At 46.0% G+C, this 55,619-nt stretch overlaps 2 protein-coding genes and 2 pseudogenes across 4 annotated transcripts; 3 read left to right on the forward strand and 1 right to left on the reverse strand.

Annotated features, from left to right (window-relative positions):
* The first annotated feature begins 10,045 nt into the window (after positions 1 to 10,045).
* On the forward strand, positions 10,046 to 16,219 carry LOC125527687 (protein ENHANCED DISEASE RESISTANCE 2-like). 3 transcript variants are annotated; one of them, XM_087527568.1, is made up of 22 exons: positions 10,046 to 10,623; positions 10,863 to 10,937; positions 11,370 to 11,423; positions 11,501 to 11,566; positions 11,991 to 12,085; positions 12,171 to 12,226; positions 12,335 to 12,448; positions 12,530 to 12,570; positions 12,670 to 12,770; positions 12,845 to 12,940; positions 13,115 to 13,179; positions 13,272 to 13,343; positions 13,470 to 13,625; positions 13,723 to 13,949; positions 14,085 to 14,121; positions 14,232 to 14,377; positions 14,460 to 14,561; positions 14,717 to 14,761; positions 14,864 to 15,004; positions 15,099 to 15,194; positions 15,399 to 15,500; positions 15,601 to 16,219. In XM_087527568.1, exons 1-22 carry the CDS (start codon positions 10,078 to 10,080, stop codon positions 15,814 to 15,816), a joined length of 2,649 nt encoding a protein of 882 aa, XP_087383694.1. In that variant the 5' UTR covers positions 10,046 to 10,077; the 3' UTR covers positions 15,817 to 16,219. The 3 variants fall into 3 exon arrangements, with proteins under 3 accessions (XP_087383694.1, XP_048548162.2, XP_087383693.1); XM_048692205.2 differs by having other exon boundaries at positions 10,047 to 10,623; positions 11,985 to 12,085; XM_087527567.1 differs by having other exon boundaries at positions 10,047 to 10,623; positions 11,988 to 12,085.
* Positions 16,220 to 23,900: 7,681 nt separating this feature from the next.
* LOC147963033 (crocetin glucosyltransferase, chloroplastic pseudogene) lies at positions 23,901 to 25,867 on the forward strand (annotated as a pseudogene).
* Positions 25,868 to 36,298: 10,431 nt separating this feature from the next.
* On the reverse strand, positions 36,299 to 37,948 carry LOC147963034 (uncharacterized; annotated as a pseudogene).
* Positions 37,949 to 45,933: 7,985 nt separating this feature from the next.
* LOC147963035 (protein ENHANCED DISEASE RESISTANCE 2-like) lies at positions 45,934 to 49,498 on the forward strand. Its single transcript, XM_087526752.1, has 14 exons — positions 45,934 to 46,049; positions 46,124 to 46,219; positions 46,394 to 46,458; positions 46,551 to 46,622; positions 46,749 to 46,904; positions 47,002 to 47,228; positions 47,364 to 47,400; positions 47,511 to 47,656; positions 47,739 to 47,840; positions 47,996 to 48,040; positions 48,143 to 48,283; positions 48,378 to 48,473; positions 48,678 to 48,779; positions 48,880 to 49,498. The coding sequence occupies exons 1-14, from the start codon at positions 45,970 to 45,972 to the stop codon at positions 49,093 to 49,095; spliced, it is 1,581 nt and encodes a 526-aa protein (XP_087382878.1). The 5' UTR covers positions 45,934 to 45,969; the 3' UTR covers positions 49,096 to 49,498.
* Positions 49,499 to 55,619: the final 6,121 nt, after the last annotated feature.

The raw sequence follows: 55,619 nt of genomic DNA on the forward strand, positions 1-55,619 counted from the left end.
TTGTGTGATGCATATCGTATAATCATACCCACGGATACTTGAGGTGACATTTGAGTATCTAGGTGACATTAGGGTTTTGGTTGATTTGTGTCTTAAGGTGTTATTCTAGTACGAACTCTAGGGCTGTTTGTGACACTTATAGGAATAACCAACGGATTGATTGGAAAGAATAACTTTGAGGTGGTTTCGTACCCTACCATAATCTCTTCGTTTGTTCTCCGCTATTAGTGACTTTGGAGTGACTCTTTGTTGCATGTTGAGGGATAGTTATGTGATCCAATTATGTTAGTATTGTTGAGGGAACTTGCACTAGCGAAAGTATGAACCCTAGGCCTTGTTTCAATGCATTGCAATACCGTTTACGCTCACTTTTATCATTAGTTACCTTGCTGTTTTTATGATTTCAGATTACAAATACCTTTATCTACCATCCATATACCACTTGTATCACCATCTCTTCGCCGAACTAGTGCACCTATACAATTTTACCATTGTATTGGGTGTGTTGGGGACACAAGAGACTCTTTGTTATTTGGTTGCAGGGTTGCTTGAGAGAGGCCATCTTCATCCTATGCCTCCTACGGATTGATAAACCTTAGGTCATCCACTTGAGGAAAATTTGCTACTGTCCTACAAACCTCTGCACTTGGAGGCCCAACAACGTCTACAAGAAGAAGGTTGTGTAGTAGACATCATTCACCAGCACCATCTCATCTCAAACCCTAGTTCATCTCTTGTATCCAATATTTGTATCCAAACCTCAGATTGGTACCTGTGGGTTGCTAGTAGTGTTGATTACTCCTTGTAGTTGATGCTAGTTGGTTTACTTGGTGGAAGATCATATGTTCAGATCCATTATGCATATTAATACCCCTCTGATTATGAACATGAATATGCTTTGTGAGTAGTTATGTTTGTTCCTGAGGACATGGGAGAAGTCTTGCTATTAGTAGTCATGTGAATTTGGTATTCGTTCGATATTTTGATGAGATGTATGTTGTCATCCCTCTAGTGGTGTCATGTGAACGCCAACTACATGACACTTCACCATTGTTTGGGCCTAGAGGGAGGCATTAGGAAGTAATAAGTAGATGATTGGTTGCTAGAGTGATAGAAGGTCAAACCCTAGTTTATGTGTTGCTTCGTAAGGGGCTGATTTGGATCCATATGTTTCATGCTATGGTTAGGTTTACCTTAATACTTCTGTTGTAGTTGCAGATGCTTGCAATAGGAGTTAATCATAAGTGGGATGCTTGTCCAAGTAAGGATAGCACCCAAGCACCGGTCCACCCACATGTCAAATTTTCAAAGTACCGAACGTGAATCATATGATCGTTATGAAAACTAGCTTGACGATAATTCCCATGTGTCCTCGGGAGCGCTTTACTTCATATAAGAGTTTGTCCAGGCTTGTCCTTTGCTACAAAAAGGATTGGGCCATCTTGCTGCACCTTATTTAGTTTTATTACTTGCTACTCGTTACAAATTACCTTATCACAAAACTATCTATTACCGATAATTTCAGTGCTTGCAGAGAATACCTTACTGAAAACTGCTTATCATTTCTTTCTGCTCCTCGTTGGGTTCGGCACTCTTACTTATCGAAAATGCTACGATAGATCCCCTATACTTGTGGGTCATCAGAAGGGTCGAAGGACTTGCATTGATTCATTAAGTGCATAAAGGTACTCGGTGCATTTGAGAGTCCAAATGGCATGACTAGCCATTCAAACAACCCTTCCTTTGTCTTGAAGGTGGTTTTCCATTCATCCCCGGGTCTTATACGGATTTGATGATATCCACTTCTCAAATCTAGATTTGTGACCACTCTTGCTCCACTAAGCTGATCCAACATATCATCCACACGGGGAATAGGGAATCTATACCTTACGGTGATCTTGTTAATGGCTCTACTGTCCGTACACATGCGCCAAGATCCATCTTTCTTAGGAGCGAGCAGGGCTGGTACATCACATGGGCTAATACTTTCTTGAATGTGCCCCTTTTGCAGCAATTCCTCCACTTTCTCCTTCAATATATCATACTCCTTTGGGCTCATTCAATAGTGTGGAAGATTAGGAAGACTTGCTCCCGGAATTAAGTCAATTCTATGTTGAATTCCTCTCATCGGTGGCAAGCCATGTGGCTCCCCAAGTATGTTATGAAATTCTGCCAATAAACCACGTACCTTTGCTGGAATTTCAACAGTCAGGTGCTCTTCTCCCTTTACAACAAGTGCAGCACACAAATCTGCCTCCTTCAAGTCTTCCATAAACTCATGAGAGGTATGGGAGATAGTTAACATAGTTTTCCCCTCCTCCTTAGAGGTATTACCTTCGGTTTTGTTTGTTAAGATAATGATCTTTCTCTTGTTCCAAATGAAAGAGTAAGAATTTTCCTTGCCCTTGTGTGTAGTATCCACATCATATTGCCAAGGCCTCCCAAGAAGAACATGGCTAGCATCCATGTCAACCATATCACACAACACATTTGAGCGATAATGCTTACCCAAAGAAAGTGGCAGGTTGCATTGTTTGGTGATCCTCATATTCACTCCTTTCTTGATCCATCCAATAGTGTAGGGATTTGGATGATCATGGGTTTCAAGCTTTAAATGGTCCACCAACTTCTGGGAGATAAGATTCTCGCAGCTGCAACTATCAATCACTAGTTTGCATACCTTGCCATTCACCATGCATTTGCTCTAAAATATTTTCTTCCGTTGTGTGTCATTGAGTTGTGGTGTGGAACATAGGACACGCTAGATCACGCATACCACCTCTTCACCTTCTTCTTGACAAACCTCTTGTCCGTCTACATCTTCAGATTCGTATTCTTCCTCATCGCTTTCACCATCATGGATAGTCATGTTAACAAATTTCCTTAGTGGGCAACCGCTGGATATGTGTCCCTCTTTACCACATTTATAGCACTTTGATCCTTCATTTGCCTTACCCTTGCTTCTAGTTTCCTTTGGGATGGGCTATTCTGTCTTTGGTGGAGTGGTCTTTTCTTCCACTCTATTAGGTTGGTTCCTAGATGAGACTTCGGTATGAGGATATGGAGCCTTAGTTGTCTTTCTCATCCTCACAAACCTCTCGGCCTTTAAGGCTAGAGCTTTTGCTTGATCAACGGACCAGATTTGTTGCATCATCAATCGATCTTGAATAGCATCATTGAGACCATTTATGTACCTTGCAACTTGTTGCTCTTCAGTTTTAGCAAGGTTGCACCTCACTTGTAGCCTTAGAAACTCCTCCGTGTAATCTGAAACAGTCCTATTTCCTTGAGCACAATTTTGAAATTGGATAAATAGGATTTGGTCATAATCAGCGGGCAAAAATCTTCCTTTCAAGAGACTTTTCATTTGCCGCGAAGTTCTCACATGAGGTTCTCCTCTCAGCCTGCTCTCTTCTTGAACACGATGCCACCATGCACCGGCTCCTCCTTTCAGCTTGTATTCGACCAAAGGAACTCTACGATCTTCCGGAACCTCCATGACCTCAAAGAAAGTCTTCACTTCATATAACCAATCCAGGCACCCTTCAATGTCAACATTTCCATTAAAACTTGGGATCTCAGCTGTCACCTTGTATGCATCTCTTGCATATGTAGGGTTGGGTGCTCTCCGATATGCATAGAGATTTGGTTCTTCAAGGGCATCATCATATTCTTCACCTTCAGAAGCTTTAACATAAATTGGCCTTCTTGAAGCACGTTGAACAACATGTTGTTGTGGCGGTCTTGCTTCAAGATTACCTCTCCTTCTTCCTTGATGAACATCTTCCTCTTCTTTAGATGAATCTCCTTCATTGGTAGCAGGGGGACACCCTTTCTTATCATCTCAACCAGCTAGTCAAATCTCATATTAAGATCTTCATGCAACTCTTTGATTTGTTGTTCAGTAGCATCCATCCTCTTCTCCAATTGTTCCATTGCTTGCTGCAATTTGCTCTCGAAGAGGACAACAAGAACGATTATGGGTCAACGAGGCTCTGATACCACATGCAGCAGCATAAAGGTTGCGGAGGAGAAACTTCACCTTGCTGCTACAATGTGTACATCACAAGTGTTGAAGGAACAACTTCAACATGATGCGCTAGATATCGCTCTAGAGGCGAATGTAGGCAAATAGGGCAGCAAGAGTTCATTCTAGAACTCCTAGGGCACAAGACCTACTCAAAGATCTTAGATAAGAACAACAAGTTCTATTATAGGTAGGGGTACATAGTCTGGGTACAAAGTAGAGGTGAGGACCTCTATTTATAGGACTTTGGGAAGCCTTCGCATACTTCTACTTATAGCTGGAATACTCTAGAAAACATTATGTAAGTTTCACCATTCTACTCATAGCTACTCATTACTAGAAGACTCTAGAAAACGGTAGGTAGGATAGAAAAGAAAAGGAAAGAAATACTACACTAGAGTGGAAGCATCTAGAAGTAGCCAAACAGATCTGGCATGTGTTTTCTTTTTTCTCATCTAGTGTTCCTCATCAAAGGGTCCTGCCACCAGAGATTGCCAGTTTTGAGCGCACGACGCAGCCGGTGGCAGCACTGGAGTTTGCCGGTTCCAGCTCTTCCTGGCCACGGTTGCAGCTTTCTCGTGCTTGGTTGCAACACGGCACACCGACGCCCGTGTCTCGCTCCCGTCGTGGCTATGTAGTACGGCCGTTGGGCGGTTGTAGCATATATAATGGCCGGTTGTAGCACGGCCTGCTGGAGCGCCCGGAGCCCGTGACAGGGGAGCGCGACGGCCACGGGCATGGTGTCGTCATAGCTCGTTGCTGCCGTTAGTGTGCGATGGTGAGTCGCTATGCGATGGTGCCGGGAGACAATGATGCTGGAGTGGCTTCACGGAGAAAGAAAATGGGGGATTCGGGTGGGGATAAGGGAAGGAAGAAGAAGCAGATGTGGGGCGGTGTGTGAGTCCACCCCAGCCACTCGTTTGGATAATGTGTGGTTAGTTGGCTTACGGGTGCTGCGATCGCCCCTTGATCCAACAACGCGGGCTGGACCGGCCAAAGTTTCGGCCGGCTCGCCGCACGGAAACATTTCCCAAACCGGAAACGCTGCAACGCTTGAATGGGTCGGCCCAAATTTGAACGGTAGGTATGTGCGAAAGGTCGACACATCCAATAGGGAATTCCCTATTTACGGCTCTGCAGTAAATTGCTGAGCAATCGCATGAAAGCAGTTATTGGGTCGGCCCACTTTAGCAATTGGGAACAGAACTAATTTTCTGTAGGTTTTTTTTTCGGCCCATTTTCCCATGAAAAAATTGGTACACTAGAAATCTTGAAAAGTTATTGAAATCGAGAAAAATGCTCATAAAAAATCAACACGCGATTTTTTATAAGGATTTTATTGAATTTATTTTATTTATTTTATTTTCCCACAATTTAAAATATAAAGATTTTATCGAATTTAGAAAATTGGGTAAGCATGAACGAGTTAGAGTCAATTGCTCTAACCGGAAGCATAAACAAAGACATGGATACTATTTCGAAAAATCTTTACTTTCTGAAAAGTAAAAAAAAACTACCCATGGTAATTTTCCAATTCCAAATAAAATAATTTAGAATAATTAAGTAAATAGCGTATTTTACTCTAAAATGGATATGTTTATATCTTTTTTATTTTTAAATTTCTAACTCATATTTATGAGATAATAAATTATGGCAAAAGCTATACCAAAAATTGGTTCACGTAAGAAAGTGCCGATTGGTTTGCATAGGAATGATTTTAGAAAAATAACTAGAATTTAAAAAAAATGCTTAGATTTAACATTGTTTGAATTTTATTTACATTTTGTAAATTTTGGATAATTTTTTAAAAACAATGAGAATTTTTAGAAGAAAACAACATCCGAGGAAGAAAAAAATAAATTTGAAATATTTTAAAATTATTAATAACTGATAGAGAAACAACCAAAAGATAAAAAAAGACATAACTTTCTTAAAGCTTCCTAAAACTTAAAAACAAATAGACTATGTTTGGAAAACCAATGTGCTCCGGTGCAATTGAGCAGCACAAACTCAATCTTCTTGCACAAAGCCTACAAAAGCCCACCTAACACAAGCTATTGTATTCCTGGGTCCAAATCATCCTTTACGGGAACCATCCCTACAAAACCTGATATTAATTTTTTTTCACATGTGGACATCTTTTTTCATGAAAGGCACATGCTTAATTAAAAAAATCATTGCAACAAATCACATGAAAATGGCCCTCTAAGATAATGATAATCACAAAACTAGTACCTAAATATGCACAAATGACCTTGGATAAGACTACAAAAGTGCATTCGGATCCACGCGCTCATGCCGATCACGCTGGAGGTATGGAACCGCCATTAGCCTTGCCACCACGATGTTGATGATCCTCCACATGGATGCCAAGGAAAACTCCACATGCAATTAGTGGATTTGGGACTCCCTATCACGGAGGTTGAAGAAGAGCGGATCGCCGCCCCGACGACGAGTAGTGAGCGGTCAACCCTCACCCACCTTCCCGCACACCAGAGATATCTAGTCTTTGGTGCCTTGACTACAGTGGCCCAGACCGCATTGCGAATCTGACAAGACGAGGAAGGTTAAATCTAGCTGAGATGCCCCCTGCCGGGCTCACCAAAACCTCAGGCTCCAGCCTCAACTCGTCCACATCTCGTCCTCCGCCAACATAGTGGCTTGGGAAGGATGCATAGGTCATACGAAAAATAACCTCATTCGCTAATTCTACATATTTTTGATTTTTTTCCTTTTCAAACTAACTCAGCTGCACCTTTTTTAGCTATAGTCTTTACTTTTCCCTGTACGAACTACTCCTTATTTTTCAAAAATTAACTTCAAATACAAACTACAAATTTAAAGTAATAATAAAGAGTTGCCCAGGTTAATAAAACTGAGAAAACTAACTCGGGAAGAAATTTAGGGAGCTACTCCTATTTGCCGGTGTCTCTACGACAATTTGTCGAGTAATACCATAGGAGCACCTACTAACTTTAGTGGTTGGTAGAATGACCGGTTTCCTTCAGGTTTTATAACAAGGAAAACCAACTATAGTAGAAAGGATGAAGAAAAAAAGATCACCAAATTTTTAAAAATCCATTGGAGTTTATAAAAAATGCTCGCAAATAATATAATATGTTCAGAAAATATTTTGAAAACACTCGTGTATTTTAAAAAATATTCTCAAATGCTTTTGAAAATATTTTGTAAAAAATCATAGATTTTTGTTGAAGTTTTTAACCATTCTTAAAAAACTAAACATTGAGGAGAATTTTTATAAAATAGTTTTGTTAAAAGAAAATAAAAAAATCGATAGAGAAAAAATAAATAAAAAAAGAACAGAAAAGCTCTTTCCATAGCTTCTTGAAACAAGAAAAAACCAAACCATGTTCGAAAAAACCAATGTAACGCTAATGGGCCAACCCAAATCGCTATCCCTAGGTGATTGAGCGAAACTTTTCGTGCATAATGCGTGAAATAGGATTCACCCTATTGACGAAAAAGGGTTTCCCCCGCTTTATAGATAAAGCACCAGCACCAACACAAGCGAGTAAGATACAAACGCACTCCACCACCACACTCAACGCACGCACCCAAGACGAGATACAAAGGTGCCGAGCACCGAACACATCACCCCAACGACGACTAAGCACCCTAATGATAAGCCGAAAATCACCATGAAGATGAACAATCAATCGAGGAGCGATGAGCCGGACACGACCAAAGCGGGGACTCCAAGACGACGCCCTCAAGAAGGATACGACCTTAGAAAGTCGTCATCGTCTGATCCAGAAGATCAAGTTTTCACCCGGAGTGACGCGTAGGAGGTGAGAGCACCACGACGAAGCCTTCAGGGAGGGGAACGACGTCCGCGGACGCCGCCTCCGTCGGCCAGTACCGGGACTGGTCAAGTGGTGAACCCCGGTGCTCCAACCTCTCCGTAGCAACCCCGCTCCGCCAACCACCCGCAGCCATGTTGCCCAAGCGACCGTGGCTGCCCGCCCGCACCCGAGCCGCGCGGTCAGCCCACGACCAACATGCCTCTCACCGCCAGAGCCGCCGCTCTGCCTCCAGACCGCCCTGATGAGCACCAAAGTCCGAGACTTTGAGCAAATCCACACCCAAACTGCCTCCGAGACCGCCGGCCAACCACCTCCGCCTCGAGCAACGCCGGAACCAAGAACACATGAGGATGGGAAAGGGGGGAGGGGGAGGAATGGCCCACGACCACGACCGGCAACCACTTGGGCCGGCGACGGGCAGCTCCGCAACGGAGCTCCCTTCCTTCCAACCAGCTCCCCGCCCCAAAACCACCGGTTTCGCCCCACCCTGCCATAGGTCCGGCCCCGCGCGAGACCACGGCAGCGGCCCATGGCCGGAGCAGAGGAAGCAGAGCACTCGCCGCCACGTCCATGGATGACCACCGGAGGGATCTCCCGTGCCGTACGACGCCGACCAACCGCAAGGGCCCGACCGGGCAGCGGCGCACACATCCACCAGCTGCCGCGCCGCCCCCCCCCCCCCTGCCCACGAGCCATGGCAGGAGAGGCCGACCGCGACCCAGGTCGCCCGCGACCCGCGGCTCCGGAGGCGGATCTGGGCACGCCGCCGGATGCAGTCGCCGCCACCACTGACCTCCAGCCCGCACCACCTCCGCGCTGCCCGTCGCATCGCCGCCACGCCCCGTCGCCGGCCCACGCCGGAGCACCGTCGAGCTGCTGCGCCCAGCGCCAAGCGCCGCATCCGGGCTGAGGCATCCGGCCGGCGCCGTACCCCTCAAGCACGGAGACGAGAGAGCCCCGCCGCCGCCTGCGACGGGCGGGCTTAGCCCGCTCGCGCCCTCCGGCGGCGGCGAGGGAGGAGGGAGTGGGGGAGGGAGCGACCGGCGGCGGCGCTAGGGTTAGGCCCCCCTGGACGCCCATGGGAGCGTCGCGGGAGGAAGGGGAAAAGTTCCAGCCTAAAACAATATATTTAAGTCTCACCCTATTTTGAGGCCCAAACTCAATTTTCCCACAAACCCTACAAAATCCTGGCCCGACCCAGACTATTCGCTTTTAGGAGCAATGTCTGCATTTATCAGAACCACCCTGCAAAAACCTGAAATTACCAATTTTTCTTTTTCACATGTGGAAATCCTTTTTATGAAGGAAAAGTGTGTGTCCTAGAGGACCCACACTTGTAATTATGAAGAATCTTGCACCAAATCAATTTAAATGGTCCTCTAAGTCTGTATGATAATGAGAATCACAAAATAGTCCTTAAATATTCAAAATTAACAGACATATTATTAGGAAGAAACTTGATGATTGAGTACTTTCAAGCAAGCTTTGTTAAACCTGGAGGCCAATTACTTACTGATGTGTTAACAAAGTGTGCGACTGTTGTATTCTTCTTGAAGGTGTGTGACAAGATGGCGCTCTTAGACACGTGGGGCTGTGTTGTGGGAAGTTAGTTGCCAAGAGAAAAGTGAGGACGGTTAAGATGTAAATGTAAACCATATACATTTACATCTACATCTTAACCATATATATGTAAATGTAAACCATATAACTTTCAAAAAAAAATGTAAACCATATATATTGGGATGTGAAGGAATGGATCGATCTGAGTTGGTTCTTCCAGAAATCTCTCGCCTTATTCCCGTTTAGCTTGCTTGACGCAGAAGTGAGATACACCAAATTGAACAACGGTGCCAACTCCTCCAGACAAGTAGGACCTATAGCACATCGAATACACCCAAAAAATTCTGGCACGCGTCCGAGCAAATTTCCAGTTACTCCCGCATCGACGTCAAACTCGAATTTTACATCTGGCAACACTATTTGGCATAGCAGACACTCGAGACGATGAGAGAGAAAAGAAGGGGAATGCATGAGAGGAAGGAGGGGAGTATAAAAAAAGAAGCAACCAAGGTCCACTTGTCCCTCCTCTCCTCTCTTCTTGTCGCCCTCCACCGCCACAACCACAACCCAGCCGCGGCTCTCCCGCCCAGCCACCCCCTCCGTCTCCATCACCATCTCCATCTCCATTGCTCCCTCGCCGAGCTCGCGCGCCACCCGCCCGCCCGCATGCGCTCCCACCTCTCCATCCACCCGTTCCACCCACACGAGCGCGCGGCGGCGGATGGAACCCAGCCCCAGCAGGCCGCAGCCGCTGCAGCAATGAGCCGGCCGACGCCCGCCGCCGACGCCGAGGAGGCGCCGCCGGCGCCCGCCACGCCCGCCCCCACCTCCGACCCGTCATGGAGCCGCGCCGCGCGGTACGTGCGCACCACCATGCTCAGCTCCTCCGCCTCCAGGCGGGAGCCGGCGGCCCCGTCCTCCGCCACGGCCAAGACCGCCGACCTCTCCAAGGCCGCCACCTTCGCCATGCCGCGCGACCCGTCCCCCGGCGCCGCGGGCGCGGCGGCGGCGGCGGCGAACGCCAAGGAGCTGCAGGCCAAGACGTCCGCCCTGGCCGCCGTCCGGGAGGCCGCCGCCGCGGCCATCCACCACGAGGGCTGGATGGTGCGCTACGGGCGGCGCAAGATCGGCCGGTCCTTCTTCCACAGCCGCTACTTCGTGCTCGAGTCCAAGCTGCTCGCCTACTACAAGAAGAAGCCCAAGGACAGCATGGTTCGTACGCCTCATCATCGATCAAAGTTTGAAATCTATCATCAAATTTTGTGTTTATTTTTGGCACATGAGAGATCATTAGTTATCTGCATTCTTTTATTTCTGATATCCTGACGGGACTATTTCATCCTAACGACATTCCAAGATTATATCATGCTCTCTGCTGTCTAAATTCAGATAGCACACAGGACCTCTGGTGTGGATAAGCGTTTTTAAGAAATCTGTACATACATATGCAGGTGCCGCTGAAGTCGCTGCTAATCGACGGGAATTGCAGGGTGGAGGATAGAGGACTGAAAACACATCATGGGCAGGTGAGTTTCATTATTATCCCCTTTCCTCAGAACAGGAGTTTGCTCACTGTTACTTCTCTATCTACTCGATTTCCGAACATTGGGCGTTGAATGATCTCGATGATGGCGTCGAAATGTATATGTTACTGCATGCTGCTGCAAGAAACTTAATAAATGTTGTATTTTCTCTTTTTTATAAACAAAAATAGTTTGTTCTATTTATATGTAGCTTGATCCAGAATTGTCCTCATTTCAGTGATGCATAAGTTTTGAATTATTAGATACCCTATGATTCCGACAGTGTGAAATAGCTAAATCACGGTTTTTGCACACCATTATGTTGATTTTATTAAACACTTCATTTATGCAGGATGCAGCAATCACCAAGTAACTTAACACACTGACATTTTTCATTGGGAAATGATATTTTCTCTTGCTGATTTTTCTTTTCAGATGATTTATGTCCTTTGCGTTTATAACAAGAAAGAAAAGGAGCACCAAATCACGGTTTGTTCTAAGCTGAGAGCCATTCAACACCGTTACTTGGTCTCTGTTTTATGCTGTAACTAAAACTTAATTCTCAGATGGGTGCGTATGACATTGAAGACGCACTGGCCTGGAAAAAGAAGATAGAGCAGATAATCGATCAGGTTCAGTAAGGCTTCGTTTGAATGGAATTTTACATAAGTAACACAATTAAATAACCTATCTAAGAGATGTTCAAATTTCAGGAGGCATTTGTTTCCCATCTATTTTCATGTTCGATTGTGAAATAATTGTATTATTTGACAATTAAACAGTAGGAATTATTGATGTACAATAAATTCTACTGTTAAGATATGGTACCCGCTAGCTTATTCCGGGAGAGGCATGTTGGATAGCTTTGAGCCTCACCCAACTGTATTCAGAAAAGAAAACTATGTCTATTAAATGGAACATGCATAAATAAGGCATTGAGTAGCACTCTAGGTGATATCATTTGGATTTCTTAGTCGTTTTATTTAATAGTAATGACATACATACGCTGCGTTTGTTTTTATCGATCATCACATCTCCACATTCTTGCAGCAGCAGGACTCTATGGCAGATAAAAACTGTAAGGCCTTTGCTTCGATGGACTTCGATACGGAACTTGGAGGGCAGTTTGCATTCTCAGATCATGACAGCGCGTATGCGACGTTCCATGTCTTATATTGTCTTATACATAAACCATTCGCTGAATTAGCCAGAAATTTAATTACAAAACAAATGTAGAGCTGAAGAAGAAGAGGAGCGGCTCATTTTGACTCGTAGGACGACTATAGGGAACGGTACGAAGTTACATTGACTACCTGAGTGAAGCAGAGTACTGCTCTGCAAGTAGCATTTTTCAACTTTTCATGCTACGGAAATTCAACGCGTCTTTCCGGTGGTGCCAGGTCCCCCCGAATCGATACGCGACTGGACCAATGAGCCTGATATTGGGTCAAATCAGAATGAGCCGAGTCAATTTTCTTCCAAGAAGAATTGGCGGCTACTTCGATGCCAAAATGGCAAGTCTAAGTTCCTCCTCCTTCTGTCATGAACCCTTTGTTCGCGGAGGGTTAATTGTAACTTGGTGTTGTCATTGGCAGGACTTCGCATCTTCGAAGAACTTCTTGAAGTCGATTACCTTGTATGTCCTGGCAATAATCTTAACTGCTGGAGGGTTACTACCGAACAGTGCCTGAAATTCTGAATCTGACACCGACTTGCACTTCTATGCGCTGTGTAGGCAAGAAGCTGTAGCCGTGCTATGAGGGCTGTCGGGGTAGTGGAAGCAACATGTGAAGCTATTTTTGGTCTAGTGATGAGCATGGATGTGACAAGATATGAGTAAGAGTTTGGCATTTTAAGTCTCTGCTGTTCGAACTACTGACGTGGATACCGATGTTTGTTCTCCACTATAGGTGGGACTGTAGCTTTCGCTACGGAAGTTTAGTTGAAGAGGTTGATGGCCACACTGCAATAATCTATCACAAGTTGCAGCTCCACTGGTGTCCAATGTAACCACACCCTCACATGTTCACATGTTTTCACCATCTGTAAAATGCATTTTTGCATGTCACAAACATATAGCATTTTCTATCTCTTATCTGGATGTGTCATTAATACTGGTAGCATTTTGAATTGTCTGTCAGATTCTAGCTTATATTCTTTCCATCCTAAATAACATGCAGGCTAGTTTGGCCCAGGGATCTTTGTTATGTCCGCTACTGGCGGCGGAATGATGATGGAAGCTATGGTACATTCTTGAAATTCTCCATGTAGCTGTCACATTTCCTGCCTGCAGTGTCTTCTCATTTACAGTGTATTTTTGTTGTTACATATATGCAGTTGTTCTGTTTCGATCTGTCGACCATCCTAACTGTGGCCGGCAAAGAGGGTATGTGAGGGCTTTCATCGAAAGTAAGTCTCTTTCTGACCATCGGCCATCCTTCATTTCATTTACCTGGGAGGATGAGACTCTTCAAATAAACAAAATTAACTTGGGTTCATTTTTTTTTTCCTTTTCTGAACTTCATACTAGTTCAGGTGGTGGGTTCAAGATTACTCCTCTCAAGTGTCGCAACGGGCGGCCCCGTACCCAGGTCCAACACCTTATGCAGATAGATCTGAAAGGATGGTTCCTCAACTACTCCGCTTCCTTTCAGTACCATACATTGCTGCAAATACAGAACTGTGTTGCCGGTACTGCACGCGTGGTTTTTCCCTTATTATTGGGGAGCATATATAGTTCACCAATTCATTCTGATGCTTACAGCTTTAATTTTACACTTACTGCCAGGCCTGCGCGAGTACTTCTCACAGACAGATGAATGCCATATAGCTCCAAGGATTCCTGTGATGGAGAAAATGTTCGATCCATCGGCAGATCAGAAAAACCCGCCGCCTCGTGCAATCGACAAGATTAAACCCTTGGATAGAGACCAAAAAGATGGTAGAAACATGTCAATCATCGAGGAAGAATCCGATGAGGACGATGACTACCAAGTTCCTGAAGCTAACATAGAGGTTACATATCCTAGACCACACTGATAGTTTTTTTCTTCTTCTACCAATTGAGTATCTTAATTAAACCACACTATGAACAACTGTTTGAAGTGTTTTCACGCTTCATAATAAACATTTCCGAAAATTAATGTACAGGATGACTCCAACAAATCTGACAACGACGCTAAGCCAGGTTTGATTACCGCTTCCTATCTGCGTGCTTGCATTATCATGTCTGCTGTCAAGTTCCCAGGGCAGATGCAATTTTTTTTTGCTCTAACGGCGATAGCTTTGCCATGGCAGAAGAACCTCCGGAAAAGATTGATTTATCATGCTTTTCGGGCGTCCTTCATCGTGACCCGGATGAGAAAACCCGCAACTGTTGGACCGTACCCGATAGCACCCTCTTTAAAGTTCGCAGCAAGAACTTCCCCACTGATAAATCAAAGGTCTAAATCTTCCATTTTATGCTTAATTAATTATGAAGAATATTAGATGAAGAGCTTCAACACACTCACATTCAATTTACAGATACCTGCAGCAAGTTATCTCATGGAGCTCGCGGCGATCAACTGGTTTAAGGACACGAAGCGTATGGATAATGTTGGCAGGCAGAGAGGTTGTGTTGCTCAGGTAAACAAGATAATTACCAGAAATTTTCTGAGAATACGCCCTCAGTTAAATTTCTCAACAAAAGCACTTTTGAATTCATGTTTGTTTCTCTCTGAAGTATAACAGAACCACTTTTGAATTCATTACTTTCTTTTCCACTGCTACCGGTTTTGTAGCTTGCTGCTGAGAAAGGGATGCACACATTTGTTGCCAACATACAAGTGAGTGACATTCTTAATAGATTTCTGTGTAACATATTATTCATGTGTTTGTAGACTTCTGTCAAACTTCTTTTTGGTGAAGTCATCAATTTCCTATTGCAGATTCCTGGATCGACCCATTACAGCATAGTGATGTATTTCGTCACAAATACCATGAAAAAGGGATCGTTGCTGCAACGTTTCTTTGACGGCGATGATGAATTCCGCAATAGCAGACTGAAGCTTATACCGGCCGTTCCGAAGGTCTGTTTTTTTCACAAAAATCGTGTAGTCTGCAACTAGTTTGTTGTATTCTTCATCTTCACTCTGACTCATCAAACAAACAAAAAATCTTCAGGGCTCTTGGATAGTGCGGCAAAGTGTCGGAAGCACCCCTTGTTTGCTGGGAAAGGCCGTCGACTGCAGCTACATACGCGCTCCGGGGTACTTGGAAGTAAGTCATATTATTTATTACGTGAAATCCTCCAAATGATGGGCCACCGATAGCTTTTTCCATATCGTGCTTACGGCATTACAATGACCAGTAGAGTTTTGGGTTCATGACATTTAACTACCGACAGAAGTTCATCATCATTATTGTTTTTTTTTCTCATTTTTGGCGAGACAATGCATCTTAACGGATAGGTTGTTTCTGCAGGTGGATGTTGACATCGGTTCTTCTGCGGTAGCCAATGGGGTTCTGGGGCTGGTGTTTGGTGTTGTCACAACATTGGTAGTTGACATGGCCTTCCTAATACAGGTAGGAACCCCAAATGCCAATGTTGAAGCATGGGTATATTTAAGAAAATAAAATCTAGTCTTATCTTATCAATATACACATTATACTTTGCCGGATACAGGCGAACACGTACGAGGAGCTCCCGGAGCAGGTGATCGGCGCGGCGCGGCTGGCTCACGTCGAACCGGCGGCAGCAATAGTTCCTGACCTTGATAATACCAGCAGCGACAATAAAGATAGCAACAACGACGACAACAGCAGCAACAACAACAACAACGGCAGCAGCAACAACAACGCGACTTCCCCGGAGGACGATTCGTCCAAGAAAACCAACTGATTCCGCCGGGCGTGCGTGCAGATTAATTTGTTGATTCTTTTTCGTTTCTTCTTTCCTCTTCCATTAGTCACTTGAGCACTGCACCAACTTGCAGCCTGGTCTTGAGTTCAGAACCTGAGACAGTGTTAATTTTCTTCATCGTTTTATTCGTTACAATTCAAATTTTCTTTTCAACTTCATTTTTGGTGTCTGGAAGCACTTTGATGTAAATTACGCGCGCGCAGAATCCAGATCGATATACGCGCTCGCTTCCTCACACTATTACAAGGTATGTATTTGTTAATATATGTATGATCCAATAGGTGACATTCAGGTTAAATTGCTACATACTATAGACTGCAGAGTATATCATATATATGTATACATTGCTCTGTTTCAAAGCAAAGGAACCTTTTTGTTTGTTTTCTGAGCTTAATTAACAATGTAATGTCCATGTCCATATGCTATGGCTTATAAACCGGACCGGCGTAGCCATCATAATCCTCTAGACTAGACCGTTGAGCCCTAAGAATCATTATCAGTCTATCACAAGCATGAATTTTACGAGTGTTAGAAATAGAGATAGAACTACCTATTGTAATCTCAACAAACTCTATCCTCTCTCTCTCACGTAGCTTATCTCCTCTTCTCTGTAACAACCGAATCTAGATCGATCGGTATTGCCTTGTAAGCCACGACAGGGGCTGTCCTGTCTCATATCAATATAAACCAACGCGGCTCCTCATTGAGGAGTAGGAACGCTTCCATCTAACATGGTATACAGAGCCATCCTCTTCCCATCAATCTAGCTAGAAGCCTTCTTCCCGATCACCCTCGCCATTGCCATGTCGTCCTCATCCACCGTCACCCTCAACCTTGGAGCCCTACCATCCGAGAAACTTACCAAAACCAACTACATCCTATGGAAGGCACAGGTCATGTTGGGCCTGCGAGGAGCGCAGGTCACCGGCCTCCTGAACGGGTCAGATGTCGCACCACCGAAGACGGTGCAGCGAGAGCAGACGAACAAAACCATCACCACGGAGCCCAATCCGCTGTATGCACGGTGGATATCAAAGGATCAACAGGTTCTGAGTCATCTTCTGAACTCTCTGTCAATGGAGATCCTCGCCCAAGTTGCGAGCAAGGAGACAACCTTTGATCTCTGGACTGCCATCACCACCTTGTTCTCATCGCAGTCCCAGTCTCGCATCACCAATCTGCGGATTGCAATCACCAACACGAAGAAGGGTTCCATGTCCAGCAGCGCCTACATCTCCAAGATGAAGAATCTGGGGGACGAGCTCGCAGCGGCAGGACGCCCCGTCTCGGATCCAGAGACGGTGGATTATGTCCTCGCCGGCCTTGACAGAGACTATGATCCTGTTGTGGCAGCTATTGGCGCAATCAAGAATCAAATCACAGTTGACGACCTATTCGCTCAGATCGCGGCATTCGACTAGCGAGTCGAGATGCTCGGCGATGGCCCTGGTGGGGGTTTCAAAACCTCTGCAAACTTGGCCTACAGGGGGCGTGGGCGCGGCTACAGCAGGGGCCGCGGGCACAGCAGCAGCAGGGGGCGCGGCCGAGGCAGGCGTCCTTGCCCGACTCCATCCGGTGGCCACGGCGGCGGCAGAGGTGGCTGCGGTCGTCCACAACAACAACGGCAGCAGCAGGAACATGATTATCCAGAGTGTCAAATCTGCTACAAATATCACCCAGGAGGGGCTCGTGATTGCTGGCACAGGTATGATGAAGATGAACCCGAGGAGAAGAGTGCAAACATGGTGACCAACTCCTATGGCGTTGACACGAACTGGTATGCAGACACCGGTGCTTCACATCACATTACCGGCGAGCTGGACAAGTTGACGTTCAAGGAGAAGTACCATGGACATGATCAAGTGCACACCGCGAGCGGTTCTGGTATGAAAGTTGCTCACATTGGTCATTCAATCGTTAAAACCCCTAAAAAAACCTTGCATCTAAACAAAGTTCTTCATGTTCCTGAAGCCTCACAAAATCTTCTCTCTGTTCATCGATTTACTTTAGATAATCGTGTCCTCATTGAATTCTACCCTTATTTGTTTTTGGTAAAGGACTTGGACACGAGGTGAATCCTGCTTAGGGGCAAGTGCGTGGGAGGTCTCTACCCACTTATATCTTCGTCATCATCATCGAATAAACAAGCGTTTGTCGCTGTCAAGCCTTCATCATCCAAGTGGCATAGTAGATTAGGTCATCCTTCATCAGTCATTATTAAATTTGTTCTTAGCAAGAATAAACTTCCCTTCTCTCATGAGATTAGTGAGTCGATTTGTGATCCGTGTCAACAGGCTAAAAGCCATCAACTTCCATACCCTGTATCTACTAGCATATCTACTGCACCCTTACAACTAGTTTTCTCAGATGTTTGGGGGCCAGCTCCTACTTCGGTCGGTAGATACTCATACTATGTAAGCTTTATTGATGATTATAGCAAGTTTACATGGATCTATCTTCTTAAGAAACGGTCTGAAGTGTTTCAAGTTTTCACAAACTTTAAAAATCTTGTTGAAAGAAAACTAGACACTAAGATCATTGCCATGCAAACCGACTGGGGAGGTGAATACAGGAAACTGAATTCCTTCTTCCAGCAACTTGGTATTTCTCATCATGTTGCATGTCCACATGCGCACCAGCAGAATGGTTCTGCAGAAAGAAAACATCGTCATGTTGTTGAAGTAGGCCTAGCTCTACTCGCAAATGCGTCTATGCCACTAAAATTCTGGGATGAAGCATTCTTAACTGCCACATATCTCATCAACTTGCTCCCTAGCAAAGTCATCAAATTTGAGACCCCTATCACACGTCTCTTTGGCACTAATCCAGATTACAAGTCTCTGCGTGTCTTTGGTTGTGCATGCTGGCCTAACCTACGGCCATACAACTCGCGCAAGCTTGCTTTCCGTTCCAAACGGTGTGTTTTCTTGGGGTATAGTCCCATTCACAAAGGAGTAAAATGCCTAGATGTCTCTACTGGTAGAGTTTATATATCCCGTGATGTTGTTTTTGATGAGTCTATTTTCCCCTTTGCATCTCTTCATCCTAACGCTGGAGCCATTCTTAAGAAATAAATCCTTCTTCTTCCCCCAAACCTTCGGAATTTTGAGCAAGGGGGCGACGGTTGTACTGACCAATATGACACTTCGATCAGTTCTAGTGGTGCATCTATTCCTGTGCAGGGTCATGGAGAAAACACAGGAGAAAATGGTGCTCAAAATGATCAAGATTTGGCAAAAAATGGTCCCATATTGCATGTGCTGGAGGGAGAAGAGGCAGGCGCAGACTACGAGGTTGATCCGGAGCAACCTGCGACACCGCAGCGTCAGGCATCCTTGGATCGCGCGCAGCGATCAACCCTGGATCGCGCGCCCACCAGAGGCCAGTGCCAGCACGCCACGTCGCCAGGCAGTGGGCCGGCTCAGCGACCCACGTGCGGGTGGCCCACCACGATCGGTCTCCAGCCTGAGACGGTCGGCCCGGGATCTCGCACGATCGGCTCGGGATTGCGGCTGCCCACGCGTGCGGATCAGGCGACAGCGACACCCATGGGATCTTCTGCATCGCGCGGGGCTGCGGCACCAGAGTCCAGCGCGAACACACCAGAGGCTACAGAATCAGGGTCCGGATCAGCTACGCAAAGTGGATCCAGAGAATCTGCATCATCTGGATCTTCTGTGGCGCGGTCATCTGCTCAGCAGCCGGTGCCAGCCTCGCGTGTCACAACCCGTCTTCAAAAAGGTATAAAAAATCCACAAATTAGAACAGATGGTACTATACGCTATGGCATGTTATGTGTTGCAGGAGAGCCAACTAGATTGGAAGATGCACTTGGAGATTCAAGGTGGAAAAATGCAATGGATGAAGAGTACTCTGCACTCATGAAAAATAAAACATGGCACCTTATACCTGAGCAGCGAGGTAAAAATGTTATTGACTGTAAGTGGGTATATAGAATCAAGAAAAAGGCAGATGGTTCGATTGACAGGTACAAGGCACGTCTAGTCGCAAAAGGTTATGGGCTGGATTATGAGGACACATTTAGTCCCGTTGTTAAAGTTGCAACCATTAGGCTTGTGTTAGCTATTGCTGTTTTCAGGGGATGGAGCTTGAGACAGCTAGACGTTCAAAACGCGTTTTTGCATGGTGTTCTGGAAGAGGAGGTTTACATGCGACAACCACCTGGGTATGAAAACAAGAAAACACCCCACTATGTGTGTAAGCTTGATAAGGCCCTTTATGGCCTAAAACAGGCACCAAGAGCGTGGTATTCAAGGCTAAGCTCTCAGCTAAGGTGTCTTGGTTTTGTTGCATCTAAAGCTGACACATCACTCTTCATCTACAATAAGGAAACCACAGTCATATTTGTTTTGATATATGTTGATGATATTATAGTTGCCAGTTCTTTATCAAGTGCTACTAATGCTCTACTTCATGATTTAAGTTCAGAGTTTGCCTTGAAAGATCTTGGTGATCTACACTTCTTCCTGGGCATTGAGGTAAAGAAGATTCCAGATGGCATAGTAATGAATCAGGAAAAATATGCTACTGAGCTTCTGACCCGCATGAGGATGAAGGATTGTAAGCCTTCACCTACACCATTGTCCTCTTCAGAAAAATTGTCAGCTTTGGAAGGGGAGCCTCTAAAGGAAGAAGAGATCACAAGGTATAGGAGTGCTGTGGGTGCCTTACAGTACTTAACACTGACAAGACCAGATATATCATTTGCTGTTAACAAGGTTTGTCAGTATCTACATGCACCTACTACTGTACACTGGACAACTGTTAAAAGAATTGTACGGTATATAAAATACACTGTAAGCCTAGGACTCCAGTTTAAACGATCCAGCTCCACTTTTGTTAGTGCCTTTTCTGATACTGATTGGGCAGGATGCAGTGATGACAGGAGGTCAACTGGAGGATTTGCAATATTCTTTGGTCCTAATCTTATTTCTTGGAATGCCAGGAAACAGGCTACAGTGTCAAGATCAAGTACAGAGGCTAAATATAAGTCACTAGCCAATGCAACTGCTGAGATCATTTGGTTGGAATCATTACTTAATGAGTTGGGTGTTAAGCAACGCCGCATTTCCTGTTTATGGTGTGATAATTTGGGAGCCACCTATCTCTCTGCTCACCCAGTGTTCCATGGAAGAACTAAACACATTGAAGTTGATTTCCATTTTGTGAGAGAAAGGGTTGCAGAAAAGAAATTGGACATCAGGTTTATTCCCTCCAAAGATCAGGTGGCAGATGGCTTCACCAAGGCATTGTCAATTAAACCATTTGAGGAGTTCAAGAGGAATCTTAATATAGGATAGTTGAGATTAAGGAAGGGTGTTAGAAATAGAGATAGAACTACCTATTGTAATCTCAACAAACTCTATCCTCTCTCTCTCCCGTAGCTTATCTCCTCTTCTCTGTAACAACCGAATCTAGATCGATCGGTATTGCCTTGTAAGCCACGACAGGGGCTGTCCTGTCTCATATCAATATAAACCAACGCGGCTCCTCATTGAGGAGTAGGAACGCTTCCATCTAACAATGAGTACGAAAATAGTAAATGTAAATACATAGGATTTTACTAATTTGATGCGAGGGCTTTAACTAGGATTTTACTATTTTGTCAATTTCATGAAAACCTTTTCAATTTGTGAACAATTATTGAATTATTTTAAATAAAGGATTTGTTTTTCAAATTGGTGGACCTTTTCACATCCGTGAAGATTTTTCAAATTCTTGAACATTTTTTAAATTTCATAAACATTTTTCATATTCATGAATCTTTTTTAAATTTGTAAAACTTTCAAAATCATGAACATTATTTTAATTTGTGAACACCTTCTGAAATTCATAGTCTTTTTTCCAATTTTGTGAAAAAAAATCATATTTGTTATTTTTTTTTCAAATTCACGAACCTTTTCAAATCCATAAATTTTATTTCATTTGTTTAATTTTTTTCAAATTCAAGGACACTTTCGAATACATGAACGCTTTTTCAATTTGAGAAAACCTTTTCAAATCCATAAACATCTTTTCATTTTATAATTTTTTTTTCAAATTCATGGACACTTTCAAATACGATGAACAATTTTTTCAATTTGAGAACACCTTTTCAAATTTGCGAATATTTTTTTCCATTTCATGAACATTTTTTAAAAATTTGAACATGTTCTGTGAATTCTTTGTCAAATTCATGAATAATCCAGGTTTATCTTTTTCCATATTGCTTAGTCGCTCAATCTGCATACATCACAGGATAGATCCAATGATTTAGGAGTTAATTAAGAAATATGAACTTTTTTCCTGTCTTCAAGATATGTCGGCCATAAGTAAGTACTCCCTGCGTAAACTAATATAAAAACATTCCTCCGTAAACTAATGTAAGAGCGTTTAGATTACTACATAGAGTATAGGGAAATGTTTACACTCGACGCGCCGGCCGAACTTTGGGCCGGACGCGCGCGGGGCGTTCGATCATGGGGGCATCATGTGGCCAGAAGGGAGCGCGACCCCACCTTATCCCTTTGTTTTTTTTACGTTGACTTTGGCTACTCGACGCACTCCCATCCTCTTACTCCCCGCGTGCTTCCCCGTCAACCGTTGTTATCCCCGCCGTTCCCCTGCCCGACTAGACACCGGCGAGCTGCTACCACACATGGCCAGAGTGCGAACTGGAGTGCTCGCCGGCGAGCTGCTACCACACATGGTCGGAGTACGAACTGGAGTGCTCGCCGGCGAGCTGCTACCACACAAGGCCGGAGTACGATCGAACTGGAGTGCCCGCGGCAAGATGCTACCCCGCACACGGCGTGCAAACCATAGCTGGCAAGGCAAAGCTGGAAGGTAACACTGGTGGCTTCGTATGAGGACGCCACACCAACGTTTCAACCGGCATCGTTATTTGCTGGAACCAGTGTCTTTTTTTGCTGGAACTAGACACATTTTTTGCTACCATCTTTTTTGATTTGCTAGACCAGACCAAGGTTTGCTATCACCGTATTTCAATTTTGCTGGAAGCAGCCTAGTTTTTTGCTACAACTGTCTTCTGGTTTTGCAAAGTCCGCCATTTTGGCGACCGGTGACAGCAACTTCGGCCATTTTTGCTACAACAGTTTCAAATTTTTGCTACCATCATCTTTGTGTTTTGCTACATCCATTCATGAGGCCATGGTGCATTTTTACGACTGAGATGTGACCGGCGACGACGACCTCCCCCTGAAAGCTACAACCAGCTGAGCCAGAAGCTGCAACCGTCATCTCTTTTTGCTACTACCGGCGACGGATTTGCTACATTCATCACTGCGGGTCCGCGACCTACTAGGGTAGTGACTTTTTTGTTGCAACCATCCTAAGATTTTGCTACTACCGGCGGGATTTTTGCTACATCCATTATATGTGGGGAAGATCGTGACCTGCGACGGCAACGGCGGCGGATTGGTGCAAACGGACATGGAAAAAAGCTTCAACCGGCCTAGTATAAGTTACAACTGATGGAGAAAAAAGCTTCAACAGACATGACAGAAAAGGTTCAACCCTCATGGAAAAGCTGGAAGCAGGTACGAAAAAAGCTTCAAGCGACCATGAAAAAAGCTTCAAGCTAGAGCCAGCAATGGCTATGACGGCAAGGCTACGATGGGTTGACGGCGAGGTTGCAGGCTGCAATGGCGAGGCTGCTACCAAACGACAGCGGGGGGTGCGACCACGGAGCAACGCCATGTTGCAACCAATGACGACGAGGACCGCAAAACACCCACGAGATGCAGCTTCAACGGCGGCGGCGTGGTTGCCAGCATGTCGACGGCAAGGCGAGCGAGGAGCGGCGTCCTTCGCGGGAGGATAGACACGGGAGATGGGAGTTTTTTCGCGAGGGCCGGGTAAGAGAAAGAGGCGCCATGGTGGAGGATGTGTTTGCGTCGAGCGCAGCCTATACGCGAGGAAGGAGGAGGCTTTGACCTCCACGCAAGGGAGAAGATGCAATCTGGACAGTTATTATTGAGTAAATCGAGCGACTGGGGCTTGACCGGCCGAAACTTTCGACCCGTGCACCGGCGCCCAGTACTGACCTAGAGTATATGACAAACGAAGCGAATGTCCACCTCCACATCGCTCACTCGCCGCAACCTAACCCACCAAGGAGCCACACACACAGCACATCGACAACAAGAGCGCACGCACGCAGCAATGGCGTCTGTTGTGGAGCGCGCGTCGCCGGCGCAGCACTTTCTGGTGGTGACGTACGCGGGGCAAGGCCACATCAACCCGGCGCGCCACCTCGCGCTGTGCCTGCTCCGCGCCGCGCCCGGCGCCCGCGTCACCTTCTCAACCGCCGTCTCCGCCTGCCGCAAGATGTTCCCAGACCACGCGGACGCGGCGGCGGTGGACCATGTCGACGGCGCCGGCGTCCGCTACGTGCCCTACTCCGACGGCTTCGACGGCGGCTTCGATGGCGTCAGCACGGACTACATCTCCAGCCTCAAGGTCGTGGGGGCCCGCACGCTGGACGGCGTGCTCGCGCGCCTCCGCGACGCCGGCACCCCCGTCACGCGGCTCGTGTACACGCAGGTCCTCTCCTGGGCCGCCGACGTCGCGCGCGCGCACGGCGTGCCCGCCGTGCTCTACTGGATCCAGCCGGCCACCGTGCTCGCCGCCTACCTCCACTTCCTGCGCGGCACCGACGGCCTCGACCAGGCCGTCGCCGCCGCGGCGAGCGACCCGTGGGCGGGCATTCGCGTCCGGGGGCTCCCGCCGATGCGCGTGCGCGACCTGCCGTCCTTCTTCGCCATCGCCTCCGACGACCACCCCTACGCCTTCGTGCTCCAGGTGATCCGCGAGCTCCTTGACGTGCTGGGCCGCGAGGACACGCCCACCGTGCTCGCCAACACGTTCCACGCCATGGAGCCCGACGCGGTGGCGACGCTGCGCCACAGCGGCATCCACGTCGTCCCCGTCGGCCCCGTGCTCTCCTTCCTGGACGCCACGGCGGCGTCGGCCAACAACAACAGCAACGACCTGTTCGAGCTGGACGGCAAGGGGTACATGGAGTGGCTGGACGCGCACGCAGCGGGGTCGGTGGTGTACATCTCCTTCGGGAGCTCGTCGACGATGAGCAGGCGGCAGATCACGGAGGTGGCGCGCGGCATGGCGGAGAGCGGCCGGCCGTTCCTGTGGGTGCTGAGGAAGGACAACCGCAGCGAGGTCGACGGCGACAGCGACGAGCTGTGCGCCGGCGGTGGCATGGTGGTGGAGTGGTGCGACCAGGGGAAGGTGCTGTCGCACCCGGCGGTGGGGTGCTTCGTCACGCACTGCGGGTGGAACTCGACGCTGGAGAGCGTTGCGTGCGGCGTGCCGGTCGTCGGAGTGCCGCAGTGGACGGACCAGGGCACCAACGCGTGGCTGGTGGAGCGGCAGCTCGGCACCGGGATAAGGGCCGCCGTCAGCGACAAGGACGGCGTGCTGGAGGCCGGCGAGCTGCGGAGGTGCATCAGCTTCGCCACATCGGATGTTGTGCGCGCCAAGGCGGAGCTGTGGAGGGAGAAGGCGCGCGCGGCCGCGGCCGTGGGCGGCTCGTCCGAGAGGAACCTCAGGGAGTTCGCCCTCGCCGGCAACTAGCCAGCCGGCAGGCCACCTTGCATGCACGCCATGGTCCTGCAAGTCCACAGCATATAGCATGACCAACGCTGCTACACAGCCGACACATTGTGGACGATTTGGAGACGATGCAGCGCATCAAGCCATCCATGCAATTAGCAAAAGTGAGCATCTCACCGTCCACTCCTCCCGTCGTCCAAAGTTCGGCCGACGGCCGGCGACTGTCGTCCGTACAGCAATTTCGATAGCATCACGACGTGCATACGAGACGACTCGGTACAGCAAATAGCGAATGTTTTGGTTACCGCCCGAAATTACTCCGTACTACGTTGATGTCGTAAATAATTTGATTCGACGTTGCATCTGTTAGTATGCTATAATAGTAGTGCTAACATGCTACTAACATATATTAATTCAAAGCCGGACTGTTTTGATTCGACGTTGCATCTGTTAATTCAAAGCCGGACTCGTCGTGAGCCTGGGAGCAGAAAAGGCTCACGATTACAGCATCAACCCACTTACAGGAGCAGAAAAAACAGCTAAGAGATACATGGTGCTCTGCAACATCTAGCTAGCTTCACGCAACCTACAAGTAAAGATGAAGAAAAACTAAAGCCCGGGAGCAGCTTGAAGAGAGTGAAGCCCTCCATCAATCGCAATCCGTCGCTCAGTGACACCAGGGAGGCCTTGAGGAGACACAACTTGCAGATTGGAAGAAACGCGTTGTCAGCTCCATGGGCTGCGGCCAAAACGGATACACCCTTCTCCATCTCCGAAAGGGGCTCCCTACCCCCTCGCCTGGCTCGAGGCGCCGATCCGTCGGAAGATGCAAACGCTCTCCCTAGAGCTAGGATGATTAACCGCCACCGAAGCCACCGGGAAGACCAAACCAGAGCACCGCCAACATGCAGCGCCGGGCTCAACAAGGAGAACCTTGGCACTGAGAGGAACTGCACACGAGGAGAAGCAACTGCACGGCGCGAGACTGTTGATGACAAAGCTGCAATGAAGGAAGCCTAAACGCAGCCTCCAACCACGTAGCCGCCGAATGCCTACCAACGGAGCAGACTCGCCATCGCCCCAAAACTCACCAAAGGCGGCACCTTCATGAAGGAGACGGCGCCACGGGCGTCGCTGTCGCCCAATCTAGATGGATTTTGGCTTTCGCCCGGAAACGAGCAGGGGAGAAAGGCAAAAGGGGGAGGGAAGTACCAAAACGGCGCCTACATGTAGGGGACGGCGCCCGCGGGCGTCGCCGCTGTCGTGGCCGGCTGAGTCGGCCTGGATTTCTCCGGGCACTACACCGCCCCCAGCCCCAGCTTCAAACACGGCGCCATCAGCCAGGGACGACCGAAGACCGGATCTGAAAGGGGATCTGAGCGTTGGAGGCGAAGGCGTCAGATCCAGACGGGGGCCCCCGCAGCCCGGCGTCCAGCAGCCTCCACCCGCCGCCACCTTGCCGCCCGAGCGGCCAAGGCAGCCGGCCAGCACCCGCGGCCGCCGCTGGCTGAGAACGGCGTCGCGCCACCACCCGAGGCCGCCGCCTCGGCTCCAGAGCCCCCCGCGCGCGACGGAGCAGGCAAATCCTCGCCGCCACCTTCCTCGGTGGCCGCGCGGCTTGCCGGCGACCCCCTCCGGTGGTGACGAGGTAGAGGGGAAGGGGAGGGGGCCCGGCGGCGGCTAGGATTGGCGCCGCCCGAGTCGCCCCTGCGGGAGCGACGCGGGGGCCGGGGTGGGACTCCCTATGGCCACTTTCACGCACATCGTTTCCACTAAACACCCTACTAACACATCGAAATATCGAATGGCATTCACATCTTGTAGGGATCTCTGAGGTGGTGTAAGCACTAGTTTGGCAGTTCTATAATTACCCTAATGTAGTATTGTTTGGAAATTGCAGTGCCGTTTCTCGGAATGGCTAGAATTCGAGTGATATCTATCAAATTAACCCATCATCTAAAGGTAGTGCCATGTTGCTCTGCAATACCGAAGGAAATTTTTCATTGAACCTTTTCTTTGTTTCTACAACTACTAGGAAACCGGGCATACATATTGTACTGGTTTAAAACATCTTACATCCTTCCCTCACACACTATGTCTCTAGCCATTGCATTTACACCTTACTAGTGGTTGGGGCTCGCCATTGCGGGCCTCTTTAGAGGAAGGTGCACGCACGTTTCTACATATGCATGCATGCACGCTAGACCGCCAACGGTGTCACCGGCCGTTTCAGGAAGAGGACCTGCCGGTTGACTTCTCTTTCACCGGAGATCCGTGTTGATCATTCGGTGCACAAGTAGGGAAACTCGGGGGAGTCTAGGGTTTCCCCCCACCGCCTCCCGCCAACCCCCACCCCCTCGCCGCCACCGGAGACGACCGCAGGGAAAGCCCGCGCGGGCGCCGGGGAAGGTGGCGGCGGGGTCTTCGGCGCTTCTTCGCGGAGGCCATCGGATCCAGGGCGGCGGCCCCTGCAGGCGTGGCGTGCGACGTGCCTGAGGGTTCGGCCGTGAGGACGGCAAGCCGCAGGCGTGCCAGATCTGGAGGTATTGCCCCCCTCCCTTCCCAATCCCCGGTTCGGGTTGGATCTTGCCGGATCCAACTCCGGTGTGTTCTGGTGGAGCAGATCGGTGTCCGGGGGAAACCTTGGCCACCTTGGCTGGCCGGCAGCGGCGACGCCGCTTTCCTCCTTGGGGGCGCTGCTGAGGGCACCATCTCTCCACTCTGACCCATGTCTGGGTGAAAGCCCAAGATCCGATGCGGATCAGGCGTCGGCGGAGCCCCGTGCACCATAACCTTCCTGGAGGCGACGCCAAGGACATTGGGATCGGATGGAAGGGTCTGCAGGTGAGGGGTGGGGGTGTGATGCCTCCCTTTCGATGGAGCAGTGTTTCGTTCTACATATTCTTGGCGGCGGCTCTTGGCGGCATGGAGCAGCGAAGGCTTGGCGTCAGATGTGTGGTGACGGACACGCGCAGGAGGTCGACACTGTCTGGCGTCGTGGTGGCGTCGGCGGCAGCGAGACCGGGCAAGGCCGATGCAACAGTACAACTCTGAAGATGGATATGTGGCAGGTGATTGTGGCGGCCTCATACCCGGCAGGCGTCCTGGTTGAGGAGCATGCCGGACTGGTGGGTGCCCATATCCGGCAGGCGTCCTGGTTGGGACCTCAGGTCTTAGATGTTAGGTTTGGCTGCGAGGTCTGTTTGGTATTAGGCCCAGACCATCAGCGCCCCTTCATCAGTTAGATAGGAGTAGCGACAGAGGTTGCGAAGATGGTGGCTTTGGTCTTACTGTTGTACGACTTTGTAAGGTCTTGTGTTAATAATTAATAAATTGGCCGTATGCATCGTCCAGATGCAGAGGACGGGAGTATTCCTCCTTTTCTAAAAAAAGGTTTCTCCGTTTTAAGGGGGAAAAACCTCACCTCCATCTCATTTCTTTTAAATCTCACATCAGCAAACTAGCTTAAATAGGACATCTTGAAAAAAAAAGCCTTACTTCCATCTTAAGAAAAAAGGAACGAAAAGATTTTCTGGAAAAGAAAAGGACTGGGATATCTACCCGACGTCAGATTTGGGGCTTCCCCTGAGTGAACGAAGACAAATAGCATATGTTTATATCTTGTACCGTCTAAATTTTTTTTGCCACTAATTATCACTCAGAAGCTATTTATTGATACATAAACAAATCATAGGAACATGGATTTAGAAAAAGCAAGTCATGCTCTAAAAAAAGTCACCATGCTATACTCCAAAAACAAACAAATCACATGCCTAAAACTTATGTAGGTCAAGGCAAGTGTGTAGAAAGACTACTTGTATCAAGGATATATATACACAAATCATGGCAAAAATTTATTGCCCATATGGCAAATGATGTCTGTGCAGCAAAAACTTTAAAATTAGTGGCAAAAATACAGAGGTAGATCATGATAAAATGTGGATAAAAAAGGAAAGTACTTGTAAATTTCCAAGTGCATGGCAAAAATGCGTATTAAATAAGAAAAGGACTTATGGGATTTTGCCATGATATTACGACAAAAATGCGGTGCTCTTTGATATAACATACAAGTCACATGCATCAAAAAATGAACTTGCCATGGTGGAAATAATATAATTGTCATGTAATATAGCAAAACTTGTCAGAGGGCATTTTGGCTCCCAGGTGCATTTGCTCCCACATGAACCATAAAAATAGAAATTTGTTTTTTTTGAAAAAAAATCCTTCTTTTTTGTAGTTGTTCTTGTTAGTGTTGCAAGCATGCTTGACAATTTTCATACGAAATGAAGTAGTAGTCTTTCATTGGTGAAAACAACAAATTTGAGTATAACATTTGGGGGTGACATTTGGTGTTCAATTTGTTTTTTTTGTGTGCAGGCCAACACGCTTAACTTTCTTACCTAAAAATTTGCAGGTAGCATTTAGATGTGACTATGAACACATAAAAATTTTGTTAGTATTTTTTTGACATTTCAAAATCATTTTCCGAGCGCAGGAGCACATGGACCTGGGAGCCGAATTGGATTTCTGAACTTATCATAATCGACTATGAATCATTGCACACTACCTCTTCTACCTACTGCAACTCAAAACTCACAAGTGAGTAATTTTGAGAAAATATAAAATATTTCTTCTCAACCCACAATTAAGACCGTTCCCTCTATCATCACCTAACCATTCATGCATGTGTAGTTGTTGGTCGGCCCCTGTCATGCGTGCATGTAGTACAACAAACAAGTGGCATTTAACGTCCCTAAAAAAACAAGTGGTATTTAACGAATACAGTCTTGTCGTCCTGTACTTGTCATTAGTCTCATTTCTTCATTGTACTCCCTCTACGTATGCTCGCACCCAAATCCATACAATGCAAGCAACAATGTAAACAACATAGACAACATGGATCAGCATCACAATATATCGAACGAGAAATATAGATAGATTTTTCGTCCGACATATATAGTTCATCAGACACACTTCATCGGACCAAAAGACATAGTTCGCCGGATTATACTAGATACAAAATAGACATAGCTAGACGATGCGAAGAGGCGGAGATAACCATTTCATGGCTGGGCCTTTTCCGGTGCGGTCACTGAACCGTCAGTTCATCTCCTCCGTATAGGCGTCTGCGGCGGGAGGATCATCGCCGTCGTCCGTACAGGGGGTGCCGCTCTCCGACACCGGCGAGATGTAGCTGGAGAGGTGGCGGATGGTACAGGACTGCTCCTTGGCGTGGCGTGCCGCCTTGGCTTTGGCGGTCTCTTTCTCCCTCGCAAGGCGTTTCAAAGTTTCGATGCCGAGCCGGAGCGGCTTAGCATTTTTTGCCGGAGGCGTCTAGCATCTGTTTCCGCGAAGGAGCATTGGCGCGGCCTGGCCGGGAGGAGCTGGCAGCGGATGTTGGGGAGTTCGAGCTCCCGCCCGTGTCCAGCACAATCAATCAAATGAATTTAGTTTGTATTCATGAGAGAGGTCACACTGGGCCACGATGACAGAGACCTCAAAATAAATGCGCATGCCAACTAATTAAAAAGAAGACATTAAGCTTGTTGTGTTCCATCATGTAACCGTTTTAAATGTTTGTAGCATGTGGGAACCCAGCTGGAAGAACCTGCTTACGTAGTTATCTTTTGGAGCATCGACGTGATAATTGTCGTGACTTGCTTAAATAAGAGTATATTACAGGGAGTCTTACAAGTTGGGCTAAATGTTCAGTTTGGTGGTAGCACTTTAAAAATACAGTTTTGTGGCCATCTAACTTGACCGGTGAAGATACGGTCACAACATGTGTATGCAGAGGTATCCGTGTTTACGCCCAACCTGTCAGAGTGATCGCGTGCAATACATGTTTGCACAAAGCAACCTTATATTTCTTCGGATTTTTTTTATTTACCGAAAAAACAATCGTTGTACTGCTGTGTTTTTTTTGGGGGGGGGGGGGGGGGGGGGGGTCTACATGTCCCAAACCCGCGACCCACAAATAAAACCTGAGACACTCAAGCCACTACAACATTCATGATCTAGCAACTAAAACAGGTAACAAGGTTTTTATAGCAAAGATAACAAGGTTTATTGATTAGTAAGTCAAACATTTAAGTATAAACCCTTGTATATTATTAAAAAATGTTTAGTCAATACAGATGTCTAAAACTTTACTAAATAAATATGGTCAATTAATCATTTATTTGAAATCTTTAGTTAATACAAACATATCATTACTTTACTTATGACTTGCATTAAAAAATAGGCATGATTGAATATTCATATCAACAGTTTAAATTTTAAATTATGACCTTTTTATAAATTATATGAACGTTAAAGTATAAAAATGTGCATATAAATATTGAAATGTTCGTTTAATTAAAATAATTTTTTATTTTAATTTCACAAATATTTGTATTATCTTAAACATTATATTAATTCATAATTATTATTTTTAATTCAAAATATTCTTTGAATAATACATGAACAATTTAAAAATATTTCGTTTATAGTTACAATATTTATGAGACATGAAAATTTAAATGTTATTTTTATTACCGAGACCATAATTTGAAGCAAACAATACTATCTTTTTTTTAAGGGGCAGCAAACAATACTATCTACAAATTTCGAAAAGAAATGGTGCCAAATTGGTTGTACTGACCATAACTCATCTCAGCTAACAAGCCCACGTGTTTACTGTTAAGTGATTTAGAATGTAATTATCCGTGTGATAAGCCCACATGTCACCGTGCCAGGTGGTTCACCAGGTGAGCGCACCTTCAGCCAACCGCGAGTTCGAAACCTCCCCTGTCCCATCAACAGATATCTTTCTCGACATTTTTCGTCTTACATAGTCCACTGACATGTGGGTCCCACCTGGGCTTTTCTGCGTATTTAAAAAATGTAGGGAGTTACAAAAAAATTGTACTCCTAGCCACTAACATGTGGCCCATTGCTATGGAGGCACTAACATGTGGGCTATTGCCATGCAGGCAAGATGTCGACGGGTGATTGTCGTTCGGCGGAACGACCGGGAGGGAGACGACAGGCTGTTGTCGGCAAGGTGGTGGAAATCTATTGTTGATGGGAGCAATGGTGCCGAGGTGCAGTGCCGGAGACTTGTAAAGGGTAGTCAGGGAGTGCAAGGAGGAGATCGTAAAATTGCGCGCCATCGTCAAGGTGTGCAAGTGGGTTCTTGAATGATGTGTCCAACAGCTCGGGGATGTGAGTCTTCTGCTGTAGTTGAGATGTGTCACTGGCGGACGAGAATTGAGGACGAGAGCGGATGAAAAAAGGAAATTGTGCCTTGCGTTTCCGTTCGTGATCAAGGAGTTCTGACGAGTTCATGTATGGTGAAGTTGATTTACACGTATATGGCGAGTTGTATTGCCGCTGGACAGGAGATGTCGGTCGGTAAGATGTGGCATCGACAACAATGAGTACTTGTTAAGATGTGATGGGTGAAGAGATGTGTCTCCCCATGTGAGTCGGCAAGAAGACAAGGACTAGCTTGAAGAGGACGTGCACTGGCTAAGTTGAGATCCTGCACGAGGTTATGCGTTTGGTCTGCAAGTAGCACGCTAAGATGTGGCATCATGGCTGATAGTCTGAGTAATCGTTGGTTTTAGTCTACGAGTCAGCATGCAAAAGAAAAGTTGGTGAAGACGTTGTTGCAAGAAGAGAGTTGCGGTTTGGTAAGTCGCGTCACTAGAAGCAACCGGCGTGACAAGATGAAGAGGTGATCATCTACATGTCTCATCGAGTAAAAAGTCAGATATTTTGATTATGAGGTGAGTGTTAGAATAATCCAAACATAGGTGAGTATTGGATGTACGTTGCATGCATGGCAACTCAAAAAGGTGTTACTGTGTAGGCTAGTTCTGTCCGATTAGGGAGTGACCAGGCTTGCCGGTGATTAGTTTAGGGAAGTGGAGTAGATAGCATAAAGCTACTATTTTATAGGTTAGGGTTTTAAAAAATTATCAATTTTTTTTTCGCTGATAACAAGTCAGGGGTCGGCTGTTTCAAAAAACACAAAATGCTCGGTGCTTTACAACTGATCATGATTATGATAGTTAGGGCCCGCATGTAAGAAAACTGATAGAGTGGACCGTTAAGTTGCACGTTATGACAAATGGGACCCATGTGTCAGCCTCACAGAAATCCCCAATACAAAAAAACAAAATCCCTAATGTCTGGACTCGTTCCTGTCTTCTTCCTTCGATTTGTCTTCTTCCTTCGATCTGTCTTCTTCCTTCGATCAGATTGGGGGGCAGAGAGGATCCTACCCTCCTGATGCGATCGCCCATCGCCAGCCTGCGGCGCGCCGCCGCGCCTGGGAGTCGACGGATCTGCTCTGGCCCTTCGCCCTGCGCCTCCCCGCCGTTCCTCCCCTCGCCGGGATACCAGCGCCGCTGGCCGCCTGCCTCGACCCGACGGAATCAAGCAGCATCAATTGTTGCGCCGCTGCATCGAAGCTTGCCAGAAACAGGTCGCTGACCACCGGCCTCTCCCCTCCATCCTCCCTCGTTCTAGAACGGGAGGAGCCGGCTAGGTGGAGGGTGGAGGCGCTCCTGCGTCGGGCGGAGCCCTCCTTGTGAGCCGCAGGAGGGGCTGGCGAGGGAGCTCAGCCTCCACCTCCTGGTGCCCCAAGCTCCGGCGTGCTCTCTCGGGTGCGTGGACGAGGGCGCCGGTAGCAGGCGGCTCGATGTCGATGCGGGGCAGGGGTCAATGCGGCGATGCGAAGCGGTTGCCGGCGATGTGCGACGGCGCGGAGGAGACGTGAGTTCCAGTGGCGGCGGGGCAGTTCGTGCGGCGGCCGGTCCCGCAGTCGGACCTGGCTTGCCATGCGGCAGGTGGTGGAGGTGCGGTGGTGGAGGTGGTGGAGAAGGGAGAGAAGAAAAAATAAGAGAAAGAAGAGAGAATTTATATGTGGGTCTCACATGTAAGTTAACGGTTAAACAAACAAAATGTTTAGGAGTGGATCCGACCTGTCAGAAAATGGCTTAAATCGATAACAACGAGCGTTTTGTGTTTTCTGAAACAGCCGACCCCTAATTTGATAGTTATCAGAAAAATATAAATTTGATAGTTTTCTGAAACCCTAACTTATAAAGTAGTAATGTTATACTATTTACTCAGGGAAGTGTCCTGGCTTTGTAAAGCCGCGTGTGAGTCAAAATAGAAGTGCTAGTCGTGCGGTGTTAGGAAAGCTACTTTTGTATTGGAAAAGTACTAGTACGTGTTAGCTGTTGAGTCCTAGTCCGTGTACGTGCAGGATACTTGGGTCTACTTGGGTCGGTTGGTTTTGCGTATATTAGAGGGTATGCGAGACGTACCCTTGGCTAGAGTTTCTGTGCGCGTGCGTTTGTGTGTTTAGAGCATCTTCAACAGGTGTGGTAAAAGGCGTGTCCCCATGGTAAATTTTGGTTTTAGCGCACCCCGGCTGGTTTCGCACGCTCTAGCGGTGGCGGAAACTTACCGCGCGCGGGAAGCGTTTGTGCGCGCAGGAGAAAGCGGCACGCGGCGCGGTAGATTTGACGCGCCGCTTCACGCGCGCTTACAAAATCCCGCGCTCGCCACGCGCACAGAACACAGCCACGCGCCCTCCTCTCGCAACCTCGCCGCTTCGCAACCTCGGCGCTTCGCCACGTCGCCGCTTCACCGCTTTCCGCGCCACCATGCTGCTGCGCCGCCGGGGTCGGGCTACCGCGGCGTCCGCGAGCGCCCCAACGACTGGTACTCCGCCGAGAACCGGTCCGGCGACGTCCGGCTCGGCCTTGGGTCGTTCCGGAGCGCGCACGAGGCGGCCGGCGCGTACAACGCGGCGGCATGGCGCTTGGACAGGCCCCGGTCGCAGATAAACTTCCGGGACGTCTTCATGCGCGAGCAGGCGCAGCGCGTCGCCCCTCCGCCGCGTCTCATCACCGACATGGACCGTGCCGACCACGCTCGGCGGCAGCGCCGCCTCCTCATTGCCTAGGAGGACGAGCGAGCCATGGCGGAGTGGCGCCGTCGCCACCCGGAGGACGTCCCCGACGAGCGTGCCTACTGGGCGGAGATGACGGCAAGGCGCCGCGCGAAGCAGGCGGACCGGCGTCGGCGGAAGGCATTGGCGAATGCGCAGTCCGATATCGTTGCAGCAGGTGGGAGGTCGATCTTCACGTCAGACGATGAACGTTGGTTGGACATATGGCTCGATACCTCGGACGACACCGACGAGGATGATGATGATGATGATGGTAGCGACTTGGAGTAGTTTCTATCTATGTATGCCATAGTAGTTTCTATCTAGTTGCACCATAGTTTTATCTATCTATGCTTTCGAACTATCTATCTAGTTGCACCGATGTAAAATACCTTTGTATCATTTTTATCTATGCAATCTATCGTTTAGTGCGGCTATCAATCTATGTAAAAAATGTTGTAGAATGAGCGCGTGCACTGCATTTTTTGCGCACTACTGGAGCGGCGCACATGCTGCATTTTAACGCGGCTGCTGGAGCCAGCGCTGCGCGCCGCAACAAACCAGACGATGGGCGCGCGGCGCGTTCGGCGCCTGTTGGAGATGCTCTTAGAGGTGGTCGACCGTTTGGGAGAGTTCCAACAATCTAGTGTCAATTAATTAAGAACACGAGAACACTCGTCAGAGAGTAAGGAGCGCATGACGTAATGGAAAGGTGCGCACATTGAAATTGAAAGTATTGGCTCTTCATCCATCAGAAGAACACTGAAGTGAAGACGTAGAGAGAAGACAAAACACTCTGCTAATCGTAGTCGGCTACACAACTACTGTGCCGATGATTTCACATGGATTTCTGGGTATTCCGCATAAATTATGGGCTCATCAAAGTATGTAAGTAGGAGAGATCAAAAGGGTTGGATCAACTTTGTGCAAAACAATATTACATTAAAGTTTCCGCATTACAGTTTTACTTACAGTATACTCCCATCTAGCGAGTTCTGACGAAGGTTGAGTTCCTCGAGTTGAGTACAACTTCCTATACTTGCAGGTATCCTTCCACTAATGTTGTTCTCATCCAGTTTCAAAGACACTAGCTTAACCAGATTACCAATAGCATCTGGGATTTGCCCCGACAGTTTGTTGTGCGCAAAGGATAGATCGACCAAGCGGTGCAAATTACCAGTAGTAGGTGGTATATTTCCAGTGATATGATTGTAATCCATGTAAACCCTAGTGAGGCTCTTAAGATTGCCAATCTCCGGTGGTATAGACCCAGAAATTTGGTTTTCCCTTAGCCAAAGCCACTCAAGACTATCAGAAAGATTGCCTATCGAACTTGGCATTTTGCCTTGAAGATTGTTCCCAACCAACAGCAGCTTAGCCAACCTGGTACAATTTGCGAGTGAAGACATAAATCCCCAGTTTCCTGTTTCTAGCATGTTGTATGACAAATCAAGTTCCTCCAAATTTGGCAATGACCCAAAGAAAGGTATGAACCCAGTTAGTGTGTTGTTATACAAGTAAAGCTGACGAAGGTTATAAGCTTTTGGAAGAGAAGCTGCGATTGGGCCATCAAACTTGTTTGTTGAGAGCACTAATGTCTGAATATTCGGGAGTGTGTAGCTAATATTGGGGGGTAACCTTCCAATAAGCGAGTTGTTTCCTAGGCTAAGAAATGTCAGAGATGACATATTGAAGAGAGATGGTGGAACTGTCCCAGACAAGTTGTTGGCAGTCAATGCCAGTATCTGCAGAGGTGAGATATAACCTAAGCTCTCTGGCATGCTCCCGACTAAATTGTTCCCCGTAAGACGAAGATCCACAAGGGAGGAAAGGTTCCTTAGTGAGGAAGGTATTTTTCCTGAAATATGATTATCACTTAAATCGAGGTATTCAATAGGGGGAGAGGTGGCAGTAACAACAGGTATGGAACCAACAAGGTTGTTCTGTTGGAGGGAAATGTCAACAAGAGATGATGTGTTGAAGAGAGCCTTTGGCAGTTCTCCACCAAGACTATTGCTATTGAGCCAAAGTATTCGGAGGGATGAACTATATGCCAGGGACTCTGGGATGACCCCCTGTTAGAGCGTTCACCCCAAGATTGACATATGTGAGAGAAGGGCTGCTGCCCAAAGATGGCGGTATGTTACCTTCCAAATTGTTCCTGCTGAGGTTGAGATCACGGAGACGGCGCAGGAGGCCAATCTCCGATGGTATGCCACCACTTAAGTTGTTGTTTGACAGCTGCAGCCTTGTAATAGAAGTTAGGTTAGCAACGCAAGGTGATATGGAGCCTGATATGCCTTCCGACTCGAGGTCCAGCGCAATCACACGGCAAGGATACGGTTTGCTGCAGGTGATCCCATGCCACTCGCAAACATCAAAGGACTTGTTGCTCCATGAAGCTAAAACTCCTGCTGGGCCTGAGAGTCTGGACTTGAAGCAAAGGAGGGCCTGTCTATCACTTTCAGTTTCCTTGCAGATGGCTAGTGGCAGGCTGCAAAGGAAGCAAAAGAGGTATAGAAACCAAACAAAGCTGGCATGGCTGTTGTAGGTTACAGCTATGGCGTGTAGAAATCAAAGTTCTCATGTGCAGGAGGTTGTCTAAGTACTCGGCTGTGGAGTGCGACAGCATGAATATATATTCACGGCTCAGCCATCAATATGGTGTGGTGTGAACGAGGATGATGCAAGCAACACGGCTTGCTTTTGGATCGGATTTGGCGTCCATCGAGACTAGTGCTTGCCGACTGAATTAGTTTTGACTTGGAGGTGGTTGTTCAAAGCCCAAACTTGCGAAATGAAATACTCCAACGCCAACTACTCCCTTCATTCTTTTTTATAAGACGTTTTGGACAGCTGACATTGAACTGTCTTGTGCTCTGTCTAAATTGTCTAAACGTCTTATAAAAGAGAACAGAAGGAGTAGTTGGTGTTGTGAGCATGCATTTGGACGCTAAGAGATTTGACCCCTGCACGTCGATCTAGCATTATTGCTTCACGTCTCAGACAGGGACATGATGATGCTTCGAACCTCTGCTTACACTGCATTGACCCAAACACCCTCCAACAGCATGAGGAATACATGTAGTTGCCTGAGGTGCAGTGTGAATGCACGCTTCATCTTGAAGAATAATGAGCACACAATTCAATGTTAAAAAAAGTGGAGGAAAGTAAATATATGTACTACCACTGTCTGGGTTTATCGGTCCACTTTGTATTTTATGCCAAATTTTGTACCGTAAATTTGACTAACAGAATACTATAAGTTCTAGTATGTCACGGAACATATATTTTGGATTCATATTCGAAGAGGTTTCCAATGATACATTTTTTATGGTATATAACTTATTTATATAGTTAAACTAAAAGCCAAAGGTTAACCCAAAATACTAAATAGACTAATAAATTAGAACGGAGGTAGTAAAGGATGCTAGAAAATTATGACATTGAAAAATTCACAAAAAGTAACTCTGCATTATTTCATCACGTCTCAAACAGGGACATGATGATACTTCGAACCTCTGCTTACACTGCATTGACCGAAGCACCCTCCAACAGCACGAGGAATCTTACATTCTTAAGAAGTTGATCCCCACTACTATCAATTCTCTCAACATGCGTCATCATCATGCCATGTCATCATTAATTTGCAAATCCATGACTCCTCCTGCAGCCACGTCATCACTAATTCTCTTCACACACGATTAATTGATCGCTTTTTAGGAACAATTTATTGATCGCTAATCATCCGACTGCTGCAAGCACAGTTTAATCGATAACCTGGGCCCATACAAAGGCCAATAGTGTGGTACATACAAATGCTGAGGGTTCGTCTTCCCTGCCGCTCTCTCTTCCACCAGGCGCCGCCACGACCACCGCGCAATGAAACGACACCTGCAAATGCACATGAACCGGCATCTTTCACTCTTTAGAGCCTCTCATTACCTCACCCTTCATTACCCTGCAAATGCGGAGGAAAGTGCTAGATTAAAATGAGCAGTCGTCGCCTCACATCTCATATTTTGAACCGGGATTGAGCTCCGGCGCACGCGACCTGTCATCACGGCAATATGGGGTCCCATGGTGTGCCTCCACGTCGTGCCTGCATGGAATCGCCGGAAGCCCTGCATTGGCTTCTCTCGGCCGCTCGTATCGCAAGGGCTTCACTCGGCAGCAGCCTGGAGGTGAATCTTGCCACCGGCTGTCGTGCAGCCCCTCAGACCCTCCTCTCTTTGTCCTGCGTAGACTCCACTCAGCCTTCGGTAAGCAATTAACCATCACAAAATACTCTTGAATGATCTGTCCTAGTGCATTTAATTCAGATCTGTGCATTGGGCTTTGTTCAAATAAGTTCTGACCTATACTGTCAGCAACAGTCAACTGGTTGATCTCTTCCTGTCTGTTGTCTATTGAATCAACCAATACCGTGTTAATTAAGGTGGGAAGAATGGATTAAGTAGAAGATTAATTAAGTTCAGCAAAGGCATCCAAGATTACTCTCTTCAAAGTAACATTCCTTGCTGCATCCATGGTGATGGGTCATGCATTCTAGGCTGGACACTTTCTGGTAAGAGAAAGATTAGTAGCATATCACTTGCATGATAGTGATTGAGTTCTTTTCTTCTGGATGGTTATCAATGCAGTCCATAGAGAGTTCAAAATATGTGATGCGGTCAGCTTATTTGTGACCACTTACAAAATTTATGGTAAGTAACAAATGAAATGCACAATGTCATATCATACTTTTATCTGTTCGCATATATTAGTGTGCTCTTTTGATGAATATTCTGCAAGGAGCTCCATTCTGAAGTTCACAACTTCGCCCTTGGTTGAAAAAGCCACCGCTTAATTTAAGAGATTCTCAGACGAATACCTTGTATGATTATTGGTTAGTTTCTTCATGTTATTGTCATTTTAACTACATGGGTAATATGTATAAAATGATCATGCTCTTTTTTGATTATATACTGCAATTGTGCGGCTACACGATGCTTTAGAATCTACTTCATAGTTGAAACATGCTTGAATAAGTTTTATTGTGAAATTATTGTATGACTTAGTTTTGTTATTATAATACTTCCATATATTATTATATGATTGTTCTTATAAAGTAGATTCCACTTTTTTTGTAAAACATAGTTGCAAACTTAATTTTTTTGTTAAAGCAGTTTCAAGTTTGTTGTGGTGTTAGTGGTATCGATCCCAAGTTCCTAACTAAACTTTTCGTTCTATTTTAGATAACAGGAAACTTTTACATTGGTAGGTTGGTTCTTCATACAAGGTTTGAAGGATCATGACAAATAGTAACTTTGAGCCACATTTTACAAGTATTTGAATCAATTTTTTTATCTAAATACTTGGTTCATTTCTTTGTATTTGAGACTTCTTATGCATGTGATTCATTATGCACCAGCGGCAATCCACAAGGAACCTAGCAAATGGTTTTTCTGTGCTATTGTATGTTTCAAAATTTTATAATTTTTTTATCTGCAATTCTATAGATATGTACCTCCACATTTCCGCAGCAACGCATGGGGTGTTATCTAGTACATTTAGTTGCCTGAGGTGCAGTGTGAATGCACGCTTCATCTTGAAGAATAATGAGCATGCTATTCGATGTTGAAAAAAGTGGAGAAAACTAAATATATGTACTACCTCTGTCCGGGTTTATCGGTCCGCTTCGTATTTTATTTTTGTACCGTACTACCTCCGCCCTGGTTTATTGGTCCCCTTCGTAGTTAGTGCCAAATTTTGACCGTAAAATTAACCAACAAAATGTCAATGCATGTAATAGAAAATTATACCATGAGAAACTATGTGCAAATACGAATCTAATGATATAATTTTTTATGACATGCATTAACATTTTAATAGTTAAATATATGGTCAAAATTGGACACAAAATACGAAGGGGGCCAATAAACCAGGACGGAGGTAGTAGATTTGACTAACAGAATAGTATAAGTTGTAGTATGTCATGAAACATATATTTTGGATTCATATTCGAAGTGGTTTCCAGAATAGTATCAATTATTTTTATAGTTAAATTAAAAGTCAAAGGTTAACCCAAAATACTAAAGGACTAATAAATTAGAATGGAGGTAGTAAAGGATGCTAGAAAATTATGACATTGAAATGTTCACAAAAAATAACTCTGCATTATTTCTTCACGTCTCAGACAAGGACATGATGATGCTTCGAACCTGTGCTTACACTGCATTGACCCAAACACCCTCCAACAGCACGAGGAATGCATGTAGTTGCCTGAGGTGCAGTGTGAATGCACGCTTCATCTTGCAGAATAATGAGCACGCAATTCGATGCTCAAAAAAGTGGAGAAAACTAAATATATGTACTAACTGTGTCCGGGCTTATTGGTCCCCTTCGTATTGTACGCCAAATTTTGTACCATAGATTTGACTAACAGAATACTATAAGTTGTAGTATGCCCCGAGATTTCCAATGATCATATTCAAAGAGGGAGCTGTGGGGAACGAGGGGAGAGGCTGCTCGATCGGGAGGGGCTCAAAGATCGTTAGGGTTGACTGCTGTGGCGGCTGGGCCTCGTGGGCTACAAGGGTTGGGCCGGCCTGGGCCGCTAGCTGGGCTCAGCGAGGCCATGTTGGATCGTAAGCCACGTGAATGAGGAGAATAGAGCAGCCGTGCACTAAGAAAACAAACCTTTCTGTGTGTGCGTTCAGAGTTGTGCATGTTATTGTTTTTATTTCTTGGTGTGTTGCTGCTATCAAATTTTATTTTAGTTTGAAAAAATACCGGGTTGATCTACATGCAGCTTAGATCCTGAATCGCTGCTGCCAGCGGCACACACGACACTATAAGTCTGGCCAATGTTTTTTGCAAGCTGTACGCGAAACTCAGATCGAAATTGCTTCACACACGACACTTGATGCACGATCAGCAAACGACACTTGCTCCCCAACAGCGGTAGCATCAGCTAAGGAAAAAACAATTGCTTCCTGCGTTCACAGGCAGCTGCCAAGTAAGATCGTGCAAGAGTCGGCCACAAATACATCGTCTGTATAGCAGCGCCGAACTCAGATTGACGTACTGCGAAACCGACTACACAAACGCTGCAAGGATAATCGTTTCGTGTTTAATGTGGGGTTGGTATGCATTTATTCTAGACCTCGGCTTATGCCTCCCTGCCATAGTCGGGTGGTACCTTTCAGAAGCTATAGTGATGATTTCGATGGATGTTTTAATTAATGAACACACTGACTTTCACTTTCCTCGCAACGCAGGGGCACATGTGTAAAGATTTAGTTCTTTGTGACAGATGGTAGGAGGGAACACACACGGCTTCTCCTTAGATCCGTCGTGTTCTCAAATCCTTATTAGCATTGTCTTCTTTTGGTAAAATTTTTGCGAGATTTCTTTGGGTTTTTCTTACGTCCATAGCAATGGCGGACATGGCTACTACTACGAGCTTGATCACTTCAACGATCTACGAGTTCTGACGACACTACGTTAGCTTGAAGCGTGCCATGAATGGCTACTACTACGAGCTTGATCACTTCAACGATCTACGAGTTCCGACGACACTACGTTAGCTTGAAGGGTGCCATGAAGGACAGGCAGAGCAGAGGTTCATTCGCACGACTGGCTTGCACACCCATCAAGGATGCAGCCCTCAAGCCGACATCGACGGCGCCACCCGTGATTCACCGACCTAAGCCGAGTCGCCGTGCGCTGCCTGTGATTAATCGTCTAGCCCGTGAGCCGACTCCTTTGTCAACTGCCACATCCTCTGATGCTTCCGTCTGCCGGTAATGTCTCCCTCATCGGCCTCGCCTCGCCGGACAAGCACCGGCCACGGGTCATGGCAGTGATCGATCATGCTTGCCCCTTCTACGCTTCTTTCTAGGTCTGCCTTCTCACGTGCATGCTCTTGGGTCTGTCTTAATATGCACTATGCGTGCTAGCTGTTGTTGCCGCCCTAGACTAGCTCTCTCTCACGCCGGACCGGAGGTAGACGAAGCTTTTTTTTCCTGGCAACCAACGCCCCGGCGCTCAAACGCCCTTTTTTTTCAGCACACAAACGTCTCCGGCCGCACGAACAGCCCATTGTATTTCCAGCGAGCTCGAACTCTGCCACACACACCACCCCACGGCGAGCACACATGCACTCTGAGAGGCTACATCTCTCTCTGGCTCCTTTGGCTCTACCACCTGCCAGCACCTTAAGTAGTAGACGCGCACATACACAGCTCATGCGCCACACCGGCCATGCCCACACGCATTAGCTAACCACTAACTACATGCACTACATGCACGCCCACGCACGTCCGCACTACATGCACGCCCAACGGCTTGGCTGACCCAGCTGCTCCGCTTACGGCGGCACGGCACGAACGACCTGGCCGAGTCTTCGCACGAACCATCCAGCCACGAACGTCCAGCTCCGCGAGTCAAACCACGAGCGCACGCGTCAAGATTAATGCTATCACTAGCTAGCTTTAGTTAAGCTTGAAACATGGCAGTTAGCTAGGTAGCTTACTTTTCTATCGCTTCACGGTTTACTTAAGCTTTCATTGCTTCATTCTTAGGACAAGCATGCCGCTGATTTGGAACGACGGGGCTGCCCTGGGTGTTGGCATTCCTTTCGGAATTAACTGGCCATAAGTAAAATATAACTAGCTTAGGTTTGACAATTTCTTTTCGATCATAAACCATGGAATATTGATGCTAGAGAAGGTGATGTCGTGAGGCTGGAGTTTTTCTTGTTCCGACCACAAGAGAAGGCAAAGCTTTATTTCAATGAGCCACCCAAAAAGATAAGGCTTTTCACAAGCTTCAATGCCCGCAAGGGGACAGTGCACAAGTGGGACTGCGTGCGCCTTCATTGTCATCCGTTCTTGGTCTATACAATATATTTCTCTACCTATATTATTTCTCCCAATTATTTGCCCATCATTGGAAGTGTCCTCAAAGTTGTTAGAATTTACCCAATCCAAGAATAAAAAATAATGATCCGCTTGCACCTTCAGTCAATAATGTAGCCCTTCAATCAATAATGTAGACCTCTTTCTGGCCTGAACCAAAGTGCCTCTTTCTAGATGCTAACAAAATGACAATTTCCAAAGCATGATCGACCATTTCGTAAAGAAAACATGACCGACCATGATCTAGAAGCCTGCAAACTAGATCAAGCTCGCCAAATTGGAACTTGAAAAATTATGCAAAAGAAAGAAGACGCAAAGGGAACTCAGATCCGATTTGTATTTTGGGGCCATAGAATAAATCAATCAATTATCCAAATCATGTTATTCAAGGTACCAATTTAGAAGTTTCTTAACTCTATATCAAATAGCTCCTAATCTGAATACTACTATGTGATTTGTATCCCTCCTCTAACGTATATTTGGTTCTTTGAATCAATTTAACTATAACAGTTGCTTCAGTCAATCGGGAATTCAGTGCTTCGCTTCGTCGTTGTTCGTCGTCGGTTGTCGAAAATTACTCGGCGGTGCGGGCGATGTGGACTGGGACAAAATTTTGTGTCTAGAGCAAGGTTGATCTTTAAAACTAACCATATGCTTCATTTCTGCTTTATGTATTTTTGGGGTACGAGCACTTTTTCCCGTTGCAACGCATGGCCATGTTTACTAGCAGTAGCGGAGCTTGGGCTGATTTTGTGGAGGGGCAAATGGGCTGGAGGGGCAAGAAAAATGACTTTAGGCTGATTTTAACTGGGCATATGGGCTGAATACTAGGGGATATATGCTAGTTTTCTCATGGGCTGGGGGGCAATGTCCCAGGTTGCTCTCCACTAAGCTCCGCCATTGTTTACTAGTGTTCATATGAAATCCGCCGTGTTTGCATCCGGTTTGTATGAAAATCCAGACGTGTTTGCATGAATTTCGTTTGACTGTTCTGATAATAGTTAAAATGTATGTGGGCAGTGTTGGATGGCTGCCTCTCGCATCCGTGTCGACAGACTGGTCCTCCCCTGACAACGGACGGATGCGGGAGGAAATTTGGGGGTCATGGTTGGTGATGCCCTAAGGTATATTATTTCTTGTTTTTCGGACTTTGTTTACATTTTTTGGAGTTAAAAAACCAATTAACTCATTGTTCGGGGTCAAGTCTTGGCACCCTCATGTTCAATTTTATTGTTGTTGTATAATGTGTTAACATAGACTCAAGAACACATGTTTGATTTTTCAACCCAGTTTTTCCAAGCTCTTGTACTCCAATTTATTTATATTCACTAAATGTCTAATGCATAGAAAGTAATTTCTACAAAGAAATAGACAGGGGGGGTAAAAATACTAATATAAATGAGTAAATAATGTAGAAAATAACAGAGCATAAAAGGAAAAAAAAAAGAAATACTGTACAAAAGAAAAGGAACAAGATAAATAATAAGAAAACAGAAAAAGGAAGTGTTTGCCAAGTGCAATAAAAAGACATTTGGCAAAGAGGAAAGACAAGAAAAAGAAAAAAAATGCCATGGGAAAAAAGAAACTCAACAAAGAGAGTTGTTTGCTGAGTGCAAAAGAAAAAAGCACTCAGCAAAGAGTTCTTGCCCAGTGCAAAAAAAACACTCGGCAAGAAGCTGTAGCCGTGCTATGAGGGCTGTCGGGGTAGTGGAAGCAACATGTGAAGCTATTTTTGGTCTAGTGATGAGCATGGATGTGACAAGATATGAGTAAGAGTTTGGCATTTTAAGTCTCTGCTGTTCGAACTACTGACGTGGATACCGATGTTTGTTCTCCACTATAGGTGGGACTGTAGCTTTCGCTACGGAAGTTTAGTTGAAGAGGTTGATGGCCACACTGCAATAATCTATCACAAGTTGCAGCTCCACTGGTGTCCAATGTAACCACACCCTCACATGTTCACATGTTTTCACCATCTGTAAAATGCATTTTTGCATGTCACAAACATATAGCATTTTCTATCTCTTATCTGGATGTGTCATTAATACTGGTAGCATTTTGAATTGTCTGTCAGATTCTAGCTTATATTCTTTCCATCCTAAATAACATGCAGGCTAGTTTGGCCCAGGGATCTTTGTTATGTCCGCTACTGGCGGCGGAATGATGATGGAAGCTATGGTACATTCTTGAAATTCTCCATGTAGCTGTCACATTTCCTGCCTGCAGTGTCTTCTCATTTACAGTGTATTTTTGTTGTTACATATATGCAGTTGTTCTGTTTCGATCTGTCGACCATCCTAACTGTGGCCGGCAAAGAGGGTATGTGAGGGCTTTCATCGAAAGTAAGTCTCTTTCTGACCATCGGCCATCCTTCATTTCATTTACCTGGGAGGATGAGACTCTTCAAATAAACAAAATTAACTTGGGTTCATTTTTTTTTTCCTTTTCTGAACTTCATACTAGTTCAGGTGGTGGGTTCAAGATTACTCCTCTCAAGTGTCGCAACGGGCGGCCCCGTACCCAGGTCCAACACCTTATGCAGATAGATCTGAAAGGATGGTTCCTCAACTACTCCGCTTCCTTTCAGTACCATACATTGCTGCAAATACAGAACTGTGTTGCCGGTACTGCACGCGTGGTTTTTCCCTTATTATTGGGGAGCATATATAGTTCACCAATTCATTCTGATGCTTACAGCTTTAATTTTACACTTACTGCCAGGCCTGCGCGAGTACTTCTCACAGACAGATGAATGCCATATAGCTCCAAGGATTCCTGTGATGGAGAAAATGTTCGATCCATCGGCAGATCAGAAAAACCCGCCGCCTCGTGCAATCGACAAGATTAACCCCTTGGATAGAGACCAAAAAGATGGTAGAAACATGTCAATCATCGAGGAAGAATCCGATGAGGACGATGACTACCAAGTTCCTGAAGCTAACATAGAGGTTACATATCCTAGACCACACTGATAGTTTTTTTCTTCTTCTACCAATTGAGTATCTTAATTAAACCACACTATGAACAACTGTTTGAAGTGTTTTCACACTTCATAATAAACATTTCCGAAAATTAATGTACAGGATGACTCCAACAAATCTGACAACGACGCTAAGCCAGGTTTGATTACCGCTTCCTATCTGCGTGCTTGCATTATCATGTCTGCTGTCAAGTTCCCAGGGCAGATGCAATTTTTTTTTGCTCTAACGGCGATAGCTTTGCCATGGCAGAAGAACCTCCGGAAAAGATTGATTTATCATGCTTTTCGGGCGTCCTTCATCGTGACCCGGATGAGAAAACCCGCAACTGTTGGACCGTACCCGATAGCACCCTCTTTAAAGTTCGCAGCAAGAACTTCCCCACTGATAAATCAAAGGTCTAAATCTTCCATTTTATGCTTAATTAATTATGAAGAATATTAGATGAAGAGCTTCAACACACTCACATTCAATTTACAGATACCTGCAGCAAGTTATCTCATGGAGCTCGCGGCGATCAACTGGTTTAAGGACACGAAGCGTATGGATAATGTTGGCAGGCAGAGAGGTTGTGTTGCTCAGGTAAACAAGATAATTACCAGAAATTTTCTGAGAATACGCCCTCAGTTAAATTTCTCAACAAAAGCACTTTTGAATTCATGTTTGTTTCTCTCTGAAGTATAACAGAACCACTTTTGAATTCATTACTTTCTTTTCCACTGCTACCGGTTTTGTAGCTTGCTGCTGAGAAAGGGATGCACACATTTGTTGCCAACATACAAGTGAGTGACATTCTTAATAGATTTCTGTGTAACATATTATTCATGTGTTTGTAGACTTCTGTCAAACTTCTTTTTGGTGAAGTCATCAATTTCCTATTGCAGATTCCTGGATCGACCCATTACAGCATAGTGATGTATTTCGTCACAAATACCATGAAAAAGGGATCGTTGCTGCAACGTTTCTTTGACGGCGATGATGAATTCCGCAATAGCAGACTGAAGCTTATACCGGCCGTTCCGAAGGTCTGTTTTTTTCACAAAAATCGTGTAGTCTGCAACTAGTTTGTTGTATTCTTCATCTTCACTCTGACTCATCAAACAAACAAAAAATCTTCAGGGCTCTTGGATAGTGCGGCAAAGTGTCGGAAGCACCCCTTGTTTGCTGGGAAAGGCCGTCGACTGCAGCTACATACGCGCTCCGGGGTACTTGGAAGTAAGTCATATTATTTATTACGTGAAATCCTCCAAATGATGGGCCACCGATAGCTTTTTCCATATCGTGCTTACGGCATTACAATGACCAGTAGAGTTTTGGGTTCATGACATTTAACTACCGACAGAAGTTCATCATCATTATTGTTTTTTTTTCTCATTTTTGGCGAGACAATGCATCTTAACGGATAGGTTGTTTCTGCAGGTGGATGTTGACATCGGTTCTTCTGCGGTAGCCAATGGGGTTCTGGGGCTGGTGTTTGGTGTTGTCACAACATTGGTAGTTGACATGGCCTTCCTAATACAGGTAGGAACCCCAAATGCCAATGTTGAAGCATGGGTATATTTAAGAAAATAAAATCTAGTCTTATCTTATCAATATACACATTATACTTTGCCGGATACAGGCGAACACGTACGAGGAGCTCCCGGAGCAGGTGATCGGCGCGGCGCGGCTGGCTCACGTCGAACCGGCGGCAGCAATAGTTCCTGACCTTGATAATACCAGCAGCGACAATAAAGATAGCAACAACGACGACAACAGCAGCAACAACAACAACAACGGCAGCAGCAACAACAACGCGACTTCCCCGGAGGACGATTCGTCCAAGAAAACCAACTGATTCCGCCGGGCGTGCGTGCAGATTAATTTGTTGATTCTTTTTCGTTTCTTCTTTCCTCTTCCATTAGTCACTTGAGCACTGCACCAACTTGCAGCCTGGTCTTGAGTTCAGAACCTGAGACAGTGTTAATTTTCTTCATCGTTTTATTCGTTACAATTCAAATTTTCTTTTCAACTTCATTTTTGGTGTCTGGAAGCACTTTGATGTAAATTACGCGCGCGCAGAATCCAGATCGATATACGCGCTCGCTTCCTCACACTATTACAAGGTATGTATTTGTTAATATATGTATGATCCAATAGGTGACATTCAGGTTAAATTGCTACATACTATAGACTGCAGAGTATATCATATATATGTATACATTGCTCTGTTTCAAAGCAAAGGAACCTTTTTGTTTGTTTTCTGAGCTTAATTAACAATGTAATGTCCATGTCCATATGCTATGGCTTATAAACCGGACCGGCGTAGCCATCATAATCCTCTAGACTAGACCGTTGAGCCCTAAGAATCATTATCAGTCTATCACAAGCATGAATTTTACGAGTGTTAGAAATAGAGATAGAACTACCTATTGTAATCTCAACAAACTCTATCCTCTCTCTCTCACGTAGCTTATCTCCTCTTCTCTGTAACAACCGAATCTAGATCGATCGGTATTGCCTTGTAAGCCACGACAGGGGCTGTCCTGTCTCATATCAATATAAACCAACGCGGCTCCTCATTGAGGAGTAGGAACGCTTCCATCTAACATGGTATACAGAGCCATCCTCTTCCCATCAATCTAGCTAGAAGCCTTCTTCCCGATCACCCTCGCCATTGCCATGTCGTCCTCATCCACCGTCACCCTCAACCTTGGAGCCCTACCATCCGAGAAACTTACCAAAACCAACTACATCCTATGGAAGGCACAGGTCATGTTGGGCCTGCGAGGAGCGCAGGTCACCGGCCTCCTGAACGGGTCAGATGTCGCACCACCGAAGACGGTGCAGCGAGAGCAGACGAACAAAACCATCACCACGGAGCCCAATCCGCTGTATGCACGGTGGATATCAAAGGATCAACAGGTTCTGAGTCATCTTCTGAACTCTCTGTCAATGGAGATCCTCGCCCAAGTTGCGAGCAAGGAGACAACCTTTGATCTCTGGACTGCCATCACCACCTTGTTCTCATCGCAGTCCCAGTCTCGCATCACCAATCTGCGGATTGCAATCACCAACACGAAGAAGGGTTCCATGTCCAGCAGCGCCTACATCTCCAAGATGAAGAATCTGGGGGACGAGCTCGCAGCGGCAGGACGCCCCGTCTCGGATCCAGAGACGGTGGATTATGTCCTCGCCGGCCTTGACAGAGACTATGATCCTGTTGTGGCAGCTATTGGCGCAATCAAGAATCAAATCACAGTTGACGACCTATTCGCTCAGATCGCGGCATTCGACTAGCGAGTCGAGATGCTCGGCGATGGCCCTGGTGGGGGTTTCAAAACCTCTGCAAACTTGGCCTACAGGGGGCGTGGGCGCGGCTACAGCAGGGGCCGCGGGCACAGCAGCAGCAGGGGGCGCGGCCGAGGCAGGCGTCCTTGCCCGACTCCATCCGGTGGCCACGGCGGCGGCAGAGGTGGCTGCGGTCGTCCACAACAACAACGGCAGCAGCAGGAACATGATTATCCAGAGTGTCAAATCTGCTACAAATATCACCCAGGAGGGGCTCGTGATTGCTGGCACAGGTATGATGAAGATGAACCCGAGGAGAAGAGTGCAAACATGGTGACCAACTCCTATGGCGTTGACACGAACTGGTATGCAGACACCGGTGCTTCACATCACATTACCGGCGAGCTGGACAAGTTGACGTTCAAGGAGAAGTACCATGGACATGATCAAGTGCACACCGCGAGCGGTTCTGGTATGAAAGTTGCTCACATTGGTCATTCAATCGTTAAAACCCCTAAAAAAACCTTGCATCTAAACAAAGTTCTTCATGTTCCTGAAGCCTCACAAAATCTTCTCTCTGTTCATCGATTTACTTTAGATAATCGTGTCCTCATTGAATTCTACCCTTATTTGTTTTTGGTAAAGGACTTGGACACGAGGTGAATCCTGCTTAGGGGCAAGTGCGTGGGAGGTCTCTACCCACTTATATCTTCGTCATCATCATCGAATAAACAAGCGTTTGTCGCTGTCAAGCCTTCATCATCCAAGTGGCATAGTAGATTAGGTCATCCTTCATCAGTCATTATTAAATTTGTTCTTAGCAAGAATAAACTTCCCTTCTCTCATGAGATTAGTGAGTCGATTTGTGATCCGTGTCAACAGGCTAAAAGCCATCAACTTCCATACCCTGTATCTACTAGCATATCTACTGCACCCTTACAACTAGTTTTCTCAGATGTTTGGGGGCCAGCTCCTACTTCGGTCGGTAGATACTCATACTATGTAAGCTTTATTGATGATTATAGCAAGTTTACATGGATCTATCTTCTTAAGAAACGGTCTGAAGTGTTTCAAGTTTTCACAAACTTTAAAAATCTTGTTGAAAGAAAACTAGACACTAAGATCATTGCCATGCAAACCGACTGGGGAGGTGAATACAGGAAACTGAATTCCTTCTTCCAGCAACTTGGTATTTCTCATCATGTTGCATGTCCACATGCGCACCAGCAGAATGGTTCTGCAGAAAGAAAACATCGTCATGTTGTTGAAGTAGGCCTAGCTCTACTCGCAAATGCGTCTATGCCACTAAAATTCTGGGATGAAGCATTCTTAACTGCCACATATCTCATCAACTTGCTCCCTAGCAAAGTCATCAAATTTGAGACCCCTATCACACGTCTCTTTGGCACTAATCCAGATTACAAGTCTCTGCGTGTCTTTGGTTGTGCATGCTGGCCTAACCTACGGCCATACAACTCGCGCAAGCTTGCTTTCCGTTCCAAACGGTGTGTTTTCTTGGGGTATAGTCCCATTCACAAAGGAGTAAAATGCCTAGATGTCTCTACTGGTAGAGTTTATATATCCCGTGATGTTGTTTTTGATGAGTCTATTTTCCCCTTTGCATCTCTTCATCCTAACGCTGGAGCCATTCTTAAGAAATAAATCCTTCTTCTTCCCCCAAACCTTCGGAATTTTGAGCAAGGGGGCGACGGTTGTACTGACCAATATGACACTTCGATCAGTTCTAGTGGTGCATCTATTCCTGTGCAGGGTCATGGAGAAAACACAGGAGAAAATGGTGCTCAAAATGATCAAGATTTGGCAAAAAATGGTCCCATATTGCATGTGCTGGAGGGAGAAGAGGCAGGCGCAGACTACGAGGTTGATCCGGAGCAACCTGCGACACCGCAGCGTCAGGCGTCCTTGGATCGCGCGCAGCGATCAACCCTGGATCGCGCGCCCACCAGAGGCCAGTGCCAGCACGCCACGTCGCCAGGCAGTGGGCCGGCTCAGCGACCCACGTGCGGGTGGCCCACCACGATCGGTCTCCATCCTGAGACGGTCGGCCCGGGATCTCGCACGATCGGCTCGGGATTGCGGCTGCCCACGCGTGCGGATCAGGCGACAGCGACACCCATGGGATCTTCTGCATCGCGCGGGGCTGCGGCACCAGAGTCCAGCGCGAACACACCAGAGGCTACAGAATCAGGGTCCGGATCAGCTACGCAAAGTGGATCCAGAGAATCTGCATCATCTGGATCTTCTGTGGCGCGGTCATCTGCTCAGCAGCCGGTGCCAGCCTCGCGTGTCACAACCCGTCTTCAAAAAGGTATAAAAAATCCACAAATTAGAACAGATGGTACTATACGCTATGGCATGTTATGTGTTGCAGGAGAGCCAACTAGATTGGAAGATGCACTTGGAGATTCAAGGTGGAAAAATGCAATGGATGAAGAGTACTCTGCACTCATGAAAAATAAAACATGGCACCTTATACCTGAGCAGCGAGGTAAAAATGTTATTGACTGTAAGTGGGTATATAGAATCAAGAAAAAGGCAGATGGTTCGATTGACAGGTACAAGGCACGTCTAGTCGCAAAAGGTTATGGGCTGGATTATGAGGACACATTTAGTCCCGTTGTTAAAGTTGCAACCATTAGGCTTGTGTTAGCTATTGCTGTTTTCAGGGGATGGAGCTTGAGACAGCTAGACGTTCAAAACGCGTTTTTGCATGGTGTTCTGGAAGAGGAGGTTTACATGCGACAACCACCTGGGTATGAAAACAAGAAAACACCCCACTATGTGTGTAAGCTTGATAAGGCCCTTTATGGCCTAAAACAGGCACCAAGAGCGTGGTATTCAAGGCTAAGCTCTCAGCTAAGGTGTCTTGGTTTTGTTGCATCTAAAGCTGACACATCACTCTTCATCTACAATAAGGAAACCACAGTCATATTTGTTTTGATATATGTTGATGATATTATAGTTGCCAGTTCTTTATCAAGTGCTACTAATGCTCTACTTCATGATTTAAGTTCAGAGTTTGCCTTGAAAGATCTTGGTGATCTACACTTCTTCCTGGGCATTGAGGTAAAGAAGATTCCAGATGGCATAGTAATGAATCAGGAAAAATATGCTACTGAGCTTCTGACCCGCATGAGGATGAAGGATTGTAAGCCTTCACCTACACCATTGTCCTCTTCAGAAAAATTGTCAGCTTTGGAAGGGGAGCCTCTAAAGGAAGAAGAGATCACAAGGTACAGGAGTGCTGTGGGTGCCTTACAGTACTTAACACTGACAAGACCAGATATATCATTTGCTGTTAACAAGGTTTGTCAGTATCTACATGCACCTACTACTGTACACTGGACAACTGTTAAAAGAATTGTACGGTATATAAAATACACTGTAAGCCTAGGACTCCAGTTTAAACGATCCAGCTCCACTTTTGTTAGTGCCTTTTCTGATACTGATTGGGCAGGATGCAGTGATGACAGGAGGTCAACTGGAGGATTTGCAATATTCTTTGGTCCTAATCTTATTTCTTGGAATGCCAGGAAACAGGCTACAGTGTCAAGATCAAGTACAGAGGCTAAATATAAGTCACTAGCCAATGCAACTGCTGAGATCATTTGGTTGGAATCATTACTTAATGAGTTGGGTGTTAAGCAACGCCGCATTTCCTGTTTATGGTGTGATAATTTGGGAGCCACCTATCTCTCTGCTAACCCAGTGTTCCATGGAAGAACTAAACACATTGAAGTTGATTTCCATTTTGTGAGAGAAAGGGTTGCAGAAAAGAAATTGGACATCAGGTTTATTCCCTCCAAAGATCAGGTGGCAGATGGCTTCACCAAGGCATTGTCAATTAAACCATTTGAGGAGTTCAAGAGGAATCTTAATATAGGATAGTTGAGATTAAGGAAGGGTGTTAGAAATAGAGATAGAACTACCTATTGTAATCTCAACAAACTCTATCCTCTCTCTCTCCCGTAGCTTATCTCCTCTTCTCTGTAACAACCGAATCTAGATCGATCGGTATTGCCTTGTAAGCCACGACAGGGGCTGTCCTGTCTCATATCAATATAAACCAACGCGGCTCCTCATTGAGGAGTAGGAACGCTTCCATCTAACAATGAGTACGAAAATAGTAAATGTAAATACATAGGATTTTACTAATTTGATGCGAGGGCTTTAACTAGGATTTTACTATTTTGTCAATTTCATGAAAACCTTTTCAATTTGTGAACAATTATTGAATTATTTTAAATAAAGGATTTGTTTTTCAAATTGGTGGACCTTTTCACATCCGTGAAGATTTTTCAAATTCTTGAACATTTTTTAAATTTCATAAACATTTTTCATATTCATGAATCTTTTTTAAATTTGTAAAACTTTCAAAATCATGAACATTATTTTAATTTGTGAACACCTTCTGAAATTCATAGTCTTTTTTCCAATTTTGTGAAAAAAAATCATATTTGTTATTTTTTTTTCAAATTCACGAACCTTTTCAAATCCATAAATTTTATTTCATTTGTTTAATTTTTTTCAAATTCAAGGACACTTTCGAATACATGAACGCTTTTTCAATTTGAGAAAACCTTTTCAAATCCATAAACATCTTTTCATTTTATAATTTTTTTTTCAAATTCATGGACACTTTCAAATACGATGAACAATTTTTTCAATTTGAGAACACCTTTTCAAATTTGCGAATATTTTTTTCCATTTCATGAACATTTTTTAAAAATTTGAACATGTTCTGTGAATTCTTTGTCAAATTCATGAATAATCCAGGTTTATCTTTTTCCATATTGCTTAGTCGCTCAATCTGCATACATCACAGGATAGATCCAATGATTTAGGAGTTAATTAAGAAATATGAACTTTTTTCCTGTCTTCAAGATATGTCGGCCATAAGTAAGTACTCCCTGCGTAAACTAATATAAAAACATTCCTCCGTAAACTAATGTAAGAGCGTTTAGATTACTACATAGAGTATAGGGAAATGTTTACACTCGACGCGCCGGCCGAACTTTGGGCCGGACGCGCGCGGGGCGTTCGATCATGGGGGCATCATGTGGCCAGAAG

This window comes from Triticum urartu, chromosome 6A (assembly GCF_056163025.1).
Source record: "Triticum urartu cultivar PI428250 chromosome 6A, HENAU_Tu73, whole genome shotgun sequence".
NCBI classification, from domain to species: domain Eukaryota; kingdom Viridiplantae; phylum Streptophyta; class Magnoliopsida; order Poales; family Poaceae; genus Triticum; species Triticum urartu.

Coding starts and splice junctions, on each gene's coding strand:
- LOC125527687 (XM_048692205.2), top strand. CDS start 10,078: ATGCGCTCCCACCTCTCCATCCACCCGTTCCACCCACACGAGCGCGCG. Junction 10,938..11,369: donor TGAAAACACATCATGGGCAG/GTGAGTTTCATT, acceptor TTTTCTTTTCAG/ATGATTTATGTCCTTTGCGT. Junction 12,941..13,114: donor CAGCTCCACTGGTGTCCAAT/GTAACCACACCC, acceptor AATAACATGCAG/GCTAGTTTGGCCCAGGGATC.
- LOC147963035 (XM_087526752.1), top strand. CDS start 45,970: ATGAGGGCTGTCGGGGTAGTGGAAGCAACATGTGAAGCTATTTTTGGT. Junction 47,401..47,510: donor TGACAACGACGCTAAGCCAG/GTTTGATTACCG, acceptor TTGCCATGGCAG/AAGAACCTCCGGAAAAGATT. Junction 48,041..48,142: donor CATTTGTTGCCAACATACAA/GTGAGTGACATT, acceptor TTCCTATTGCAG/ATTCCTGGATCGACCCATTA.